This window comes from Ursus maritimus, unplaced genomic scaffold (genome assembly GCF_017311325.1).
Source record: "Ursus maritimus isolate PB19 unplaced genomic scaffold, ASM1731132v1 scaffold_12, whole genome shotgun sequence".
Classification (NCBI taxonomy): Eukaryota; Metazoa; Chordata; class Mammalia; order Carnivora; family Ursidae; genus Ursus; species Ursus maritimus.
The window spans coordinates 62,938,608-63,001,201 of record NW_024423564.1 but is presented as its reverse complement, the minus strand read 5'-3'; the positions used below and the strand labels follow the sequence as shown (position 1 = coordinate 63,001,201).

At 40.8% G+C, this 62,594-nt stretch overlaps 1 non-coding gene and 1 pseudogene across 1 annotated transcript; both read right to left on the bottom strand.

The window, feature by feature from the left end:
- Window positions 1-6,397: 6,397 nt before the first annotated feature.
- Window positions 6,398-6,506, bottom strand: LOC121102107. Its single transcript, XR_005834202.1, has one exon. It is a non-coding gene; the product is annotated as a U6 spliceosomal RNA (small nuclear RNA).
- A 9,691-nt stretch (window positions 6,507-16,197) lies between these two features.
- Window positions 16,198-38,969, bottom strand: LOC103670882 (annotated as a pseudogene).
- Window positions 38,970-62,594: the final 23,625 nt, after the last annotated feature.

Genomic DNA, 62,594 nt, shown 5'->3' with positions numbered 1-62,594 from the left:
AAAGAGTTGTCTTTTCAACAAGTTGTACTGGGATGACTGGATATCCACATGCAAAAGAATGAAGTGTGGCCCCTACCTCATTTCATATACAAAAACCAACTCAAAATAGTCATTGATATAAGTGTAAATCCATAAAGCTCTTAGAAGAAAGTAAGTTTCCTAACTCTAAAACTCTAAGAGGAAAACAAAGATGTAAATCTTTATGACTTTGGATTAGATCATGCTATAACACCAGAAGCATAAACAACAAAAGGAAAAATAGATCAATTGAATGCAAAAATTAAAAACTTTTGTGCTTCAAGGGGCACCATCAAGAAAGTGAAGATAATCCAAGGAATGGGAGGGTATATTTGTAAATCATATACCTGATAAATGAATTGTTCAGAATATATAAAAAATCCTTACAGCTCAACAATAAGAAGACAAATAACCCAATTTTAAAAATGGCTAAATTATTTGAATAAACATTTCTCCAAAAAATATATACAAATGGCCAAAAAGTGCACAAAATATGCTCTAACAGCTCAACATCATTAATTGTTAGGGAAATGCAAATCAAAACCACAATGAAATAGCACTTCACACCCACTAAAATGGTTACAATTTTTTAAATGGACAACAACAACTGCATATCTGCATGCAAAAGAATGTTGTTGAGATTGTTACAATAATCCAGAATCGGGGGGCGCCTGAGTAGCGCAGTCGTTAAGCGTCTGCCTTCGGCTCAGGGCGTGATCCTGGCGTTCCGGGATCTGGATCAAGTCCCACATCGGGCTCCTCGGCTGGGAGCCTGCTTCTTCCTCTCCCTCTCCCCTGCTGTGTTCCCTCTCTCGCTGGCTGTCTCTCTGTCACATAAATAAATAAAATCTTTTTTAAAAAAAATCCAGAATTGGCAAGGATGTGGAAAAATTGGACTCCTCACATATTGTGAGTGGAAATATAAAATGATACAGCCACTTTGGAAAACAATTCGGCAGTTTCTGAAAGAGTTAAACATAGAATTATCATATGCCCCAACAATTCTACTCGTAAGTATGTAGCCTAAAGAATTAAATATATATATCTGCATAAAAACTTGCATATGAATATTCATAGTAACGTTATTTATGATAACCAAAAATGTAAGAACAAATGTCCATCACTGGTGAATAGATAAATACATGTGGTATATCTACACAACGAAGTATTATTTGGCAATAAAAAGGACTGAAGTACTGGAGTGTCTGGGTGGCTCAGCTGGTTAAGCATCTGCCTTTGGCTCAGGTCATGATCTCAGGGTCCTGGAATCCAGCCCCATATCAGGCTCCCTGCCCAGTGGGGAGTCTGCTTGCCCTTCTCCCTCTCCCTCTGCCCCTCCCCCCTACTCGTGCACACTCTCTCTCCTCTCTCAAATAAATAAAGGCTTTCTAAAAATTTTTTTAAGAAGGAATGAAGTGCTGATCCATGCTACTACATGGCTCACCTTGAAAACATTATGCTAAGTGAAAGAAGCCGATGTAAAAGGCTTTTATGCCTCATATTATATGATTCCATTTATATGAAATCTGTAGAATAGGCAAATCCATGGGGATGAAAATTAGATTAGCAGTTGTCAGAAGCTGAGGGGAAGGGAAATGAGAGTGAGTGCTAATGGACACAGGGTTTCTTCTTGGAGTGATAAAAATGTTCTGCAAGTAGATAACGATGATGGCTGTGCAATTCTGTGAATATACTAAAAACCACTTAAATGTACATTTAAAAACAAAAAAAGAGATGTCACTCTGGCTCTGTGTAAAAGATGGAGCAACAGAGTCAAGGATGCTTTAAAGAGATAACAGATAAAAACTGTTGGGGCCAAAACTATAGCGCAGTGGTGATATACTTAAGAGGACTGATTCTAGAGATATAGAGAAGGTAGAATACCATAGTGGTTAAAGTTGTGGGCTTTAAAGAAAAATACATCTTGCATCCAACCTCAGCTCTGCTACTTGCTAGTCATGTGATTTGAGTTAATTTCCTAAGCCTTTCTGAGCCTCAGCTCCCTCATTTATAAAATAGAAGTGATAAAAAATTGAATCTAGCTCATAAAGTTATCCTGAGGATTTTTTCATTAATTCAAAAATAATTGTTCAGTACCTGCTATGGGCTAACCTCTGTTCTAGCTACTCAAGATATAGCAGTAAACAAAACAGACAAAACTCTGAATTCATGTAGCTTACATAAATTATTTTTAAAAGTATAAATATATAATATATGTAAAATCATAAGTTGATAAGGAGAAAAACATATCAGGAGAGAAAGAAAAATAGATGAAAGAGTATGTAAGAAGGGGGAGGGGGTGAGATTTCAAGGGTGGTCAGAAAAGTCCCCATGGATAAGGAAACATTAGAGAAAAGATTTAAAGTAAGAGATGACGAAGAGTATATCCAGTGTGGGGAGCAATCAGGGCAAAAGGAACAGCAGTGAAAGGCAGGGGTGTGCCTAGTGGGTTTGATAAACATCAAGGACGCCAACATGGCTGGGGCAGAGTGAGAATAAGGGTGAATGATTAAGAAAGGAAGTCAGAGAGGTTATAGTATCCTATATCAAGTGTGCTCTTGTAGGCCATTGTAAAGCCTTTGCCTTTTACACTGAATGAGATGGAAAGTTACTGCAGTTTTGAGTAGAGGAAGAACATCGTATGGCTTAGGTTTAAAAAAATTATTTGGACTACTGTGGGAAAAATAGGTCGCAGATGCCCTCCAAGTGCTCATTCTGTAGTACTAAAGATAAGGCAGAAATGGATGCTCAAGATAAGTATATACAATGCCTGTAGGAACCAAAAGGAATTTTCAAGTAAATGTGAGGGTCAGATCAAGGAAAGCATCCAAAGAAGGTGCTATCTGAGGTGAACCTCAAAATGGAGCAAGTGCAGAGCGGAGCTTGATATCCCACAGCACTTAAACCATTGCAGTAAGTGTTCAGAAGATAGGGGTTGGAGCACAGAATGGGAGCTATGGCAGGACATGAGGCTAGAGAATGGGGCCAGCTTAGGAGATCTTTGAAATGCCAGCTACTGCGTGAGCATTTTTTGGTAGGTCGTAGTGCTGTTACGGGCTCTTCTGCATAATTGAGCCCACTTATTAGCCTGATAAGTCATATTGGTTTCTGTATTTTAATCAGTCTAAAGTTGCTTTCTTCTCCATTATGTACTTACGTCATATTTAGAGTTTTGTGTTTCACTAGGGTTTTCTGGTAAGATCATCTCCAGTCTACTGCACTGATTCTGTTAATTTCTTTCCAAACAATGTACTGCCACATGCCCATTCACTTTTTTTCCAACTTCATCTTCCAACTCCAACTGCATCCCTCAGTGTTGGTAGGAAAGTCTAACATGTTACCCCTTAGGGCCCTGCCAGAAAGGGGTGGGAAATAGGTTGGCTGTGATCAGAACTAACCTGTCCAGAGTGTTAGGACCAGTCGAAGTGGACAAGAGTTGAAGGTGAAGAGTCATATCCACCCAGGGTAGAGAAAGACACAAGGGGCACAGTCTCATAACGGAGGTAACAATTTTTTCAGGAACTCAGTATCAATGCCAATGATGGGGCCGGCCGCCTTGCAGACTATATTTATGATGTCATTTGAAAGTATCCAAACCTCTGTCTTTATAGACTAACCAGGTAAGTGTTGAGACCATTACCTTCTCTACTACGTTATTGTGGCTTTGGCCAAGTCCCTTCCCTTCTCTGGACCCAAGGTCCCGTCTATAAAGTAAGAGGGCTAAATTCATCCCTCTCTAGGGCTGCTTCCAACTCTGACATGCTCTAATCTTTCTGTTACCTTTTATTCTGTATTAAACTCGTAACTCGTGCCAGGGATTTTTCTAAGCATGAGACCCTCTTTCTCACCCCTTCTCTCCTCACCCCCAAACCCCTGTTATGAATTATGTTGGACTTTTCTTGTTTAAAACATTTGGGGAAAGTGGTATGTTAGGAGGTTTATTTCACATAACGCATTTGAGAGAAAAATCACATAAAGGGCTTTGTTTTGTTCCAGCGGCTGAGAAAGTAAAACCACCAGAAAGACGTGTAACATCATTTTGTACTGCCCTCAAGTGGTGACCCAAATGGCTTCCTGGTTGCAGTTTAAGGAATAAAATATTTTCAGAGGAGCCTGAGGCTAGTGTATTTGATCTAATCTCTTATCTTATAAAGAATGGGCTGAGGCTCACCGTTGTTCTTATCCGCGTACAAATCAGTTCTAGTTTCTCCTATCTGTAACGAGCTATTTTATAACCTTGACTCCCTCTCCAGTCCTATTTCTCTGCTCCCCTTCACAGACAAATTTCTTAAGAGTTATCTGTATACTGTTTCTATTTCCTCATCTCCAATTGATTTTTAAGCTTTTTACTTCAAAATAATTTCAAACTTTCAGAAGAGTTGCAAGAATATTAAATATAATTCCTATATGCTCTTTACCCCAATGCATCAGACTTTATATTTTGCCACAATCTCTTTATCTGTGTGTGTGCGTATGTGTATGAAGGCACGCATATATACATTTTTTTCCCCAAACCATTTGATATGTAGTATTAACCCTAATATCCTAAACATTTGAGTGGGTATTTGCTAAGAGCAAGGATGTTCTCTTATATACCTGCATTCCTCCCCCCACACCCAGTATGATGATCAAATCTAGGAAATTTAGCATTGATATAATCCTTATATTTAGCCCATATTCAAAGTTCACTTATTGGCCTGATACTGTCCTATTTAGTAGTTTTCCCTCTGATCCAGTGCCTGATCCCTAATCATGCATTGCATTTCATTGTCATAAGCCTTTAGTCTCCTTTAATCTGGAAGAGTTCCCCAATCTTTCATTGTTACTCACGATATTGACATTTTTGAAAAGTATAGGCCAGTGTTTTGTAGAATTTCCCTCTGTTTGGTTTTGTTCCATGTTTTCTTATAATTCAGTTTTTTGCTGTTGTTGTTGTTTTTGTTTTGCTTTGTTTTCTGAGGGAGCAGACATACTACCCATGGGATGTTATGTCCTCGGTGCGTAAGATGAGGAAAAACGTGGTGTCGCTTGGTATCATTATTGATGGTGTTCACTTTAATCAGTTGGTAACGGTGGCATCTGCAAGGGTTTTTCACCGTAAAGTGATCATTTTTTCCTATGTAAGTAAGAAGCAATCTTTGGAAAGGTACTTTGAGACTGGATAACTATCTCGTTCCTTCTCAAACTTGTGCTCAAAGTTTTCAGCATTCTCTGATAATTGATCATTTCTACTACTATGTCTTCAAATGCTGGTTATGCTAATGACTTCTAAATTCATATCTTCATCTCAGATCTTTCTTCTGGGCTCCAAACTTACAACCAACTGCCTGATTGATATCTCCTTGGATTTCACTGACATCTTAACATGTCTAAAATAGAACTCCTAATCAAGGTCTGAATTAATTACTCTAATGGTTGCAAAACGGTGATTTTATAACTCCATTATTCCACCACCATTTTTTTCATTGGCATTCTACTGTAAACAATATCTTTCCCTTTTCTCTTATTTAATTATTTATTTATTATCATTAGTATAGACTCATAGATTCTTATTTTATTTAATAGGTTATAATCTATTACTCTCATTATTCATTTTAATGTTCAACTTGTCCCAGATTTGGCCAGTGAGAGTCCCTTCATACTGGTTCCTGTATCCTTTTGACACGCACCATCTTTTTTTTTTTTAAAGCACTTTTCTTGCTTTCTGGTATAATATGATGTTTCTGTTTCATTTTGTACTTTTCCTGTCTAGTCTTGGAAATCATCCATCTCTCCAAAGAGCTCCCCTTTTAGTGGGCATTGGTATTTAGAAACCAAGGTCTAGGCACTAGATATGCTCACTGTAACTGGGGTGTAATTGCTTTTAGCCCCTTTAGGTAAACAGAGTCACAAGGAAAAATGGCAACTTGTTGTAGTTCAACGATTTTCAATCATGAATTCATTACTAGTATACTCTAATTCCAATTCAGCACCACAGGGTTCTTTCTCCTATTCCTTATTTGTATCTTCCTTTTCCCACAGTGAGAACTCTGATTCGCAATAGCATCACTGTCTTTTTTCATTTGCTCAGTGTTATGATACACACAAAATAGTTTCAGAATTGCTACATGTCACTTAAAAAAATCTATTAAATTGGGTTCAAGATTTGTTTGCAGTTTTGTTTTGTTTTTACACTAAAGGTATACATAAAAAATACTGTGTTCAAAAGTAATTTGGATTTGTTTTTATTTTCCTTCAGAATATTTATATTACTTATTTATATATGGTTATGTTTGTTTTCTATTTATACCCAGTTTTAGGATCCCTTTCATTCTTGTAGATTCAATTTTCTTTTTGAATATGTAAAAGTTAACATCGTCCAAAAGTCAAATCTATATGAAGACATATGGAATGCTTCACGAATTTGTATGTCATCTATATGTAGGAGTCATGCCAATTTTCTCTGTATTATTTTGTTTTTAGTATATGTGTTGTCAAAGTAAGAACACCTCTGATTCATCTTCAGCCTATATGATTCTTAGCACCTACACACACACATACACACACACACACACACTTCACTGAAATTGTTCTTGTCAAGGTCATCAATGACTATTTTTTCTATCCTTATCTTATTTGACCTTTCCACTCTCAGCTGACCTCTCCAATTTTCTTGAAACACTCTACTTTCTTGGTTTCGATTCCACGCTCTTCTGGTTTTACTCTCTTTTCATAGGCCTCTCTTCATTCTCCTTGTTTGTTCAACCACCCTAAAATGTGTTGCTCCTTGGGACTCTTCTTGGCTCCCTTTACTTCTCTCTGTATCCTCTCTTCCTAGATGGTCTCAACTACTTCTGTGTCTTCAAATGCTGATACCCGCAAACGAGGCTTTGAATGCTGGTTATGCTAATGCATTCTAAATTCATATCTTCATCCCAGACCTCTCTTCTGGGCTCCAAACTTACAACCAACTGCCTGATTGATATCTCCTTGGATCTCACTGACATCTTATGTTTAACACGTCTAAAATAGAACTCCTAATTTCTCTGCCAAACGTGCTTCCTCCAAGCTCCTCCTTCTCAGTAAATGTTACCGCCCTCCCCCTGGTTGGCTAGCTAGAAACCTAGAAGTCAGTCTTGATTCCTTTCTTTTCCTCAACCACAATGTCCAATCTACCTGCAAAGTATGAATATTTTACCTCTAAAAATACATCAAATTAGTCCATTTATCTCTGTCTCCACTACTACCACTTCACTCATCATCTCTTACGTAGGCTATTCATCAGCCTTATAACTGGCTTCCCTTTTATCCCTCACACATTCATTCTCTATACAGTAGCTACCATGACCTTTTTGAAAACAAAATAATAATACAAGCTTACATTTATTGGGTGTTTATTATGTGCTGCAAGCACTTTGTATATATTTAATCTTCACAATGACCCTATGAGGTAAAATCCAATTCTACCTCTAATTTTATAGAGAAGGAAACTGGGGCACAGAGAGATTAAGTCATTTGCGCAAGGCCACACAGCTGGCAAATGGTAGAACGTAGGTTTGAACCCGGAGTGACTCTTTAGCCTTCAAGCTTATCCACACCTTCTATTGGATCTTGTTACTCAGTCTCAAATAATTTCATGGCTTCTCACTGGGGCTCACTGGGACTAAATTCACTGGAGCTAAATTCCCAACTCCATACATAGGCCTGTTGGGTCCTGGGACATGCCTCCTGCTTACCCCTCCAAACTCATCTCATGCTGTTCCCTTTCCTTCACTTTCCTTCAGCAGCCTGGCTTGTTTTGTTTTCTGCTTCTCAGCTTCCTAGAACATGATAAGCCCTTTCCTGCCAGTCAGCTTTACTTAACCTCCACCTCAAACTCTCTTCTCCCTGGCTCCTTCTCATTCTCTAGGTCTCACTTTAACCATCTGTTCTGAGAGAACTTCCCTTACCGTGCTATTTCTTAAGTGGCTCCCTTCCTCATATGTTCTATCTCAGCTTCATATTTGTCTTCTTTTTACCCCTTAAAACCATTTCTAATTACTTGTTTGTTTACTTGTTTTGTCTCTCTTCCCCACTAAAATTAAGTGTAATGAAGGCAAAGGCTGTCTTAGTCATTTTTGTGTATTCGGAGCCTAACAAGGTGCCTTGTTCAGAGAATTTCTTGAATAAACAAATATTATCGTTTTCTACTTCATAGCTTCTGCTTACAAATAATTTCTGCTTCCTCATCACTTTGGTTTGTCGCAGCCTAGACACCATCTCCTCTCACACAGGCCTCTACTCAACCTCATGGCCTCTCTCTCTGCATCCCTTTAGTCATAGTTTTTATCGTTGCTAATTGCCTCAATCGCCTCATATTTCCGAACTCAAATTCCTGAGAGAGAAATATTGATTTGTCCAACTTATTTTTTAGGAGGCGGACCACATTTGTAGGTCATTGACCAGCTCGTGCGTTGCTTGCCTTTGGGTCAGATTCCCAGTCCTGGTCCAAACAGTCGTGTGGGGCAGGGGTGGGGAAGGGGGAATGTTCTGCACAGTGCTGCCTTTTGGCAGGGCTGAGGATTAGGAGGCATGAGAATTGATTGTTGAGCACAAGCGGCAGCCACAGCAGCAGCCGTGGCAAATTGTTAATCGGGCCTCACTTAAGGGTCAGGTTCCCCAATAGCTCTCTGGGAGGCAGGTCTCAGGTTATCTTGAGTTCTGTTTACTCTCCCTCTGAGAATAATAAACACAAATTAAAGCCCTCTTATTTACACAGCATTTCTAAAACTAAAAAGAGTGTTTGCATCCATGTGCATTTTGTACGTCCAGCAACTCTGTGAGGCAAAGAATATTGTCTCTATTTTACAAATGAGGAAACTGAGGCTCAGTTTCCTTGCCCAGTCAGATACATATTAAATAAGAGCTGGCACCAAATCCCAGGTCTCTAGACTCCCATGCTTGAGCTCCTTTCACTGTATCTCGCTGCCTCATTTAAATGTTCAGTCGAATGTTCTTAAAAAGCCGGAGAATAATTGAAGTTTCCTCTAAAATAGCACTATAAGTGGGCTCCATGGGCTCTGGGTTCCCAATACACTTATCAAGTACCTAAGGATTTATAGAGCACCTACCACATGCCAGGTGCTCTGCTTTACAAACACTATCTCAGTTCAACCTCGCGATACTTACGTGCAGAAGATATTCTCATTCCCACTGAAGAAACTGAGGTTTAAGAGATTAGGTCACTATTCCAAGTTCACGACCTTGTATGTGGCACCGCTGGGATCCTAACTGAGATCTTTCTGACTCCAAAGCCCATCTTCCTTACATTTCACTAGACTGTCTCCCTTCTCCTTCTCAACTGGTCAAGTTACTTAATTTATGTGACCTTCCATTTCCTTGTCAGAAAACAGGGATATTAGTACCTACTTCATGGGATTATTATAGGTTTCTGAGCAATTATGTAGTAGAAGAGCCTAGTCCAGTAAACATAGCAGGTATACACTTTCAGTCTAGTGTGAATCTAAATCTTCACATGTGAAAAAAATTAGAATTATCAACTTCAGTGCCTATAACAGACAGGATCTCTTGTGAGACTCTATTTTGCTGGCAAGGATTCCTGGCCCAAATTCTGAAGACATAGGGCCTTGAGGGAAACAACAGTTATTCTCCTTTTTTTTTTAAAGATATTTATTTATCTATCTATCTATCTATCAGAGAGAGTAAGAGAGAGCATGAGCACAAGCAGGGGAAGTGGCAGGTAGAGGGAGAAGCAGGCTCCCTGCTGAGTAAGGAGCCCGATGCGGGACTCAAGCCCTGGATCCTGGAATCATGACCTGAGCCGAAGGCAGACGCTTAACTGACTGAGTCAGTCATTCTCTAAAACAACAGAGCAATTCAATGTACTTCGGAGATGAGAAAGAACCTGCTCTCAACCTAGCCATAATGTAGCAGAATGGAAATTAATAAGTGCTCAAAAAAGAAATTTGAGTATGTGTCTCATAAGCTTAAGACTTTCTCTAAGGCCGGGGAATTTTACATATAATCCTATCCAATCCTACAACAACTTTAAGAGGCAGGTCTTCTTGTGACCTCCATTGTTCAGGCTCAGAGAGTTTAACTGATCTGCCCAAGGCCACACATCTAATTTGAAGCAGAGAAAGAACTGGAGCCCAGTTTAGCGCTATTGCACCAAACTTTCAGCTGTCTACTCGCAAGTTAACCTGCCCTGAAACTTCAGGGCTCTTTGGATGGAAACTTACTCCCAGTCCGACACCATCCTGACATCTTGCCCATTCGTTGTTCTCTGGAAAGGAAAAATCAGTTCTTCAGGGATTGGCACAAGTTAAGGAGAATGCTGGCTAGAATGGCACTTTCCCACATAACAATACAGATAAATACCAACAATAAATACAGATACACAATACAAATACATCCAGATAAACAAATGAAACCATGTGAGAAATGCAAGAGCACGAATCACAACTAATCTTTGTATAGCACTTTCTGATTCACAAGACATAGGATTCTTATCTATTAGCCAATTTGCTCCTCATATCACCCCTTTGAGATAGGTATTATCATTGCCATTTCACAGATGAAGAAAATGAGGCTTGAAGAGGTTGATTTAATATGAGAAAGTGGACACTCTGGTCTCCCAGCCTCCATTCTTCCTTTTGTAATGATACCCTGTGTTTCCTTTAGAAATCAAATACCTTCCATCTCGGCAGCGGTGATTGGATCAACATGAGCACAGGACACATCAGATCTTTGAGAGTCAAGCTTGGAACTTTTGTTTAGGCTTTTGTTCAAGTTGTTAAGATGGAGGAATTCTCTTAAACCCATGGGTATGAGTCTGAAGTCAGTGGCTACTACCACAAGAAATATAATATTATGAATAAAACTACCTGCAGAAGAAAATTCTGCCTTGCCAATGAAAAGTAGAAATGGAAATAAAAAATAAAAAGGAATGCATAGTGAATGGATGGTAGGACTAAATCTTAATATATATTAATTACATTAAATGCAATAAGTTAATCTCACTAATTGAATTTTTAAAAATTACATCCAACAATAAATCGGCTGTAAGAGACATACTTAAAACATAAAAGGATAGAAAGATTAAAAATAAAAAGATGAAAAGAAATACACGAGGAAAATATAAACTGAGTTGTGATCTTAATTCTGTCAAAAAGAAATTTTAGTCTCAAAAGATAAATAGTGATAAAAAGTAATTATATATTCATAAAAGAAACAACAGGCAAACACATAAATGCACTTAACTATATAGTCTTAAGATACACAGAACTGCAGAGAGGAATAGATAGATGCATAATTGTAACTGAAGATTTTAATCTCTCCCTCTCAGAAACTGATACATCAAGGCTCGAATCCTATAATTACCGTATTTTAACAATTCTACGCCTCATACGAGGCAGGACTCTGGGAGAATTAAAGACATAATAAATGTGAAAAAATTACTTAAAAAAATAGGAGACTGTTATAGTTTGCGACCAAGAAGGGAAAGGCAAAACTTCAAAGTCACAGACTATAACACAATCATATTGATGAATAATAAGGATTCCCATGTAACAAAATACACTGTAACTAGATGAAAGACAAAGCAACTAGATGAATGGGAGAAGATATTTGAAATGCTTAGCATACAAAACTCTGGCAAGTAAATAAAACAGCAACCTCTGGAGAAAAATAAGCAAAAGACATGAACAGAGAAGAACTTCAAAAATCCAAAGGTATGTGAAGAGATGCTCAAAAAAACCCAGAGAAATGTTCATTGAAACAGCAATGTGCTATTGTTTTATACCTATTACACTATAAAAATTAGAATGTTCGATAATGCTTGCTGTGCTGTTGTGGGGATGCTGGAACCCTTCTGCATGGCGGCAGGAGTACAGGCTGCTATAACCATTGTGGAAAGCAATCTGATAGAAATTATGAGAATTACGAACTCACATACTCTATGAGTCCAGAGTTCCTCTCCTGGAATTTATCTCAAAGAAGTTCTTGGGTGCAGACACACAAAAGAATAAAATACTAATCAAAGTGTTATTTATGATGGGGAGGACTTAAAGACAACCTGTTTGGTGATCTATCACTGGAGAATAGATGACTAAAATGTAGTAAATTTTATATCATGAAGTATTACACAGCAATCAGAAGCAATTATACACAGCAACATGAATGCTTTTGAAAAACATTGTTCAGTGAAAAATCTGAAGAAACGAAGTGAGATTTTAACACTGTGCCATTTGCATAAATTAAAATACATCCATACCGAACAAAACTTACATTTTATTTCATTTTTTTAAAAAATTTTGTTTATTTGTCAGAGAGAGAGAGCACAAGCAGGGGGAACAGCAGGCAGAGGGAGAAGCAGGGCTTCCTGCTGAGCAAGGAGCCAGATGCGGGACTTGATCCCAGGACGCTGAGATCATGACCCGAGCTGAAGGCAGATGCTTAATCAACTGAGCCATCCAGGCATCCCAAAATTCACATTTTATAAGAACATATACAAATGAAAAGATATACACCAAATAGAACTTAGTTGCCTGTGTGGGGGAAGGGAGGGGACTAAAGGTGAAAAAATAAATAAGAAAACTTCAAAGTATAACACCAACCTAAGATGATAAAATGCCATGTACTGAGGAGTGTGGTTAACTAAACCCTCTACACCTAAAGTCAAACCATCCAATCAACAAATGAACATAACCCTGGGAGGAAAGATGATAGGTATTGTATAGTTGTTTCTGGATTTGGGGATAATGAGAAATTTTTATATTCTTCTTAATACACTTACAGACTCCAAATTTTTACATTGAACACCTGTTATTTTCTAAAATAAAATCTATAATCAGAATTTAAAAAAAACAAAACTTCAGGCGTCTGGGTGGCTCAGTTAGTTGGGCATCCGACTCTTGGTTTCAGCTCAGGTCATGATCTTGGGGTCATGAGATCGAGCCCTATGCCAGGCTCCACGCTCCATGGGGAGTCTGCTTGAGATTCTCTGCCTCTCCCTCTCCCTTCGTCCCTCCCCCTACTCTTGTGCTCATGCTCTCTCTCCCTCTCAAATAAATAATAAATCTTAAACAACAACAGCAACAACAAAAACCTCATCTGGAGGATCATGTTTCAGTGGCAGAATGGTGGTATTCAAAAGACAAGACCTGGGAGGAAATATAAAAAATTTCGAAGTCTGTGCAGAAAGGGTAGAACTATGCATGTATTTTCCCTTGTTAAATTACCTTAATTTTTTAAATAATGTTTGTACAATCTATCAAAATAAAGACCAGAGAAATTTAACAAAAGTAAAAGCAGCATTTTTTAAATGACTTTTTTTTTTAAGTAAGCTCTACGCCCAATGTGAGGCTTGAACTCACAACCCCAAGATCAAGAGTTGCATACTCCAAAGCATCAACCTTGATTTTTTTTAAGATCTATTTATTTATCTGAGATAGAGGGAGCCAGGGGCAGAGGAGTTTGGCAGAGAGAGGAGAGAGACTCCCCACTGAGCATGGAGCCTGCCACAAGGCTCAATCTCATGACTCCGAGATCAAGACCTGAGCCAAAATCAAGAGTCAGATGTTCAATCGACTGAGCTATCCAGGAGCCCCTAATTTTTTTTTTAAGATTTATTTATTTATTTTAGAGAGAAAGAGAAAGAGTGAGGGGAGGCAGAGGGAGAGGGAGAGAGAGAGACAATTTTAAACAGACTCCCCACGGCAGAGAACCAGATATGGGGCTCGATCTCACAAACCCAAAATCATGAGCTGAGCCGAAATCAAGAGTCAGAAGCCCAACCAACCGAGCCACACAGGCACCCTTTAAAACAAAAAAATTTAAGATTCCCAAAGCAGCAGCTTTAAATGCCTAAAATAGAGATTGCCCACAAGCCAGCCCTCCAGCCCCAATCCAATGTTCAGACTCAGGCACCAAAAGCCTTGCTCTTGTTCACAATGGGAAGATGCTTATGTTATATAAATAGGTATAAAAATGAAGGGTGCCAAAATATGCCACCCAAAAAATGCCACTTTAGCATAAAGATTATTTTTAGTGAAAAGCACTTGAAAAACAGCAGATACAATAGGGACACTCTGATCTCCTTTCTTCCTGAAAACAGGAGATAAAACTCCCACGTGAGAGCTGCCCTCCATCTACTAAGAGAAAAGAAACATTCTTATCATCAAGGACAGAAAGTTGAAACTAAGAGAATTCTGCACAAACAGACCTTGTTAAAATAATTCTTATCTTCCTATAGCCTCCCTGTATGTTTTCATTATTTTTCCACAATTGCCTCTGTTTGTTCAACCTAGTTTAAAAGCATTTAAGTTTTGCCCCTTCTTTTGGTCTTCATTTCCTTATGAAGGCTCCTGTGTCACATAAAATTTATATTAAATAAATTTGTGTGCTTTTCTCCTGTTTATCTGTGTTATGTCAATTAAATTCTGAGGCCCGGCCAAAAACCCCAAAAGGGTAGAGGTAAAGTTTCCCCTCCTCTACAAAGACCAAGTTTCCCAAGCCAGAATGTTCCAAAGATTATAAGTCTCAGAAACTACACTAGGCACCAACCTACAGGAAAAAAAAGGAGGAGAAATACTTGCTATTCCTCCCTGACTCACCACCCAACTCCTGTATCTGGGTGCCCTGCTCTTTGACTCTGAAATTTCATCCACAGACATACTCTTACACATTCTTCAAGATCTGGCTCAAAAGTCAGTTCCTTCATGAAATCTTCCCTGAAAACACCAACCAGAGTTTTGGTCAATCTTTCAATTACTATTTATCGAGCATCTACTATGTTCCGAACCCATATTTATAGCCCTGTGCTATCATATGACAGTTGTGCCTGAGCCTGACTCCCCGGCCAGACTGGAATTAGTCCTCGGTGTACTTCTTGTCAAACAAAGACAGGAAGGAGTCAGCATTGAATCCTCACCACTGAGTTTGCGGAAGGTCCTGTTATTAACCCTGTCTCACAAATGTGAAAAATGAGGCACAGGAAAGTTAGATCACTTGCCCAAGAAAAGACAGCTGATAAATGGCAGAATCAAACAGCTGGCGATCACATTAGCTGTATCACTTCTTAATATGAAAAGGCTGAAAAGGCTGTCACACGTCACTCAATCGCTTGTCTACATGTTTGGTTTTTGGAATAATTTTTAAAAGTGGAAAACTACTTTTTACTTATTTATCTTAAAATGGTATTTCTTCTGTGTCGGTTGATGCCTACGATCTGTGTTCAATATAAGAGATATTCACTCACTCATTCAACCTCCTAGTGCAATAGAAGGAAAAGCTTTGGAACCAGACCAACTTGAGCTCAGATACTGGCCCTGCCCCTTACTGGTGGTTTGACCCTTAGCAAATGACCTGCCTGTTCTAAGCAGTTTCTACATCTGTAAAATGAAGATAATAATGGTATCCTCTACAACTGCTGCTGTGAGGATTAAATGAGCACATCACAAGAACTCCTCAAATTTATGGGAAAGTGCTTTGCAATCTGTAAAGAGCTACGTGAATGCCTATGATAGTGATGTTGTGAGCAGGTGGTAAGAAAAGATAAGTGTAAGACCAGCAACCCTGCAAACAAGTCACAATTATTTAAAAATTAGGGCACAAAACAACAGAGGAGCAAAAGGACTTTCACAAAGTACCTTCTTTATGTTAAGAGAAAGACTGATTTTGTTTTTAAGTGTTCGATACCTCTGTAAAAAGAAAACATCATCACCCACAAGTACAACCATCAGAACTACTCAGTGAATACTGAGTAATACAGATATTTACACAAAATAAAATTCCCTGGATGTACTGAGATAAGTTGAAAGTGAGGACCAACTTGATATAGAATCTTATTTACCAATAATTAATTTCCTAAACACTGCAATAATGATGGTAGGAACTGTAACTATTTGTTGACTATATATTTATATCAGGCAATGTACACACATGGCTCCTTTAATCCATACAACAACCTCATGAAATAGGAATTATCACTCCCTTTTCATTGACAAGGAAATAGAAGCCCCAGGAGGCAAGATGTGACTTTCCCAAGGTCATACGCACTAAAGGAAGTGGAGTAGAAATACAAATCCAAATTTGTTCAAAAAGAGCACATAATTTTGTTCCCCAGAGTTTGCCAACTTCATCAACATTTCTCCTTCCAAGCAACATCACTTGCCTCTGAGTGTAAGGTTTTTTACCCAGTTACAGTTCATCCTTCTGGTCAACCCAGACTTCTTCATTTTTACCCAGGAAGTCTCTTTTGGCATCATCTTCCTTCCGCTGCCTGTCATTTCCTGGTTCCTCAGCAGAATCCTCTTCACTTCTCCCTTCTTCAGTTCCCCAGATGTCATCTTCTCATTCCTCCTCCTTTTCTTTTTTCTTCTTGGCTTCTCCTGCCTGTTTTCTTCTTCCATTTCTTCATATAGTTCCCTCCATTGCTTCTCCTTGTCCTGTTTAGAATGTAGAATTTCAAAATAATTTACAGATGATATAAACAATGTTAATCCACTTTAGAAATGTCTGGTGTCTTCCCACACTCTTAGAGATTTCTGGGATGGTGTTTGTTTACATACAAATTTTCAGTGTGTGTGCGGTGGAGAGAACTCTGTGTGTGTGTAATTTGTTCATAAATAAAATTGGTTCAGATTCAACAACCGTTTACTAAATGCCTATAGCATTGCTAAGCATAGTGCCAGACAATCTACGCACGTTTTCTCTATTCCTCACAACGATCTATGGGGTAAATGTTACTAGTCCCACTTCCTAGATAAGGGATCTGAGGTTCGGACTGATTATATGACTTGCCCAAGCTGTATAGCTAGTGAGTGGTAGAACTAGAATTAGAAACTCAGGTTTTCTGGATCTGAGTCTGTTTCTGTTTCTGCTATATCCAGGAACACAACCTTTACAGAGCTCTTTGAATTTGTTTTTAACCTGTGATCAGTACAAAATTGCATTAGTTCAGAAATGGGACTCCTATGTTCGTTAATGTGTTCATCTAGGTCCCAGAATTTGACCCCTAGAGCCAACTTCCTAGATTTTTCTACCCAAAGGTCATTAAAAAAGGGATACAGTCTAAATTCCTGTAGGGCTTTAATCTTCACCTAGAGTATCTGGTCCAACTGGTCTTTTATCCAGTTTCGAGGGACAAAACTAGAATGAGAACCTATATGCCCAGTAGGCTGGGGCCTTCTAGAATCCTGCTGGGAGCAAATGCTTGACATCTGGTTGTGTTTCCCACATTTATTAGAGGGAAAAACTTTTTCTTTTAATCAGGCCTTCATTTTCTTATGTCTGGAAAGCACTGGCTACAACTAAGATCTCTATTTCTCTACTTCCCTCTCTTCACTGCTGTACTCACTCATCGGCTTCCACCCTCCCTTCTTTACCAAAACTGCTCATGCCAAAGGTAACCAGAGACCACCAACTCCACCAACTCCTCAGCTCCACCTGGACTTACAACAATCCATTGAGCCTATCTATTTTTCGTTAGACCTCAACCAGCTCATATCCTCCTTTTCCACCTTTCTTTATTATTGTGTGATCACTCTCTTGCAAACATCCTCAATTCCCTTGCCTTCCCTTAGTTAAGCAAACCCTCAACTCTGATTATATCCAATTCTCCATGCCTGCACCTAGGCAGAGAAAATAGCTAGAGAAAACAATAAAACCAAACCCGTTGTTCTCATTTTAAACTCATTATGACTAAACTCAGGTGAGACCTTAGTGCTAGTCAGTGAGCCCACTGTATTTCTATGGTTGATTCACTCTCCTTCTCCTTGGATAACTATTTCTCATCTTCTTCTTCTTCTCAAACCTCCAACACCTCTTTCTCAATTTCGGGTTAAGTTGTTGGCCTCACTTCCTATTTCACAATCAGAAGAAATTTTCCACATACTCTGTGGCAGCCAGGGAGTTTTGCCACTTGGATTTCCCTTGAAGAAGAACCTGTCAGTCAGTGGTGATGAGTGCAGTGAGCTGCTGGCTTGAAGCTGTAGAACTGCAGCATTTGAACCCAGGACAGGCTGTTCCAAAGCAGCCCCCAGCCAGCAGCTGAGCATGGAGGGGTGCTAGGGTATGGCCATTACTAACAGAGTACTCCTCTATAGGCAGTCTTTCCACGGAGCCCTGTTGGGTGGGTGAGACTTTCTCAGAGCTGTGCCGCACTCACAGCAATTCTTACCCAATCCTTCTTTCACAGGTGTCAGACTTTTCTACCTATTTCTGTACCCTCTGCCCTTAATCTCTCCCAAACATTATTCCCAATATATATCCTACATTTCTAGCTCCATCCTGGTATCTGCTTCCCAGAGAATTCAACTGACGAATACCCCTCACTACCATATCTACCCACACCCACCTGTTTTTATTCTCATATTGTTGTTCTTTATGTCTGCAATTATGGGTGAAATATCCATACTCCCATGGAAAGCTAACTCACCTTCTTGGGCACTAAATCTTATCCATTCTCATATTCTCAAGATGTTGCTCCAGAAATTCTCCTTTGTATATGCTGTATTGATTTCTCTCTTTATTGGACCATACCCATTAGCATGCATGTAGGCAGGAGGATCTCTCTCTATATATGTATTTAAAAAAATCTTGACCAACATTTTCTACTACCTACCACCCCATTCTCTCTACCTTTTTTTCCAGTAAAATTCTCAAAGACTAGTCTATATTTGCAGTTTCTAATTGTTCTTCTTCCTTTCTTGAACCCATTTTCCCTCCCTGTATCTCTCCACTGAAACTGTTCTTGTCAGAGTCACATGAATTCCAGGTACTCAAAACAGTGGTCTATTCTCCGTCTTCATCTTTCTTGACCATTTGACATTAGTGATCATTCCTTCTCCTTTTAAAATACTAGACTTGATCTATAGGATACTACTCTTGTTTTTTTTTTTTTTTCTACCTTGCTTGCTACTCTGTCTTCTTTGCTTCTTCCACTTTATCTTCTTGATCTCTAAATATTGGGGTACCCCAAAACTTTTCCTTGAATCTCCTTTACTCTCTCCTTAGGGGATTTCACCCAGCTTTATAGGGGTTTTCAGTATTACCTGTAAGCTGGTGACTTCTGAATTTATATCACTTAACCAGGTTCACGCTCAATTGCCTTTTTGATATTTGGATTTCTAATAATCATTTCTGACTTAACCCTTAACGATTATGTCTTTTACTTCTGTCCTCACCCCCACCCCAAGTGTGCTCCTTCTTTGTTCTCTATCTCAGTAATTCCATCCTCTAGTCACTTGGGTAAAAAAAAACCTTGGAGCCGCCCTTGTTTACTCTTACTCATATTCCATATCTAATCCATCACTCCTAATCCATCACTCCTTCAAAATGGATCTGAGCTTTTCTTTTTACCTCTACCACTATCACCTGTTTCTGCCTTTGTTCCACTCTAGTCTTTATTTATTCTTATCATCTTTTACAACATAGCAGCCAGAGTGATATTTTAAACTGTGAGCCAGTTCATATCACTCCTTTGCTAAGCATGTTTCCAGTGGCTCCCCATTTTACTCAGGGATATGGACCTCACTACTCTCATTCTCTCTCACTCAGGTCTAATCACTGTAGGCTTCTTGCTCTTGAGTAAGCAAGTTATGCTTCTACTTCAGGGACTTCGCATTTGCTATTCTTTCTACCTGGGTTTTCTTCCCCAGATACCTGCGTGGCTTGCTCCTTCCTCCAAGTCTCTTAGATGTTGTTTACTCAATGAAGCCTCTCTTGACCACCCCTATAGTAAAAGAGCAAAAACCTCATGATCACAGCCTTCACTATTGCTTTATTATTCTCCACTGCTTACCTCACCATCTCACAAGTACGAATTGACTTATTCATATGTTTTTTGTTGGTGTTCCCTGAGTGTAAGCCCATGAGGACAGAAACTTCTGTTTTATTTTACTGATGAGTCTTCAGGACCTATAACAGTGCTTTGAACAAGCATTCAATAAATATTTGTTGAGTGAATGTATGGTTTAATAATAATGGGTACCATATATTGAGCACTTACTTTATGCCAGGAATTTATGAGAGTTGCTATCATCATTCCCAAATTATAGATGAGAAAACTGAAGATCAGAAAGGTTAAATAACTTGCCCAAGGTCATACAGCTAGTAAGTGAGGGAGCCTGGATTTGAACATCAGCAACCTAGCTCTAAAATTCATGCTCTTGCTCATATTGTAACTGGAATTCACTATAGATCATATAACTGTGGAGCAGTCATTCTTTTAAAGATATATATTTAGCAATATCATTTTTAATCTTTGGTAATGTTTCACGTCAGACTGTGGCTTTTCTGATGTAGTATATAGATAAACACTGAATTCACTTGATCTGTAAATTTGGCTGGGTTAGCATTAGTTTCCTTTTATTTTTCAATAAAGAATTTTTTTCTTTAAAAAAAATAAAATAAAATTCATGCTTTTAACCAATATGTAATATTGCCTCAACAAAACAATATTAGATGATAACTCCAAAGTAAAAACAAAACAAAACCAAACTAAAAAGTATAAAAAGGCTTAATAGATTTTTATTTTTCCATGATGACTACTTCAATGCTTCTTCGGGAATATTAAGTACAAAAGTTCTCTCAAAAAGGTTTTTTTGGGTGCTTGTGCTTTGCTGGTATTCTAAGCATGAGCTTAATATGCCTACTGGGTAATCAGACCTGCCACTGGCCACAAACCTGCTTGAATGGACCTTCCTGCAGAACCAGGGAGTCATGAAGCCATTGTCCCAATTATTACTCCACCCATAAAACAGTTCTAGGAGAGCAGGAAAGCTGGTGAACAACACTAACACCTTCCTTCTTTCTCCAAGCCATGCATCAAAACTGGGCTCAGTAGCCACCTTTTAGATCACCACACGTGAGCAGGGAGCATGACACAGGAGTGTGAGTTCTAATCCAATAAGTTTAAGGCTGTGCGTGACCTTGGGCAGTTTATATATACTCTCTGAATCTCAGTTCCTAGATCTGAAAAATGGGAATAATATCTGCTTTGTTGGGTGATTTTGAGGGCTAAGTGGGATAGCTTTTGGAAAGTGCTCAAGTACAAAGTACTTGATATCTAATGAATGTGAGTTCTTTCCTTCTCCTCCTCTCAGGAACAAGTGACCAGCAAATGAAATAATGACTTTTAGGCTGCTTTTGCAAATGCAAGACCACTGTACAACTGAGGAGTCAGACATCTGGAATTCAGGGTGGGGGCGTACCTTACTTTTCTTATTTCAGGTCTTCTTTCCAACCTCTTCAGCAAACTCTTCATCATTTGTAAGAAGGAAATTGTCAAAGATGCTCCCTGATTTTATCTGTTGAAATGCAAACAGTGGGATTAGAATGAGGTTGAAGGGCTTAAAAATTCACCTGGGGGCCTTGCTAAATGCAAACCCGAAGGCCGTGGGCCCAGAGATTTTAATCAATAATTGAGTCAGAGTGAGGGAATACAAAGGTGATTAATAATACAGAGAGGGTCCAGAATGTTGTACCACCTTAGCTGATCCACTCTAGAAGGAAGTTAGTTTACTATTTACCAAGATTTGTGTTCCTCAAACCTCTGACCACTATTATGAAAAAAATTTCATTACTCTGCTAGGCTCCAAATTGCTGCCCAGTGGTTCTTGCCCCAGCTCAGATTGAGGGCACCTACCTTTGATGCCACTTAGAGAGGCCCTTTTTAAGATTCTCTCCTTAGCATAATCAGAAAAACTAAGAGTACATAAGAAAAGGTTTGACAAGAAGTGTGAGCAGAATTTAGATTCTCTACCATATTTCTTTATTTTCTTAAAATAACATATTTAGTATTTACAATTAAAGGAAAAGATGAAATAAGTCAATGGCATATATAAGTCCAGTGTTTGTTGATTTATGATAAAGGAACAGAATACAGTGAACACAAGTCATGCAGTCAGACAGACCAGCTCAACCACATACTAGCCGAATGACTTTGGGCAAATTACTCAACTCCCCTGAGCCTCTTCCCTCATAAGTAAAATATTAAAAATAACTCCCTTGCAGTGTTGTCATAAGAATTAGAAATAATATATGTAAAGCACAGTGTCTGGCAGATAATAGTCACTCAATAAATGGCAATAATCATCATAACTTTTCAATATCTGGATCTGTTTCGGAAGGAGCAGAAGGAGGGTCATTCTGAATTTCTTTACTTTAGCAGTATGTTAGTTAATTGCGTGGGAGCAGTTGTGTGACCAAAACGAAGTTTGCGACATGAGTTATGTGTCCTCCTCCAAGGTTTGAAAAAAGTTTTGTTTTGTTTTATTTTAATGAGAAGACTTTTTTTGGCTTATATCATCCCGCCAACCCTGTCTCCAACAGAACAAATGACAAAATAGCTGCTTTGAATAGAGATTGTTATTTTGCTCTGAGTCATTTTTTAGTTGGTTTTAATAATTCCTTGTACAATTTTAGGAGATTTTTTTACCTTGGGATTTTCTTTTCTCTTTTGAGTTATCCACAGTCTTGGTTAGAGAACAGCTCATTTATTGGCTCTTCCATTTGACTCCCACAAAAAATGTTCCTAATCTTCCCTATTCTCTTCAGTGTCCCTTTATTCCCATCCCCCTCACACTAAACTCATGGTTCTGCATTCCAGGACACGAGGGCCAGTTTTGCTTCCTAAAACTTACCAGTGGAGTGATCTTGGTCTACACACATCCTCTCTGTGCCTCCATGTTTTCATTTGATAAATGGAAGAAAATAGACCTTACCTGCTTCCTTCATACAGTTCTCAGAAGAAAAGAATGCATGAGAAAGGACCTGGTTAGACTGTAAAGTCTGAAAAGTTAGCTCACTGAAAGTTACCTGTTTCCTGTGCCATATCCCACTTGAATCATAAAACGGAAAGAGTGTAGGTTTGGGCACTTTGTTGCCTATAGCATCTTGACAAGTCAAGTCACCTCTCTGAGCCCTCTGCTTGCTCATCAGTAAAAGGGAGATGGTAAGTCCTCCAGCCTCCACAGACCATATGACTTAAGGGATATCAACATGCTTTGCACTGTGGCTAAGCTATACTCATTGCCTTTTGTATCATTATTCCTTCAAAGATCATAAGGGGTCCCAAAAGTAAGAGAAAGAGTTTTCTTTTCTTTTCTTTTCTTTCTTTTTTTTTTTAAAATTTTATTTATTTATTAGATGGAGAGTGAGATCACAAGCAGGGAGGGAGGCATAGAGGGAGAAGCAGACTCCCCACTGAGCAGGGGGCCCAATGCAGGGGCTCAATCCCAGGACCCTGGGATCATTCCCTGAGACGAAGGCAGACAACCAACTGAGCCACCCAGGTGCCCAAGAGAAAGAATTTTCTCTTTGTGGCCATCTCCTCCCAGTCTCTGTCCTGATGAAACTATGCAAGAACTTCTGTTTAAACAACAACAACAAAAGCAAGGGGATTGTGTATGGAGGCAGCAGAATAGAGGGTGAAAGTGTCAGGGACCAGGCAGGAAAGTTGACCAGCTTTTTAGGCTAGGTCCCACCAGGACGACAGCAAAGCTCACAGAGCATCTGAAGGCTAGAAACCCCAGTTGGGACAGGACAGGTGAGGGAATTCCCACCTATCTCCATGCTGAGAGTCACTAGGCTTTTCCAATAAGGTACAGGGACCCAGTGTTAAACTGGATGTATCCAGTTGGTTAAGTGTGTCAGGTGAAGTAAGACATGGGAGTATCAGACCCAATTAGAACCTAAAAGGAAGGGATGCCTGCAAGGATAATGTAAGCATGATGCAGAACTATGTCAGAACAAAAACAACAATCTAAAGAGATAATGCTGGAGTTTTAGAAATGTAGTCTCTCAGGCTTTATCCCAGACCTGCTGGATCAGAATCTGCATTTTAATAGGATTCTCCAGTGATTCATATGCACATTACAGTGTGAGAAGCATTCCTAGAGCGTGGTTTAAATTCTCAAAGGTTTGCCTGCTTGGAGAAGTTGATACAACTCAAAAACAATTAGTGTCAAATCATTTAAAAATTTTGTACAAAATTTTTAACAAAAGTGTAGTTTTAAATGTATACCTTAATGTTATCAGTGAAAAAAACCACAATGCATTTTAAGGAAACTATCAGATTAGGCATATTAACACGACCACATATTTACATAAGATATAGAAAGTTCTTATTATTTATTAAAAAGAGACAACTGGAAAAAAAAAGGTAACAATGGAAACTTGTGCATTGAACTTCCACATTCTTCAGATAGGAAAGGAAGGAAAGAAGGACAAGTGTTCCTCCCTCCCTCGCCTCCTCCCCTCCCCTCTCCTCCTTCTCTTCTGAACCCCTGCCGTGCATGTGATAATTTATATACATCATCTCCTTGACCTCCTATGCTGGTCTCACTAAGCCAGGAAACCAAGAAAGTAGAAAATAAATAAACCAAGAAAGCTTCATACAGGGGGTGTCTATCCAAGAGCCCTTTGGCAGCCCTGTACTATAGACTGATTTCCCTGGCTGGTCAGAGACAGGTTTCCCTGGCTATGGAACCTTCCAGGATATACTCAAAGACAAGTAGCTAATTTTCTATAGGCTCTATTATTGTACAGTAGGCGTAGTCAATAAAGGCTGATAGACCTTTGTTTGATTCCTGTCTCTACCATGCACTAGCTGTGTGCTCTTGGGTGCATCACTTGACATTTCTGAGTCTCAATTCTGTCAAATGTAAAATGGGATAATAAGAGACAATAGTACTTATTTTCTAGAGTTATGAGGATTAAGGGAGGTGATACAGGTAAAGCATTGATTCCAGACCTGTGTTTAACAAAAGTGAATTTCCTTCCTCTCCAAGGGAATTCCAAGACTATGTAGATTGCAGGTTTTTGTTTTTGTTTTTGTTTTTTGTATAGATTGTAGTCTTTCAGAAGCCTCCTGGGCTAAAGCCTTCATTCTAGGGCTGGCATTCAATTGAGGTACTCTCTTTTCTCCTAATTTGGGAAAGAAAACTCCCCATCTTCAGTAAAGGTCTCAGGGAAGAGAGAGAGAGAGAACAACTCCATGAAGGCCTGAGTATCTGAGCCTACCTCTTTCCCTTCCAACCAGAGCCAGGAAAGAGGACTGGAAGAGAAAGAAAGGCTAGGTCAAGAATTGCCATCATGAGGCCCCTGGGTGGCTCAGTAAGTTGAGCATCTGATTCTTGATTTTGGCTTAGGTCATCATCTCAGGATCATGAGATGGAACCTTGCTTCAGGTTCCACACTCAGCAGGGAGTCTGTTTGAGATTCTTGCTCTTCTTCTCCCTCTGCCCTTCCTCCTACTCTCTCTTGCTCTCTTTAAAAACAATAACTCAAAAAAATTTTTTTTAAGAAGAATTGCCATCGTGGCTGGGCCAATCACATCTGACATCTGTCTGGGGATTTATTTTTATTTATTTATTTAAAAATTTGTTTATTTTACCACATCTCTGATGATTCTCTTTGCCCAAAATCACCCCCAAGTATCATGCAGGACCAACAGGGCAGTGTAAAGTACTGGAAGCCTGAATCTGGCCTCAGAAGACCTACACTCAAATCTCAGCTTTTCTGTTCACCAAATGTGTCTTCAGGCAAATTATTTATCATTTCTGAACCTCAGTTTTCACATTTAGAAATAGAAGATTTCATAGTGAGAATTAAGTAGTATTTGCAAAGTCTCTAATGTGGTACTTGGTACATGGTAGGGACTCACTACATTTTAGCTATTGCAGTTATCAGGACAAGTTATTACTCCCATTTTAAAGATGAGCAGTTTGAAGCTTAGAAAGATCAAGACTCATTCAAGTCTTGTGATTTCTAGCCTGCAGCTCCACTTTATGAAAACTTTAGAGGGACTATTGATCAGTGGCTCTGAGCCCAGAGAACTTTACCTGCCAAAGGTCCAGGCCAAGAACACTGATGTTCTAATAGTAACAAATGGTGGGGTCAGGCTTACATTTAGGGTTGTCTATTTCTGGATGAATCCACTCCCCCTGGTAATTGGGATTGTCCATGATCTGAGGTTTCCATTGTCCCTAAACAAAGAACCAAAGAGTGAACACAGCATTAGTATTTTCTCATTCTTCTCATATAATCAGAAAGACCAATCAATTTATAAGGACAGTTGCATACCAGAGCAGGATTCCTGTAGCCTCTTTCTCTTTTTATTTTTGAGCTAATGCATGAGACTCTTTCAAGTTCTCCTTTCTACCTAGAGGGAGCTGAACAAGGTGACAGATACCCATTCTGAGCCTGGTCCCATCTCTATGCCAAAGTTAGTTCACGAACTTAAGAAAATGTAGCTTCACAGGGAACACCGTTTAAGAACTTTGGCACTTGGGGCCATTCTCTTCCTGATATGTAATACAGGAAACTGTGGCCAAATAAAATCATGCTTGTGTTAGTTTTATTTCTGGACCATTTGATAGCTGATTCCTTAGTTTCTTCTCATTTTTGATACAAGGTCAGGAGCTAACCCTTAAGGAGAAGTTCCCCATCCCCACCCTCAATACTTTTGACTCATTCATGTCCCACTTTTCCCTTTTAGGATCAGTGCTAAGATTTCCGGTTCCTGACCCCAGACCCATTTCCTGTTTTGACCATGTTCCTTTGGCTGCTTTCCACCACTCTGTACAAACCCCTTGTCTAGGGCTGCCTGGACCTCCCCCTCCCAGCGTTGACCTTTACCAGACCACCCTCTCCCAGGTAGGCACAGCCCTGAAAGCAGGGCCCAGATGAGGCTACAGTCTTATAGGCAGTGGGTGGTGGGACGTGGTGAGAAGACAATAGGATCTCAGAGTTTCTTTTCTATAAATTAAACTTCACATCTCTTCTGTCTTATTTCTCATACCCATTGCAAGAAGAGGCCCTCCTCACCTTATACTTCAGGTTTGGTATCAGAGGTCCTTCCCACTCCCCATCTATTGCCTCATTACAGTTGTCTGGCTTCTTGAAGTTTCTGTCTGGGATGTATTCAAAGTCCTCCCAGTCCTAAAACAAAATGTTCCTCCTTGAGGACAGGTGAGTGGGCTGGAATGAAACTGCAGTCCATATAGTCAGGCTAGACCTGGCTCCTTAACCCTGCTACCCTCCTGTCCTTACCCCCATGAAAGCCCTGCTCAAGATTCTGTAAACAAACCCAATATAGGAGAGAAAAAGCCTTTACGCAACTCTAGTCCTCCTCAAGTTCACTGTCACTTTGACCTTGAACACTTCAAGCTCAAATAAGATGAGAATTTCCCTTGTGTCAGACCCTCTCCCTCCCTCAATCATGTGCCTTTACTGTCATAACAAGTCTTCTAGCCTGTATCCCTCTTCCTGAAGACCTCTCTTGGTGATCTGCTTTGTACCCAGGTTGCTCCCAGACCTGTTACAGTCCTCCCTTTACTCCAGGCCCCTTCTATTTACCAAGACAAATCTCCAGGTCACAAACAGCCTATCCTGATTTTCATATGTCTTCTGATGTGGAGTCTCCAATGTTTTACTCTATCTACCTAGCAGTTCTCCTAGGTGCTGACCATTTTCCCAGACTGACTGAAGGCTTTGATGCCAAGCCTATAGACTCAAAGTCATTCAGTAGCATTGCAACTGGGAGAGTTCTCTAGTTCCTGAACTGTCTCGGCTGCCTTTTGATTCCTGACATGTAACAGTCAGCATCCCATCATGGGGACTATAGTCTTGTTAGATCCCTGACTATCTAACTACTTTCCATGTTCTCCAGTTCTACTCAGTGGGGAACATAGAGACCTCTCTCCCAGGGCTTGAGCCAATCCTGACTACATCAGGTGCATGGTCCTCTACAAGAGTGAGAGTTGCTCCGAGCCTGCCTGCTGGGCCTGGAAGACACCTAGACCCTATTTTTCTTGTTTGTGCTGAAGGCACAGACACAGTCTAATCATCTCTCTTAATTCCCTAACTACACTTCCCTCCCATGGAACTGGAGCCCTTTGCTAAATCACCCTACATGTGGCTGGGCCTCTGCCCACCTCTCTGTAGGCTTCTTCTTAGGGACTTCTTAGGGATTCCAGCTGCTGGGTCCTATGTTGCTCCTTGCTTAACCCCAAACATCTCCTCTGCATGAGGATGAATCTGCTCTGACCTGTGGAGTAGCAACAAAATAAGTGAGGCCCTCCGTGGCCTGGCTCCAACAGACCTTTCCAACCTCATCTCCCACCAGTCTCCACCTCAAACTTGATGCTCCCCAAATACTAAACTGCTGCTTTCAGTTCTTTACACAACCATGTTGCTTTCCACCTAATTGTTGTGCCTTTGCTCCTGCTGTTCTCTGGGTCTGGAATATCTTCCCTCCAACCCTTGCCCTCCAAACCCTTCAGTGTTTGAAATTCAGTACATTATTAACATATAAATCCCACATGTTAAGGCCTTACTATATACTAGTCACTGTATTATGTATGTTAGCTCATTTAATCTTCACAACAACCTTCACCCATGGGTATTATAGCATTTCCTGTTTGTGAAATTGACTTTCACAGCAATTATGTTCCTTGCCTAAAATCTAACTGCAAGTAGGTTAGAGTCTCACAGGTAGTAAAGGGTGGAGCTCAAATTCAAACCCGTATCTAACTCCAGAGTCTATGTTTCTAGGTTAACCCAGTCACTCAAGCATTGCCTCCTCCTTCCTAGACCACCACCTGCATCCTAACACAGGCTAGGTTAGGAGTCTCTTTTTTTTTTTTCAAAGATTTTATTTATTTATTCATGAGAGACAGAGAGAGAGAGAGAGCGGCAAAGGGAGAAGCAGAGTCCCTGTGGAGCAAGGAGCTCAATGTAGGATTCAATCCCAGGACCTTGTGATCATGACCAGAGCCGAAGGCAGACGCTTAACCAACTGAGCCACCCAGGCACTCGTTAGGAGCCTCTTTTGGGCTCCACAGGATTTGGGCTTCCCTGACTCTCAGCACTAATTACATAGCATGATCTTCATCTGTGTATTTATCTGCATCCCACACTAGGTTCTGAATCCCAGGAGGATTCTCAATCCCTGGATTGTCCTATCCATAGCTATATCCAGTAGAGCCTCCCAGTGAATGATAATAAATCAGTGAATATACTCCATACACTCCCCATATCAATAACTCTGGAGTCAGAGATCCAGGTTCAAATCCTGGTGCTAATAGTATATGTATTTGCCAAGTCACTTCATTTTCTAAGTGTCAGTTTTCTTATTCATAACAGAGATCAGAGCACACTGTTCACAGAGGCTGCCAGAAGGATCAATAATATCTCAACAAATGTGAGTTACTTCCCTCTTTCCTCCACACCTCTTTGGATACCAATATTTAGCTGGACACCTCCTTGAGGGATTAATGCCCCAGTTTTTGCTTCTATTCCCAGCCTTCTTTTCCCATCCCCATAGCTGACATCTCCACCTGTTTCCCAAACACTGTCTAATCTCAGGTTTCCTATCTTTAGGATCCTCTGTTTGCAGACATTCATCCCATTTCCTTGGTTTCCAGGCGTAGAGGTCTTTTATCTTCCTGGGAGGCAGGAAGTTCCAGTCGTCCTCCAGACCCCCAGCTGCCACTTGCTAGTTGTTGATTTTGACCTCATAAGTAGCATTGGGGCAAATGATCAGAGTGTAAATGTCTTTGATCTAGAAAGGGGATGGGGAATATTTCAACTCCTATTGGACATCTTTGGACCTCAAGCATTACAGGCACCACTGAAAACAGTTCCTGAATGCCACCCCCCCCCCTTATACACAAACATACTTCACCATATCCCTCATCCCATTTCTGTGGTTAACCCAATAGAGACTCTAGATCTCATTCTCCTAAGTACACACTCCTTTGGTCTCTCCTAGCCCCCACCCTTCTTCTATCACAGCTCTGGTCATTCTCTGATCTTGTCTGTTTTTCTGTCTATCCCCCTAGATTGTAAGCTTCTCAATGGGAGAGGTCATGTCTGACTCATTTGTTGTGTCTGCAGCTTCCAACACAAGGCCTACCCCAGAGGAGGACCTCAGGGAGCCTCTGCATGTATAGTCCTGCTAACAAAGGCCTTGAGCCTGAACACGAGTTCTCCAATGATGCAAGTCCTATGGGCTTTTCTAGACCCAGTTCCTGCCCCTCTCTGGCACTCTAGTTGTGTCAAATATCTTGCAAATTTCTCAGCTCTTCTTGACTTTTCTCATGTGATTACCTCTTCCAGGAATTAAATCTTCCCTAAAATTGTCACTCTTTCACAAAACCAATTCATGCTCATCTTTTAAAACTCAGCACAGGGGAGTCCTCTAAGAAGCATTCCCTAAGCCTCCAGGTTATGTAGGGGGCTTCTTCTGTGCTTCCCCAGACCCTCAACATACTCCTTTTTTGATTCATACCTTCACTGGACTGTGAGTTCTGTGAGGTCAGAGGGCATGTCTGGCTCACTCTATCCCCAGCCCAAGGCCCAGCACAGAGTTGGCATTTGTTGAGTGCCGATTGAGTTGTCAATAAAATCCAGCTACTATCTTCCAACCAACCTAGATCTCTCTAACCTGATGTTACTAAGATATAAACACCACCCATATTTAAGCCCAGCACTCCCTACCTCCCCCATCTCTTCAATATCTAGCAGTGGGCCATGCCAAACATTCTTTCAAGAGGGGACCTTATCTGACTTTTAGAAATTGCTCCTATGTGAACTTCTATAATTTATAGCACATGTCTATATCTATTTTCTGAAAGTATTTAATTTATAGGGTTTTTGTAAGGATTAAGTGAGATAACATATATAAAATGCTTATCCTTCTCCCCCAGGCTGAGGACAAGCCCACATACTCACCCTACATTTGATGGCCTTTTTGTTCTCATGGTATTTCCCTTGGTAGCAAAGGATGACATGTATTTTGTTGTTGCCAAAGCCACAGATGTCAGGGCCTAGAATTTAAACCCTAATGCATGATTTTATATCATTTTTAAGCAGTTTGCCTGGTCCGAGGCTAAGACAGACACAACCTATGTATTCATCAGGGTCCCAGCAAGAGATAAATAGCATACTCAAATTTAGGATTACTTGAGGGGAATTTAATAAAGGAACTATTTACAAAGAAGGGGGCAGGACATTGAGAAGACATAAGGAATAGTGCGGTGCTGTGAGCGAGCAACAGTAGGGCTATTCCTACCCCTATCCTTGCAAGGAGCAAGAGTAGTTACCACCAGAGCCTGGGAAAAAAAAAAAAGTCCCGTGGGGAGGATGGCCAGGAGGGAAGCTGTGACTTTCAGTTGAGAGACACAGCTCTTTTCCCTCCCTCTGATCTCCTGCCAAGGCTTCCATTGACCAAACCCAACCAGAAAGCCCCTCCTGTGCCAGGTACCTTATACCATATTATTTAGTTCTCACGACAAGCAGCTGTTACTATCTCCACTTTTAGCTGGGAAAGTTGTGGCTCAGAAAAGTTAAGTAACTAGCCCAAGGTCAAAGAGCTAATAAGTAGCATTGCTGGGATTTAGCCCAAACTTAGGGAGAAACAGAGCCGGGGGTTCTTTCTGCTTTGTGAAAACTTAAGAGGCAATTGTTGATCAATGGCTCTGAGCCTGGAGAGCTCATTGTGACAAAGGTCCGAGAATAGGTTATAACCTAGTTTTTCAACCTCATTCCCCATGTTATTGCTCTCTGACTATTCTAAACACACACACACACACATACACACACACACACACACACACACACACACACAAGACGTGCTCTAGCCACACTGGTCTCATCATTTTTCTACTTGCATTTCAATTTCATGCCTCTGAGGTTTCACACAGCTTCCTCTGTCCTCATTATATACCCTTCACCTCCTCTGCCTATTAAAATCTAACTCATTCTCAAAGAACAATTCATACCCCCTCCAAAAAGCCCCCAGTTGGACTGAGTCATGCCATCTCTGGTCTCATAGCTCCTCACCAATATCTTTTTTTAAAGTATGTCTTGCATTCCGCCTTTTAAAAAACAATTCACATGCCTGTGTCCCCACCAAATAGAAGACAAAAATGTAGAATAGAAAAAAGCACAGGCTTTAAGCCAGATGGACTGGGTTCAAATTCTGGCTTCCCACTTACCTTGGGCAAATTTCTTGCCTCTGTTTCCTTATCTGTAAAATGGAGCTGATAACAACTGAAACTGGTTTGGTTGTTTGAGCATTGAACAAATAATATTCATATGAAAAAAATCACATTTGAAAAATTATTTTCAATTTCCCTACTACAACCACCTCATACATACACACATATAAACTCCTTGTGAGGAGGGTGGATTCCGAAGAAAATAGAGATAGGCAACGATATAGCACTCTGGGGGCATTTAGGCATTTAGGCCCCTAAAGTGCTATATCGTTCTATGCCTGGAGGAGATTGAAAGATGAGAGAGAAAGAGTTGGGGGGAGGGGAGGCAGACAGAAAAAGGGAAAGAGGTTGAAGAGGATTTTAGCAAGGGCTTAAAGCAAGTGATCTGAAACTCCCTGGGAAAAGAAAGAAATGTTTAAGGAGAATTTTAAGGAAATTTTGCTGTATGACATGTGGTGCGACACTTTCTCTGACTTTGTATAAAAACGTTGGGTAAAATTCACATTCTTCATCAGTGCTTTGGGAGTTGGGTTAGTTTTTGTTGTTTGCTAGTTTTTTAATCTCAGCCACCATTCAAGGTTGGAGTGAAGCAAGAGCTAGACTGCCCCAAGGAGGCCTAGTGACATATTGAGGTTATAGTTGCAATACTCTGGACTCATTATCAATGCTGGATAAAGGTGATTTCCCTGACCTCTGTGCCTGCTCTCATCGAGGGCAGGAACCTCCTTCAGAGCACAAAGCCTATTGTAGTAAGTCCAGTTGGGAGTGTCTACACACTTATGGTTTCTTTCTCCCCTTTTGAGAACCAGGGAATATCTTTCTGTACTGTGGCCTTGTGAACACCATGTGGCTGTCTACCTCTCTGGTTTACTTAACTAACACTTAGGTTTAAAGTTGCTTTTTTCAGGTTGTTGAAGAGTCTTACTGCATAGGAAGGTGGCTGGAAATTTCCTGTTTCAGGTCAGTCGGAGTCTCTTCAACAGTTTTACAGTGGCTCTCATTAAGACCTTACGGGGCTTACAGTGACCGCTGTCAGAGAGCTCATAAGCATGATGTAATACTCGGATTCTAAATGCACGTCCTCCTGGGTCAGGGTGTCAGGAAAGAGTTTCACACCCCTGCTACCACAATCGATGCCTTGCTCATGTTTTACTGAAAACTGAACCACCAAGGTCTCATTCTCATTGCTGAATGGCTTAAACCTGGTTGAAAGGGCATAAAACTTGGCATCTTCATTGGTCTGGAGACCTGGGATCAGAGAACACAGAATCTTCAGACTTAAATACTCAACGAGCAGCCAGAGAGACTCAGTACTCAGTCTCACCAATCTTTGGTACTTTCTTATATACCTACTATGTGCCAGGTGCGATGCTGGACACATTACCTTATTCAAGCCTCAGAGGAACTCAGCAAAATGGATATTATCTCTACAAATTAGGAATCTGAGTCACAGGGAGGTGGAGTGACATGCCTAGGCTCACATGGCTAATAAGAAACTAAACCGGGATTTTAATCCATGTCTGTCTGATTCCTTCTCCTTACACCATTCTGCCTTTGATTTTCAGGAGATAGTTAAATACTGTTCTGCAGCTTTACAAAACAAGACCCTGTTTATCCTGAGACTCACAGAACATTTCTAGTCTAAGTACATTATCTTATAGATGAGGAAACTAAGCCCCAGAGAAGAAAATTACCCAAGATCGCATAGTCACAAATGACAGACAGAGAAGCCAAGTCTCCTGACTTCCAAGTCAGTGGTCCTTCCATTACTCCACGCTGCTGCCTAGCTTACTTGTTATGACTCTGCCTGTCACTTCAATTCTCTGAGCCTCAGTTGCCTCATCAGAAAATGCGGACAATTATTCCTACCTCATAGGGATCCCATGAAAGTCAAATGGTAAGAGCTGTAACAAGCACTTTGTAAACTGCCAACATAAAATACAAGGGGCTATCATTATTCATGCTTAGAGAGGATCCTTCTCCCATGATTCCATAGCTCTCTCTACTTCCCTGGGTCACGCTAGGTTGCAAGAAGCTTTATTTCAGTCTCTTCGAATAGTTTTTAAGCTTCTGAAGAGCAGGGGTATCTTTATACTCCTAGCATCTAGGCCAAGACCTAGCATAGAAGAAATTTCAATATATAGGTGTTAAATTGCACAGAAGAAGCACAGCTCCTGATTCAGCCATCTCTGAAGCATTTATTGCACAGCAGTGCTAAGTGCTAAGCACTTTCATGTCTGATACTGCATTAGGAACTGTCTGTAGTTTAAAGAGTATGCTTACTTCCCCGAAGACATCGTGTGAGGCTAGAGCAGCCAGAGAAGACTTTGGGGAATGGGAGTGGACCCAAGGGAAAGAGCCCTGAACCCATAAGCAGAAGACCAAGCTTTGAATCTTGGCTCTACCAGATCCTGTTATGTAGTCCAACCCAATCCCCCCGCCCACCGCCTTACTGAGCCTCATTTGTACCCAAGAGCCCTTCTAGATAACCAAGGGAAACCTAATGAACCTGAGCAGGATGAGACATGAGGAGCCACACACAAGAAATCGAATTGAGAGAAAATGGGTGGCTGTGCAGACTGCCCCCAGAGCCACCGAGAAGCAGGCGTCCCACGAGTCACTCAGTCTTCAATTCTCTCTCCTTTGGAAACAATATTCCAGAGTGGATTTAAATGAGATTTTAAATGCTCAAGCCAGTTTGTAATTCTCTCCTTTAATAAACATGAAAATGAGATTCATAACAGGAGCCAGGACAGAGAAGATGGGAAGTTACTCCAGGGGACAATCGATGGATTCTATTTATAGAATAAAAGCTTTCTCAGGCAAAAACACCCTTGCCTGTAGACCTTGTCCTCAGAGCTCCCCCTCTCCTCATGATATTATTTGGCTCTTACAGCAGCCCTGTCTGATGAGCACGGCAGTCGATGACTATCATCTCCATCTAATAGCAAGGCCCAGAGAAGTGAAAAGACTTGCCCAAATTATGCAGCTAGTGAGTCATGGGAGTTAGCCTCAGGTCTGTCTGCTCCACTCTCCTTTGTATCAAGCTGCTCTAGGGGAAAGCAACATTTGGAGGTTATACAGTGCTTTTCCATGTTTCAAGTACAGTGTTATATAAAAAATCCCAAGGTGGAGAAAAAGCAGGGTAGTCCAGCAATAATGAACATAGTCCTGGAGTCAGACCTAGAATCCAGTCTTAGCCCTGCCTCTCATCAGCTGTGTCTAGCTTTGGGCAAATTACCCATCCTTTCTGGGGCCCCTCTGCAAAATTGGGAATCATCTCACAAAGTTATTAGGAAGATTAATGGGGATAATGTGTCTAAGAGCTTAGTTTTGAATACCTATTATTTAAAGATTTTATTTATTTACTTGACAAAAAGAGAGAGAGAGCACAAGCAGGGGGAGCAGCAGGCAGAGGGAGAAGCAGGCTCCCTGCTGAGCAGGACTCTGGGATCATGACCTGAGCCGATGGCAGACACTTAACCAACTGCCAGCTTAACCAACCACCCAGGTGTCCCTGAACACCTGTTATTTAGTAAATGGTCATTATTATTTTCGCGGACAGTTCATTCTTCTCCATCGACTACTTTTTTAAAATTCTAATGAAGAGAAATGAAATGATAATATGTGTAAAAACAATCGTATAAAAGTCAGAACTTTTTTCTAGTCAATTAGTATATTCCTGAATTCCAGCATTTACCTTTATCCTTTCCTTTGTCTCCATAAAATTTTCCTGCAGTAAGCTGAAATTACCATAATCCAGCCTAAGTCACTTTTTCCATCCATCAATAGGGTAAAGAAGAAAAGCAAAATATAGAAATGATTTGTGTTTTCTTAAAGACTATGAGCTGCAGCTAAGGCTGACCAAGACTGCAGGAACAGTAAGGGAATATCATGGGATAACTCTAATATTTCTGAAATCCCCTTCACTCTCTGATGCCTAGACTCTACCATTTGTGCCCTACCACGTGAAGTGGCTGGACTACCAAATATTTGAGCCACTTACACATTAATGCTCCATCCTACCCTCCTCTATGGGAGTGAAGTCCTAAAAACCACCATGGCAATGTATGGTTGAAAGGCTTGAGGCATTCTCTTAAAAATAGACAGAAAAAATTTGGTTAGGGGAACAAAGCCCTTATACATATTTATGTCTAGTAAGATAAAATAATAAAATCACCTCACCAAGTAAAGAGATTAGTAATACCATTTTATACTTCTTGAATTAGTAATGATGATATTAAATAATCAATTTCCATTTGCCCTTTTTTATTGCTTAAACTTTTTAGACTCTCCCTTGCAGTTTCGAGGAGATGCTGATAAATTTGTTTGGCTTCGGCATAGAAGGCATACAGACAAAGAGGCATTCTTTTTGGGATCTGGCACTCCATCCAAACTTTCAGTGCCTTTCTGATTTTATGCCTCAGAGTTGCTGACTCCCACTTCCTGGTCCCACGGGTCTCCCAGAGTCACAGGGCAATTTGGCAGCTCGAAATGGAAGAGGCCTTGGGTGTAGACTTCATTTTATCTCCTCTGCACAGCTGAATGAATATTTCTCAAATTCCACTACCCAGTATCTAGGGTTATGGCCTTATCTCTGCCCATGAAAACCCCACTTCAACCCACATCCAGTAAGACCACGCTAAACTGGTTCTGTCAGCTCCTGTTACTCAAGCCTGACAACTCAACTACCTCTCCCCATGAGGCCCAGGGGATGGGTTTGCTTTCCACAGTCTTCCCCTGTCTCTCCCAAGATCTCAGTGTTAGACAGGCCAAGACATCTTAGGGGCCACCACCTCACCCACCACTCCTGATGGCGGGGCCCCAGGAGCTTCTTTCCATCTGATGTTGCTGTGGTTAGACTGGAATGATTACCACTTCCCTGACCACAGTTTGTCCAGTGGAGAATAAGGATTAATACCATACTCGAAAGATTTGTTATGTGTTTGACCTTCGTGTGGGTCCCTAAAAATTTCGCCTCATTTACTCTGATGGATAATGCTATGAAAAGGTACTATTAGTTTCATTTTGTATCTAGTAAGTGGTGGACCTGAGATGTGAACCCTGATTTCAGACCTGGCCTTTCTTCTGGAATAAGAGGGAGATACAGGGAAAAGTGCTATGAAGAACAAAAAATTGTGTAATCATACTAACAGCTACTGTTCAGGAGCCATATGTCAAGCATTGTGCTGAGTGCTTCCCATGCATTATCTCATGCACTCTCATAATAGCTCTGTGACGAATGCGCGATTTTCCCTCATTCAAAAGATGAGAAAAGTAAAGCTTAGAAACTTGTCCAAGAGCCCAGTTTGTAAGTAAGTGGGGAAGCCAGATTCAGACCCAGGCCTATACAACACTGAAATCTTTACTTTTAACCTTTATACTATATGGCTTCCCATGAAGTGATGTGTGTGAAAAGCCCTTTATAATCTAAAGAGTGCACAGCAAACGTAAGAGACATAGTCCTTTACAGTTTGTAATTAATAAAATTATTTGTGTATAATTTGAGTAATATCTGTCTTCCCCAGACAACACCAGACTGGTGAGTTTCGTAACTATTTTATGTATCATTGCGTCCCAGTATCTCACACAGAGTTAACTGCCAAAACATCTGTTGAATGAATGGATGGATGGATGACCTTGTCTTTTGCCTATGCCATAAGATTCTCAGCTTTACGAATGGGTCGATTCATTTATTAATCCATTTGACAAATGTTAATTGAATTTAACAAGTATGTAGAAACAGTCGTACAACTTTAATCTTGAACTTTATGGTAAGAGAGGTTAGAACAGAACTCAGAACTTCTTCTGGGTAATTCTTTTTCTGGGTGAACAGTATTGATACAAATCAGACCTGACACAATTTAAGATGTCCCAAAATAAGGAGCCTTTCTTGTTGGGAGAATAGTGTCACATGGTTAATAAAGTCCTACTTTAATGTTTTAGACTTTTCTTCTTAACATCATAGAAGGTTCAAGCCAGAGTGACTCTTTTTTTTTTAGATTTTATTTATTTATTTATTTATTTATTTATTTATTTATTAGACTATTACAGGCAGGGAAAGTGAAGGAATACTGTACACATACTAGTTGCTCAATGTTTGTTGCATGACAGATTGATATGAGGTATCTTATTACATAAGATAATAAGATTATTGTAATAATTAATAATTATTAAAAGCAATTAGTTTTGCTGTCACTGAATGGGAACCTCTAGTAGGTCCTCCGTTCATTTTATAGGTTGTCATTTCTAATCCACTGTACCCTAGGAAGCACATAGCCAAGTCTGTTAAGAAAGCGGACACTGAATAGGAGCCTAAATGCTTGAAGTAGAAGACGATATAAATCATTCACTCAAATATTTTCAGAGCTCCTATACTCTTCCAGTGTGAGTGCTGGACATAAAAGTACTGGTAAGACATAATTCCTTGAGCCCTCAAGACCTCAAGGAGCTCACAGTCTAATGAGAAAGACAGGCAACTAGTGTCTGTTTTTCTTATTTCATATTTCTTGATTTTTCAAAGCAAAATAATTTATTGTAGAAAAGGTACAAAGCCCAGAGGCAGCAGATAAGCAGTAAAAGCACCTACAATCTACCTCACAGAGATGACCATTGTCAAGATTCTGATATACTTCTTTCCAGCATTTTTGTTGTTGTTTTGGCCCCTGCTCTCACCTCCACATCCCTGTGGCCTCTGCAGAGACCCTTTCCATCAGTTTGCACTTGAGACCTGGAAAGGCCAGCTGGATCCGGCCTCTTTGGTTTGGGCATCTGTCCAGGGTGATTCTTCCTCAGGCCAAGCATGTCCGAGTACCCACACTTGGCAGACGGTCCCAATCGCGTATCAGTTGGAGGCCTGAGCAGCAGGCTGCTCCTCAGCGCTCTGAGCTGTCCTCCGTGGGCCTGAGCCAGCTGGGCACAGAGGCCCTTTGTCTCAGAACATCTCTTTGGCCAAGTTTTCATGGTCGAGTCTGAGAGTTGACAGAATTACCATTCACACACACACACACACACACACACACACACACTCACACTCACTCTCACACACTCTCCTTGTGACTTCTGCATCATTTAGATCCTCATCTGAATTCCAGTTTCTTTCTGCCTGATTTTGTACTTTTACAAGTGGCACTGCCATTGCCTGAGCCCTCCCCTCCCACTTATTTGTATCACTAAGTCAGTGATGCTCCAGTTCAGTCAACGAACATTCCTGCATATCTTAATGTGCCAGCCCCTATGCAAGGTCTCAGATTCCAAACGCTCATTTTGCCCCTGAAGCCAGTGGTATTACTTCCTGCTGGCCAACGACACTTGGCAGCTTGTAGCAGTGGCCAGTACTTCCTTTAAGGAGGCAAGAGACTGGGTTGAACAAGCACCTCTGCCCCCATCTCACTGTGTGGCTTTGGGAAAACCACCTCTCCTCTCTGGGGCTCTGTTTCATCTGTCCAGTGAGAGGCCTGACATGCCCTTGGGTTGCTGAGCTGCCCTGTGGCCTGGAATCGTCCAGGAAAACAGCAGAAAGAAAGGAGACTGAATCAAACTCTGGAGCAAACCCTTCAAATGGCCCTACCATGTCAGATCCTCTCTCTGGACCTCAGTTTGCTCATCGATATATGGGAAGAAGGAGGCCATTTGGGGCTAGATGAACTCTCAGGGCCCTTTTAGTTCTGACATAAAAAAAATCTAAGATTTACCTTCTTTGAGGTTGCTGAATACTTCTTATGTGAGCTAGAAGGACTTCATCTTACTGGACTCCTGGGAGGCAGTGAGGTGGGAAGCAGGGGTAACCCAAGAAAGATCAGTTTTTATATCATATGGCCTCGATTCAAATTCTGGCTTTGCCTTTTAATAACTGTGTAACATCAGACAAATTATTCAACTCCTCTAGGCTTCAGTTCGACCATGTATAGACTGGGAAAAAGAATAACTGTTTCGCAGAATTGAGATGAGGATTGGAGAGGGTAAAGCATCGTGCCTACTGACTAATACTGTGCTTAATAAAGGTTACGTAAGCTTTCTGGTACAATTTTGCTGTAAAAACTAGAGTTTAAAAGGAGGAAATTCAGTTCCAAGCAGAAATGGATCAGCAGAACACTTCTCTTAATTTTTTAATGGTTTTTTTAATTAAAAGACTAATGCCAGTTCATGGCAGGAAGTAAAGAGAACATTAAAGTCAGCTGGAATTCCATCACCAACCTTTTACACGTTGGTATATTCTATTCCTTGTTCCACACACAAATGTATTTTATAATAGTGACAATGTGCAACTTAGATACAATCTTGTACATTTTACATCTAAGCTTATATCATAAAGATCTCCCTACGACATTAAAGCCTTCCCAAGCATTCTATGGATGTATCGTATTTTACTTGACTGGGTCCTACCACTGGACATTTAGGTTCGTCTCCGAATGTTCCCAATTATTAATAACGCACCCCCAACCCCACTGACCTTCCCTCCACCCCACTTTAGCCATCTTCCCGTACATTCACACGTTGGGCCTTATCATCACCAGGAACTCTTCCACTTCTGAAATTACAAACTCAAACTTCCCCTCTATCTCATAGCCTCCTATCCTCCAGTTTTCATACTCTGTTATTTGAATGAAATACACCTATTCTTTGCCTCTCCATTTTTTTTTTTCAGTCGGCTGGCTCCTTCCTATCTAAATTTCACAGCGTTTCCTTCTTCCCTCCCTCTTCCTTCTTTCCATAAACTTTTAATTGAGCATTTTCTATGTGCCAGGCACTGCACCAAATGCAAATTTGTAATTTTGAAAGAGATGTGGATTTATCACCTTACTCCTCTCAACTCCCTTGCCCGTTTGCCTTTCATCCAAACCTTCCACTCTCACTTTGCATTCCAAATTCCTTAACTGAGCTCTCTACTTCTCTCCGTTCTCCAAAACACAGCCCGTACCTGTTCTATTCATTTTCTAGGTCCTCATCTACCCTTAAACCTACTGTAGTCAGCCTTCTGCCCCCACCACTCCACTGAGTCATCGAGTGGTCTTCTAACTATAAAATGCAATGAATGTTTTCCAGACATTGCCTTACCTGGCCTCCAAACCACTTTGACACTAGCTATGCAACCTTGGGAAAGTCATTCAACTTCTCTGAATCTCAGTTTTCTCATCAGTGAAAGAGAGATAATAGCATCTTTCTGATAGAACTGTTGAGAGATTCTATAAAATAACATATATAAAAAAATCCACTGTTTCACAATAGGCATTCAACAGAAATTAAGTTCTGATTCACTGAATTTGGTTTCCGGGGTCCCTGACAATCAGGAAGGGCTTATCTTGGCTATTAGGAGCATTCTTATCTCTAGAAAGAGTCACTTTCCAGGGCAATTCCTTCATTCATTCATTCAAAAAAAAAATTAAACACCTACTACGTGTCATTCTAGGGGCCACAGATACAACAACGAACACAATAGAGAAGCACTCTGTTATCAGAAAGCTAAACAGTGACAAAAGAGAGAGAGACAATGTATAAATGCACAAATAAGAAACTTATCATATAGTGAAAAGTGTTCTAAAAAAGTAATCATGCAGAGTCTCACAAGGGAACTTTTAGGGGGGATGGAAGTGTTCTACATATTAATTGTGGTGGTGGTTACACAGTTTCAAAATTCAATGAATGATACACTTCATACATTTCAAATGGGTGCATTTTATTGCATATAAATTATATCTCAAATGGGGCACTTAGGTGGTATGGTTGATTAAGTGTCTCTCAAAAAAGTTGAGTTAAAAAAAACTGTCACTTAAAGGAGGAGAACATAACTGTATATGGCGGAGTGATGTTTACTAGGATGAAGAAGGAAGGCCCATCAAGAAAGAGACACTTAGGCAGAAACCCGAATGATGGGAAGGAATAAACCATGTGAAGACCTAAAAGAAGAAGATCTAGACAGAAGTCACAGCAAGTATGAAGGCCTTGAAATGGAGATGGGCTTGGAGTGTCTGAGAAACAGCAAGAAAGACAATCTGTATGGACTATAATACAGAAGAAGGAGATAAGACTGTGGAGGTAGGGAGGGGCCTCCAGATCATGGAGGTTCTTGTAGGTCATGGTGAGGAGAAGGCTGGATTTTTTTTTTAAAGATTTTATTTATTTATTTAACACAGACAGAGCACAAGCAGTGGGAGTGGCAGGCAGAGGGAGAGGGAGAAGCAGTCTCCCCGCTGAGCAGGGAGCCCAATGTGGGGCTTGATCCCAGGACCCTGGCATCATGACCTAAAGCCAAAGGCATATGCTTAACCAACTGAGCCACCCAGGTGCTTCTAGATGTTATTTTAAATCTAACAGGAAGGCAGTGGAGGTTTTTAAGATCCAGAATGGTACCATCTGATTTACATTTCCAAAGGATCATTCTGATGAGAAGAGACTAGGGAGAAGCAGAAACAGAAGCAAAGAAGCCATTCAAATTACTGCAATAGGCCAAGTGAGAGATGATGGTGGCCTGGACTAGGGTAGGTAGCAATATGGGAGGTAGAAATATCATGTTCAAAATATGCTTTGAAGGTAGAGTCAATTAGAGTTGCTGACAGATTTGGTAAAGGAGAAGAAAATAAAAGAATCAAAGATGACGCTTAGATTTTTGACCTAAACAACCAGATGAATGTTTGGGCCATTTACTAATGTGGAGAAGATCAGGAGAGAACAAGTCTAGAGTTTGTTTTGCAAAAACAAGAGCTTGTTTTTAGACATGTTAAATCTGAGATGCTCATGAATTTATGGACATGTTTGATACACCAGCCACCCACGAGTTTCATAGAACAAGTCGTTGCCTAGATCTTCCTAGCTCTGAGTACCCCAACAGTACTGGATTTCTGGATCCACTAAATCTAGGCTATGCCTTAGAACCCTGATGACCCACCAGCTAAAGCTGCACCACCAGGAAACAGCATCAGCTCTCAGCATATTTCTCTGACCGAGATCTCTCTCCCTTTGGCCTAATTATCACATTTTGGGTTGATTCCTTTAAAGCAGGCATTTGACCTCAACTACTACATGTCTCTAAATCCTACTGCAGGAAGATTTCTTGGAACATCGATTCTCTTCACTGGCTGTGATTTTTTGGTTGTGTCCGCGGGTCAAAATGTTCAACATTCAACAATCCTTCACTGGGGACCTCTCTATGCCAAGCACTAACTTTGATGCTGACAACACAGAGGAGAATCAGGTAGATAAACAACCACAGTGTGAGCAGAGCTGACACCCAAGAAGCACAGAAGTGGAGGGAACTAGGGGAAGTCTAGGCAAGGCTTCCTGGAGAAGGTGAGGTCATGTAGAGTAACCTTTCCTAAGCATAAGGCGCTGGGTTTTATTGATGATTTTGGCCTCATCAACAGTCTTGGGACTTCGGACTTCTTCCTTTGATTCCAAGAATTTCACAAATATTTGTCAGTAACATCCTTGGGCATTTCACTCCTGCCACATTGGGAAAGGGGAGTTCAGTCCTTGGGGAAGTGACTGCAGGTTTGTACACGCTTGCTGTCTGCCTTCTGACAAGAGGAATTACAATGTGAGTAAAGCCGCCCCAGGCAGTGGGGCAGGCCCAGCAGTTAGAAGCTTAGCCTCACAGAGCTTACTGCAAAGGATAGCTGAAGTCAGTCAGGAAATGGGGGAACACCAACCTACGGTTTGGTGAGGCTTGTGCCTTGTCAGAAGATTCCCGCACAACCAGTGAAACTGTGAGCTTCTGGCATCCCACGCTTCAGCCAACTCCTAAACATCTCTCCTGGTTGCTCCTCCCCTAACGTTCCGCGGCACTCCCATGCCCCCATGTAGGCCTCTCCACTTTTCACTCAGAAGGTTGCCTCTCCAATCTGAACTTTGGTCAGCTTCACAATATATCCTACACATTTTTGCTAAAGTGCTCTATCTAATACCCAGGCCAGATCTGGGGTTTTCCCCCCTCTGTTTATCACCTTCACTAGCTCCCCACTGCTCAGAGAAAGGCCAGGCTCCTTAGCCCCCTTGATCTAGGTCCTGCCTCCTCTCTAGCCTCACCTTAACTACCTTCCCCTTCATACTTTCCAGTTCCCTGAAGATGCCAGTGCTATCTGCATCATAACTTGGACTTTGTACATGCTGTTCTTGACTGGAATGCCTTTTTCTCCAACCCTGTTCATCTGATAAATTCTTCATCCTTCGAAGTGCTGCTCTGGTTTCTCTTTCTCCCTGAAGTCTTCCCATCCAGTGGCCTTATTCATTCCTATCTCTGCACCAGCTCTGCACCTTGTTCTCAACACAGTGTTACTTGTTTCATGGACTGAGAACTTGAGTCTCAGGAAAGGGAAAGGGCTTATCCAGGCTTTCAAGGTAAATATGGACTCAACTCCAAAAAATCCTGATTCCTAGGCAAGTGCCCTATTCACCTCACTCTCAAAGAATCAATCAGATTTTATACACACATACCCAGAGTATTTTATGGGATGCAACAGTACCATTAAACATCTGTCCTTCAGTAAGTAAACTCTGCCATAATTCCCTGATGCTCCTGACACGTTCCAGGGAGAGGGTTAGACAAGGCAACCTTCAAGAGCTTCTGAGCTGATATTTTATGAAATACAAAAAAATTCACTATCACAAGTAGTGCTCACATTTTCCCTCTAGAGTTCATTTGTTTGTGTTTTTAGGATGAAGGGGAGAGAACAAGCATTTATTGCATACCTACTATATACTGGGGCAATGCTTTGCATACCTTATTTCATTTCATTCTCAGAACAATTTCTTAAGATCCGTATTGTTGTCCTCATTTCACAGAAAAGGAAACTGAAATACAGGCAGGGTAAACTCCTCACCCAAGGTCCCACAGTAAGGAAGGAACCAACAGGGCTTTGAACTGCAGACTGGAGGGGCAGGTAATTGATGAACAGCAGGTAGGGTCTGGTCTCACATCTCCTTTCCACATCCTCCCCTACCATGCCACCCCTGACCTGGCACAGGCCTCTCACCCTGATCTTCAAACTCCTTGCACAAGTAGACCCAGCTCTGTGTCCACACACCCAGCATGCAGGCGGCCAGTAGCAGCAGCAGCTGCAACCTCTTCATCCCTTGGGCCGGCGTCCCAGTGCCCAGCCTTGGAGAGCCGCTACCCTGCTAGGTGCTCTGCCAATGTCACCACCTCTCCCTGGACACTGGGGCAGGGGCTGAGATCACCTGCACCTTGCACCTGACTGCCTCTCATTTGCGATGTTAGAGGTAATAAGCACCGCAGCCAATGGTTGATGACCATGCACTGGGAGTGCAGACCAAGGTGGAGGGGGCCAGCTAAGTGTTGAGGGAACAGGGCAGAGTTCCTAGGGAGTGGGCGTGTGGCAGGACCAGCTAAGGGTGGTCTCCGGGGTCCCATAAGTCTGCTTAATGTTGGTGTGGTCAGTTCCAGAGTGCTGTCACATTGTTCCTTCCATCACCCCCTGGCACTCACTCTCTCTCTCTCTCTACTTCCCTCTATCCCTCTATCCTACCTTCTATCTATCCATCCGTCCTCTGGGCCTATGAGGAACAATAATAATATGGTATCTGTTAGTTTAATAGGAACACCTAAGGCCTGAGAGGGACCCAAAGAAGCCCTAATCCAGTATGATCTCAGGAAAGTCTTCCTGGAGGAGGTGACTCTTAGTTAACCAGGCAGGAAGAAACAGCAGAGGGGAGAAAGGAGCAAAAGGAATACTATGTGGAAAGGCCCAGAGGAGGGAAGGTTTTATAAGTTAATATCACTTCTGCAACAACGTAATACTATGCAATCAGTGGAATTTCCCTCATTGTCAGGAAACTGAGGATCTAAGAGAGAAAAAAGCACTAATATTTGTTGATCATCATACTGTATGCTAAGCCCTGCACCACACAAGCAACATGCATGATATCATTTGATTCTCACACCAATTTCATGCAGTTGCTGTTATGCTCACTTTCCTGATGAACAAACAGGCTCTGAGATGCAAAGTGATTTGCCAAGGTCACAGAGAGATGGAATAGGGACTAGAACCAAGGTCTTCTCATTCCAGTGCTTTCACTGGACCTTGATTCCACTATTCACCACCTCGATGTTTATTTATTGAGTTTCCATTATGTGCCAGGCACTGGGCTAGGTGCTGAAGATACAGTGGAGAACAAGATTGACATGTCTCCTGCTATTACAGGGACCACCTTCTAGTGGGAGAGACAGAAAATCATCAAGAAACCAAATAAATATCAATTAATGATATGCATGCTGAAAAACTAAAGCAAGGTTATGACTTAGCAAGTTAGGAGGAGATGGGGGAAGGCTGATTGGCTGGGAGACAGCAGGGAAGCCCTCCCCGAGATGACACTGCTTGAGCTCGGAATGAGAAGTCATGCATTTATCTGGAGGCAAGTATTCCAGGCAGAGACAACATCAAGTGCAACGGCTCTGAGAAGGGGAATAAGTTTGTCTCTTTTGAACATTGGAAACATGGCCAGGGTGGCTTAAGCACTGTGAACAGGTGGACAATGTCTGGAGGTGAGAAATCAAGATCTCAAACAGGCCTACAGGCCCTGGGAAGGATTTATACTTGGTTCAATGGGAAGCCTCTCATAGGGGAGCCATCATCAGATTTCCATTTTAAAAAGATCGCTTTGATTGCTCTGTGCTAGGTTGATGATCTCAATATATAACCAATTGCAAATATCAAGTAGACAGTTAAAATATACAAATCCGGAGTTCATGAAAAAGGTCCTGGTTATACAAACAAATTTTGGGGTGATAAGTAGTAGTTTTGGCCACATAGCTAGATGAGATCTTTTTAAGAGGGAGGGCAGATTGGCCAAGAATTACGCCAAGTACCCCACGCCTGGAGAACCCCAACTCTGAAAGATGACCAGAGAAAGTGGAGGCAGCAAAGGAAACCAAGATTGGCCACCAAAGAAAGAGCTTCCTTTAGAATTCTACGTTTCTACCCATTGGCAGGATGTTCTTCTCTTAAAGGGAGTGTCAAAACTGCAATTCAACTAATATTTACTGATCCCCCGCTGTGGGCAGAATGCTGTGCCAAGTTCTGAGGAGACAAAGGCAGATTAGGACAGCATAGGCAGGTAGGATGCAGTCCTCACAATAATAGCAACTAGACTTTTCCCATTTTATAGAAGTTACTGAATCTCGGGGATGGTGTGTAACTTACCTGAGTATACACGGGTGACTGGATACACAGCCAGGTCTGACTGACTTCATGAGCCCCTTCCTTATAAGAAAAAGTGGTTAAATACATATTTATGACTGCATAGCATAAAGACAAACATAATGCAGGTTATATTCATTATTTCTTCCGGTTTTAAAATAAATTAATGTTAAAAGATTTTCTTGGACTCTAGGTGCTATGCCTTTGAGCCGAATGGCAAGTTGGCTCTGCGGCCAATTACTGACCTCGCCTAGCTCTCATTTTCTTCTCCTTAAAATTCCAGTTTTGAAGGATTGTTATAGGATTATTTGTGATACGTGGAAGCTGCATGAGGGCAGAAACGAAGTCTAATTTCTTTTCAACTGTGTACCTAGAGCATTCGGCACAGAGTAAGCACTCCGTAATATGAATGTGAAATTATCTGCACAGTGCTAGAATACAGTAAACACGACCACTGTCAGATTTCTTTCACCGGAAGTCCTAGAGAACGGTTTAGGTCATACATAATAGATATCAGAAAGCTGGAGTGTATGTGCAGACTCTGACTGTAACAGGAATTTAGGTCAGGAGCGATTGTGTGGGTCAATCAGTTCACATCCTTTGTCATTTTTTCCAGTGCATCCATGCCTTGGGTCCCTTAACTGCATTTGTAACACGATCTATTGTGCGGTGTTGGTGGTAGAGTATAACGCAATCTATCATTAGCTCTGTAGGTAGGAAAGGGGAGTTTTGAAAACCATCAATTTTATAGTCCTGTATGGTATGTTTACACATGCAAGGAGTTGTACCAGTATTGCTGCATTGCTCCAAATCCTCTGCAGATTTAATTACAAAGCTACAAAGTGAGTGCATAAATTATGTACCACGGCCTGTGTTCTGGAAATCACTGTGTAGTCTTGGGAATTAGATAGGAGGTTAGATCTTTGTAATTGATATGCTCCCACTTAAGGGTGGAAACCCTGTGGATCCGTGAGAACTTTTTTCTGTCCACACACAGTGTGTAAAGTTCTGCAGTTAGCTGGGCAAGTAAATTCCAAACAATAGATAGCAGAAGTAAAAGAATTTTGCAAAGTTACCCAATCCTGCCCTGCTCTCCTTCTCTAGCCTTATCTCCCACCATGGGTGCACTGGTTCCCCTAACCTCACGGCATCTGGAAGGATATGCCATTTTCCAAATGCATAATACATACTTCCAAAATGTTGTGTCTTTACCTATACTGTTCTCTTTGTTTGATATCTTCTTCCCCTCTTCATTCTGGGAAAACCTAGAGAGAATGCCTATTCCTAGTAGCTACTCTGAGAGTATTAGTTTCTCCTCCTGAGTAAGAATGCGAACTTTTCACGTTGGTAAGCTCAGTTCAAATGCTATTTCCTTTGGAAGCCTTTCTTCCCTTCCCTTTCTAGAAGGGAAGAAAAGGAATGCCCTTGTGCTGGACACAATTATATAGAAACACTATGCTGGATCCTTTGCATTTATCAGCTTATTTAATCCTCAGAGCAATTTGGTGTGGAAGGTATGCTTATTCTCAGTTCCCAGGTTAGTATCCTGAGATCTAAAGGTTAAGGGTCTTAGCTAAGATTGCATGCTAGCAAACGTGGAAGCGGCACTGGAACCTGGTTTTGCCTGGCTCTCTCTCCCCGGAAAATCAGTTCTATTATTGGTGCTCTCATAGCCTTTCCATTATACCCTTACCCTATCACATCTCACCATGTGGTAATTTATTTATATACCAGTATAAGCTGTCTCCTTCACTAAACTCTTGAATCAGAGACCAGTTCTTTTTTTTTTTTTAAGATTTTATTTATTTATTTGAGAGAGAGAGAGAGAATGAGCCAGGGGAGGGGCAAGCAGACTCCCCACTAAGTGAGGAGCCCGAAGTGGAGCTCAATTCCAGGACCCTGAGATCATGACCTGAGCCGAAGTCAAATACTTAACTGACTGAGCCACCCAGGCGCCTCCAAAGACCAATTCTTATTTCTCTCTGTATCCTTAATGTGGGGCACAATGATTGCATACAGTGGGTGCTCAAAACATCTTGATGGAATGAGGTGAATAATAACAAAGCACTTCACAGTCTGTAAACCATTTTCAAATATATGAGTTCATTTAATTATGAATAAGCATAAGATAAAGTCCCTGCCCTTGGAAGCTAGCAATGTAAATGAGAACACAAGCTATATGCAGGTGAAAAAGATAATGAACAAAATAGTATTAGGAATAACAACGTGGCATACCCATATAATAAATCAACTGAGGCCAAGAGAATGAGGACTGAGAAAAAGATTTTTAGACTTGGAGTTAAACCATCTTAGAGTTCCATTTAGGGAACCTGATGGGACACCTTTAATACGGTAGCTTATTTCATCTTCACAAAAACCCAGTGAAGTGAGTGATATTGACTCTATTTCCCAGAAAGGGAACAAAATCTCTTTGAGAAGCTGGTTTATAGCAGAGCCTATTCTGGGTTCCAGTCTCTAAGAGCCCTGTTTGTTTGTTTTCTTTTTTAAAAAATGATAGTTGGATATTCTGTGTCAACATTTTATTTATTTTTTAACACAATAATAAGACTTTATTCATAGGAAAAAAAAGAGGTTTGTGAATTTTTTTGGCCAAATATATATATATAGATACATAAATTGTTTAAGTTGGCTCCATGCCCAGAGTAGAGTCCAAAGTGGGGCTTGAACTCATGGCCCTGAGATCAAGACCTAAGCTGAGATCAAGAAGCAGATGCTTAGGGGCACCTTGGTGGCTCAGTTGGTTAAGCATCTGCCTTCAGCTCATGTCATGATTCCCCGTGTCCTGGGATTAAGCTGCAGGAGCCTGCTTCTCCCTCTCCCTCTACCACTCCCGCTGCTTGAGCTCTCTCTCTCTCTCAAATAAATAAACAAGATCTTAAAAAAAAAAAAATAGAAAGGAACATGCTCAGCTGCCTTTTTAAAAAAAAGAAGAAAAAAGTCAGACGCTTAACCAACTGAGTCATCCAGGCACCCTGCCAAATACCATATTAATACAAGTTTGAAATTTGATTTTCTTTCTGTTTAAATACCAAATTGGTCTTAGCATAATCTACTTTTTTTAAATTCCAGTATAATTAATGTACAGTGTTATAGTAGTTTCAGGCAATATAGTGATTCAACAATTCTGTACATTACTCAGTGCTCATCATTTTTTTTAAAAGATTTTATTTATCCATTTGACAGAGAGACAGACAGCCAGCAAGAGAGGGAACACAAGCAGGGGGAGTGGGAGAGGAAGAGGCAGGCTCCCAGCACAGGAGCCTGATGTGGGGCTCGATCCCAGAACGCTGGGATCACGCCCTGAGCCGAAGGCAGATGCTTAAAGACTGAGCCACCCAGGCGCCCCTACTCAGTGCTCATCATGATAAGTGTACTCTTTAATCCCCATCACCTATTTCACCCATCCCCCCACCTTTCTCCCCTCTGGAAACCATCAGTTTGTTCTCTGTAGTTAAGAGTCTGTTTTTTTGGTTTGTCTCTTTTTTACTTTGTTTTGTTTCTTAAATTCCACATATGAATGAAATCGTATGGCATTTGTCTTTCTCTGACTTATTTCACTTAGCATTATACCCTCTAGATACATCCATGTTGTTGCAAATGGCAAGATTTTGTTCATTTGTATGGCTGAGTAATGTTCCATGAGATAGATAGATCTATCTATCTATATCTATATCTATATCTATATCTATATCTATGTCTATATATCTATATCTATACACCATATCTTCTTTATTCATTCATCTGTCAATGGACATTTAAGCTGCTTCCATATCTTAGCTATTGTAAATAATGCTGCAATAAACATAGATGTGTATATATCTATATACCTTTTCAAATTAGTCTTTTTATATTCTTTGGGTAAATACCTGGTAGTGGAATTACTGGATCATTTGGTAATTCTATTTTCTATTTATTTACTTATTTATGTTTTAGAGAGGGAGAAGTGGGAGGGGCAGAGGGAGAGGCAGAGGGAGAGACAGAGAGAGACAGAGATTTTTTTTTAAAAGATTTATTTATTTATTTTAGAGAGAGAGAGAGAGCAGGAGGGAAGGGCAGAGGGAGAGAGAGTCCCAAGCAGACTCCGCACCCAACACAGAGCCTGACGTGAGGCTCAATCCCATAACCCTGAGATCATGACTGGAGCCAAAACCAAGAGTCTGACACTTAACTGACTGGGCCACCCTGGCACCCCTCTATTTTTAATTTTTTGAGGAACCTCCATACTGTTTTCCAGAGTGGCTGCACCAGTTTGCATTCCCACCAACAGTGCACAAGGGTTCCTTTTACTCCACATTGTCGCAACACTTGCTGTTTCTTGTGTTTTTGATTTTAGCCATTCTGACAGGTGCGAGGTGCACTGTGGTTTTAATTTGCATTTCTCTGATGATTAGTGATGTTGAGGGATACTAATAATTTATATGTTACTCTTTAGGCACCAAAAACATTCTAGCTGGGGTCTTCTGGCTAAACACTTGGTGTACTAGAATGAATGGTGTCTTGGCTTGGGTTAGAATCCAAGTAACTTACTTAGGATGTCAGAAAACCTGGGCAGAAGTAGGGTCCTGAGAAAGGAGAGTGAAGGCCAAAAATGTATACATTACCAAGCTAGTTACCATGGTAGCCAATGGAAGCTCAGTTATGCAGGGGAGCTCCAGGTGACAATATAGAATACATTAAGGGTATCCTAATGGGGGGGCGGGAATGAGGAAGTTGGGGTATTATTCACAAACTCAGACTATCCTACTGAGTTCAGGGCTGTTCCTGGTGGCCTTAAATTTCTGAAATTCCCAGTTTGCTCTCAGCACAAGCCAAGTATGTTCTCTGGCCACAAAATTAAAATACAAACAAACAACCAAACTTCAAAGCAAAGAGCTGTAGATGTTCTTTGTAAGTGGCCTTCAGTGTATAGAAGTGAATGCCGAGAAAATATGGACAAGAAACCATTAACATCTGCTACAGAATGTAATGTGATACAAATCCTGCCTCTACCACTTCATTCTACATTGAAAAGAAGTTCATTAGGTACTTCTTGTAAGTCCATCATATAGTAGGTCAGGGATGGGCAAACTATGGGTGGAAGGCAAATCTGGACTGCTGCTTGTTTTTATAAAATAACAGTGGCCATGCCTGTTCACTTATGCTTTTGCCCTACAATGCGGCAGAATTAAGTAGTTGTAGTACAGAATGTCTGGCCTGCAAAACCTAAAATATTTACTATCTGGCACCTTACAGAAAATGTTTGCCAGCTTCTGAGGTAGGTCCTTGGGTTATTGAGATGAGTAAGATTATTCTCCTGTCTTTAAAGAGTTTATAATCAAATGAAAAAGATAGATGTGTAAACCAATAAGTACCAAAAAATTGTTACAAGTGCTATAGTAGCAATTTAAATGAGGGAATGGTGATTTCTAATTAGTTGGGAGAGAACTCAAGAACAGCTTCATAAAAGATATAACAGACCCTTTAGCAGAACCCTAAAAGATGAGTAGGTATCTCATAGACAAACACAGAGGAGGGAAGATATTCCACCTAGAGTGAGCAGAAATAGCAGAGATGTAACAAAGATCTTCAATACGATGATTTAGGAAACTGGTGTCATATTTGGATGTGGGGAGAGGAGTTACACAAAAAGTAAAATTGGAAAGTAATGAGTTAAATTTTGTTGCTTTTTTTTTTTTAAAGAAATATGAACGTCTCTTACAGTCAGTATGGAAGCCAAGTTGAAGAGGGTGATAGTGGAGTTCATAACTCTAAGCTACTATTACGATCCAAGCATGAAATGGTACAGGCTTGAGCCGAGATGGTAACACTGGACATGAAAAGGAAAGGTTACTTATTTCCTTAGCACAATGATAAACTCCACCCTGTCACTAGGCTGGCTGACAGACACTAGACTGGCTGCCACTAGGTGCCTCCTTGTGCTCCCCTAACAGCCTTGCTCACCGCTGGTTCAGCATAAATCACCTCGTGCAGCAACACACTGTATTTCCCTACAGACCCCGAAGCCCCTAGAGGACAAGAACCATGCATGACTAATCTCTGTCCTTAGCACCTGATCCAGGGCTCGACGAAGAACTGCTGCTCAGTGAAGGATAGTTACCTGAAAAAAAGGAGCGAATGAATACACTGCAAATTCATGGCTGCTCTGACTTGTCTCTAACTTTGCAGAGGTGACATATTGCAGTGTCAGCTCACATGGAGACTTAGATGGATACAGAATGAGGGAGAGGGCATAGGAATTCTGCAGGCATCCTGATTAGGACAGAGGCTCTTGGGATCTGACAGGATATTACTGTTTGAACTGTGATGCTTGCTTGTTCCAGCTTCTTAAGAAGGCAGGCGTATTATGACTATAAATGGCAAATACTGGACAAATTCAGAGCTGATGTAATTACCTGGTGTTATTTTTTATTATATTATTTTTAAAATTCCTTCACAAAATGGCATTTTTCCCTCATTATAAATACAATTATCTGTTTCTTGTAGAAAATTTGGAGAATACAATAGAAGGATAAAGAAAAAATTAAGTTAACCAGAATCCTACAAACTGACTTTGGATGTTTTTCTATATATCCTTAGAGTCTTCCAGGAAGATATAAACATTTTTATAAAATTAGACTCATACTCTACATATAATTTTTAACCATTTTCTACCTATTGATATATATATACATCCTTAATTTTGTGTCATAACTTTTTTCATTTATCGTTATATCTTAAACAATTTTTAATGGCTATACCTTAGCTCATCATATGGATCTATTATATCTTATTTAACCTTTTCCATATTGTTGTGCATTTAGGTTGTTTCCAGGGTTTCATTATTACAAACAACATCCTAGCATATAAATCTCAGATTACTTCCTTATTGATAAATTCCTGGAAGTTCTTAATGCTATTTTGCTGCAGCAACTGGAGAATGTCCATGCTGGTCACGTGAAAGGATACCATGGATAATTGATGGCCACAAATAATTTATGAAACTCAAATAATTTACAAAACTCAGCCTTCTTGAGTCTTCTGCTTAGGCCCCTGTGAAAGTTGGGCAATCACAGAGGAGTCCTTTTGTCATTGTCATTTAGCAACTTCCTTCATTAAGGTTGTGGCACTTGTCCCACAGCTTTCGTCTCAACTCCAACTCCTGCGATCAAATGGGTAGTTTCAACTTCCATGTGAATGAATTATCCAGTATAGTGGCCTCACAATTCTTTGACTTCTGGGTCTCCTGTAGTCTATACCTCTCAACACACTTCAGCTGTCCACTCCTATGGCTATTTCCTCAACCTTCCATCACATGAAACTGTTCTGCTAGTGAAATCTGAAACTCCTCTCTCTGATTATTTAACCTTCTTTTCCTCCAAGCTCTCTTAATCCTATTAAACCTTCGAACCTTACAGGAGATCTTGTCCAGTCTCTTGACTCCTTTCTCCTATCTGTTTTCCTTTTCTGCCATAGTCAGCCTAAATCTCATGATCTCTCACCTCAACCAATACACTCAACTCCTTTATTCCTAGCTGTTTTGCCATGCCTACCCTCTAAATCCCACTAACTTGGATAATTCCAATTATGCACCTCTTCTGTGCCTACAGTCAAGCTGCTAAGAATTGCTGGGGGAAAAATAATCCTACAACCAGATAAGCCAGTGCTGCTACTAGTTTGTATCCTTAAACTCAGCTAGGCCCCCATTGCTACTTGGAAATCCTTTTTCATTTCACAGGGCCCCTCCCACCTGCCTTTCACACTTCATCCTCTTTTAAAGTTCACTATCCAGTCTACTCCCTGTCTCCCTACCCTACCCCACCCCACCCCACCCCATAGTTCCCCTCTAATTATCTACCAATGACCTTCTAATTCACACAGAAAGAGTCCCCTGAGGAGGAGACCTCTTAATTTCCTGCATATGACCTTGAAATATTTTCCTTCAGCCTTAGTTTCCCCAAGTGCTCTCATTTTTCTTTATTCTAATTGTTCATTCTCAGTCTTTTTTCTTGGCTTTTCCTCCCTCCCCTCCTTTTTTAAATGTTGCTGTCCTCCAGGGTTCCATCCTAACCCATATACTCTGTCCACATTCCCTGGGTGATTTCAATGTCTCCCATGCCTTCAGCTACCGCCTATGGATTAAAACTGTCACATTTATAATTTCAGTTCAGGTTCTTTCCTGAGCTCCAAATTAGTGTTTCCTCTTGCCTACTGAACATCCACCTCCATCTAGATGTGTCACATCCTGCAAATTCAACATGTCCACCATTACATTTATCAGTTTTCCCAAATCCATACCTTTTCCAGGGTTCCCAAGCTAGAAATTTGGAGTTCACCTGATGCCTCCCTTTTCCTAATCCCTGAACATTTCTCTTCTCCATTGTCTTCCTTCCTTTTCATCCCTTCTGTTCCTGCTTTAATCCAGTCTTTATCCTCTCTCCCCTAGACTCCTCTTACAGACTGTGGTCTTCTGACTACAGCATGACATCCACCTGTCACAGTAGATAGAGTTGTTCTAAAATATATCCTGATGATGTCATATGCACTGTCACAATACATTGTGGATGGACTCATTCAAGACATTATAAGGTATATTGCTACCTGTATTAGAGGAGTGTATAATCTGCTGTGAGACAAAGTAAAGGGTAAGATTAATTCTATCTGGCTGTTGGCATAGAGTGGGTGTCCAAAGAAGGCCTCAAAGAGAAATAGTCATTTGAATTGGGGGAACTGAATGATGAGGAAAATGTTTCCAAAGCGAAGAAGGAAGGAAAGGACGATCCAGAAAAAAGAAATAACAAGAAAAAGGCAAGAACTCAATTCAGATCAGTTTCACAGACATTCAGTGTGGGCTGCTATGACCCAGGCAGTATTCTAACATTGAACATATAGAGGTGAGTAAGTCACCGACCTCAAGAAGATTATAGTCTAGAGGAGCAACCTAAAAAAAATTTTTCATTCATTTATTTATTTATTTGTTTGTTTATTTATTTATTTATTTATTTATTTATTTATTTATTTCAGAGAGAGAGAGCAGAAGGAGGGGCAGAGGGAGAGAATGCTCTAGCAGACTCCCCACTGAGTGCGGACCCTGACGCAGGGCTCGACTCAGGGCTCGATCCCAGAACCCTGAGATCATGACCTTAGCTCAAATCAAGAGCCAGCCACTTAACTGACTAAGCCACCCAGGTGCCCCTGGAGGAGCTACTTTCTGACTACCATTTATTGTGGAGGGTGGCTCAGGAGATTTAGTTCCTTTATCTCTATTAGTTCCTCTACGCCAACCCAAATAAATATCAAATACAAGTAAAAATTGTGTTTCCAGCAAACCAACTTCCCCTCACCTTTCATCCAGATTGCCTAGTGCTGCTAAATTGCTTCCACTGTCCTGTAACTGTCCATATCAGGCACTGTGCCAAATTTGAGGAGGTACATACAACCAAGTCCTCGAAGAACCCACTGTTGAGGAGACACTCAGACTGCAAATCAGTAGATGCAGTAGGGTGTTCCAGACTCTCTACTAGGACTTTGTTCAGAGTACAGGCGGAGTACAAGGGAATGAGGGGTCAATTCCATCTGAGAGAGGGAGGATGTTTCTGAAATGTTTAAAGCCCCAGGTAAGTGGGATGTGGATCTCCAAGGGGACATTAGGTGAGGGGGCAGAAGATGAGTGCATTCTTCTTTTCTCCTGTTAGAACATTTACAGAGCCTAGACTGAAAATATTTTCTCTCCCTTCTCCAGCTCCCTTCTGTCTCAAAATTATTGCCACATTTTTCTAAACTTGACATTTCACTTTCTTACTCCCTAGTTAGAGGACGGAGTGGGAAAGAACTAGGACTTGTTTGTGGACAAAATAGGCTATGTCTTATTTTGTTTTTTCCGTATTTACACTTGATCTTCTGTTTCCTCTACACTCAGCAAAGGACAGTAAGTTTGGATAGGTTTCTGTGTTTTCCCTTAAGAAGGCAGCATTTTATAAATGTTGTTTTATTTGATTCCCAACAACTGCCAATTAAGAAACATGACAACAATAACAGCAACAACAAAAAGCAGTTGGTGGGAAGTTTAAGAGAAGGCAGCAAACCAGCAACAACAGAATGCATTACGAAGCAATTTGCACCTACAATCTTGGCTGTGGAAAAGTTGGAAGTCATCTTTGCTAGAAACTAAAAAAAAAATCACATTTTAAACAGCTGTGTAGAGGAAGGAAACTTCATATTGAGAAACATAAGCCATTTTTGTTCTTCCTTAAAAAAAAAAACCAACAAAAAACCAAACTTGATCACTTAAAAACTCGCTCAATTATACACAAGTTAGAAACCTTGGTATTGTCTCTGACTCCTCTTATTCCCTCTTCATTTAATTCCATTGTTTAGTGAGGTTTGAAAAATCTCATCTCCAAAATATTTCTCAGTAAATATACAGTGGAGTATCTTTCCAGTCTCCATGCCTGTTGTCACTAAACAAGTTTAGACTCTTTCTACTGCTTTGTTGGCTTTTTAGAAGTCAGTTTGTCTTCCTGCCTCTAGTCTTACCCCTCTCCAATTTGTTCTCAATTTTGCTGAGAGTGATCTTTTAAAAATCACATTTTTATGGTAACATTTATTGATATTCTAAGTGGCAGGATAAATTAGTCCCAGTGTCTGCCCTTGATGAACTTAAGATGTTCAATGGTTAATATCATCTCTACCTTCTGATTCAGAATCTAATCCTCATTTTCTGCTCTGCTTCAGCTGCTACCTCATCCCATGAGAGGCTAGTCACTGAGGAATGTGGGAATGAGAGCTGATGTATTTCTGACATGTTTAATTTTAGATGATCTAAAGCATGGACAGTTCGTGTAGAATGTAGACAGAGTGCTGTGCACTTAGACATGGCCTTAGGAATCAAGAACTGCCCTTGCTTCTGGCTTTTCCTGAGGACCCGTGTTTTGACATTTGAAGCTAAGTAGAGTCTGCTAATTTCTGGTGACCCGGACAAAAGTTAAAACTGATTCAGTAGTTGATGGTGTTGCCTGTGTGATGTCCAAGACATTTATTTACACATACACAATGCAAATATAGCTTGCAGCTGGGGTGGAAAGGATCTGGGGTGAAAAAACCTAGATTCCAATTCTGGTTCTGCTGTTTATTAACTGTGTGACCTTGGACAAACCACTCAATAACTCTGTGTCCCAATGTTCTCATCCATAAAATGGGTGTAATAATTTTAAAGGATTGTTGTGGGGATTAAAGAAGAAAATGTATAGGTGATGATTCTTAGCACAGTCCTTGGAATTTAGGTCAATTTCAATAGAATACATAATTCAGATCAAGCAGCAATTATTAAGCACCTCTGTGTACCAGGCACTGGGCTAGTTTCTAGGTCTAAGATAAATAAGACCTGGTTGCTGCTCTTAAGAAGCTAGTAGAGAAGTAGTAATTAACACTATGTAAATCTTTTTACTCAGTCTGAATCATGATGTTTCAAGATTCCAGCACTTGGTTTAGCCCAAAAGAAATCAGCAACATGAAGCTTTCTGCTGGATAATGTTTCTAGAATATCAAGTTTTTATGAGAAGTGGGTAGTGTGGCCATGTAGCATAACAAAAAGATAGACATGTGTTTATATGGACTCAGATACTCACCAATTGATACTATTAATACTGGCCAAGTTGGTCAATCTCTTTGAATCTCACTTTCTTTATTTGCAAAATATGGAGGCTAATACAGTGATAGGGTTATTGCAATGAGTAAACGTGAGAAGGTATATCGCACTCCTAGCACAGTCCCTGGCACAGGGTAGATACTCAATAAGTGGCAGAATTAATGAGAAAAAAACATATCCAAGAAGAGAACAGCTTTGTATTACACTCAGTTACATGCATGTTTCATGCCCCAGGTAAGCTACTGGATAGAAACTGTTTCTTCATCTTTAGCTTTCTTGTAGATGTCAAATAGGTGCCATGTTCTCAACAAATTTTGTTGAATTGTAACCTACAGGGAAGAGGCTATCCTGAGAAAAGGAAGGAGGGTAACTTTTATTGGCTGCTGTCCCCTTCCTATATATTCTCATTTGTTCCTTAAATTAAATAGAGATGATTACTTTCATGATTACAGGAGAGGAATTTAAGTCTTACAAAGGCTTACCCAAGCTACAGCCAAAATGGCAGAACGAGGACACCTCATCCTCAGTTCTTTAATTCTAGGGTCAGTTCTTTCCATAATCTTTTGCTATCTCTTACGGAAAAGCATTGAAAAGTCATATAAATAAGGATAATAAAGAAAATATTCCTCATGCACATTGAGATCCATGGACTTCTTTTAAAAAGACAAATTATGGGGCACCTGGGTGGCTCAGTCAGTTAAGCATCTGCCTTAGGCTCAGGTCATGATCTCAGGGTCCTGGGATCAAGCCCCACATCAAGCACCACATCAGGCTCCCTGCTCAGCTCCTCTCCCTCTGCCTGCCACTCCCCATGCTCCTACTCTCTCTCTCTATGTCAAATAAATAAAATCTTAAAAAAAAAAAGACAAATTGTGGTTTGCAATGAATAGTAGGAAGACCTCAAATTCTCGAACTGCCAGTAGTCAGACAGGCTCTTGACTACAGGAAACACAAGATATGTTTTCAATAATTATGAGAATGGGATGCCTGGGTGGCTCAGTTGGTTATGCATCTGCCTTCAGCTCCAGTCACGATCCCAGGGTTCTGGGATTGAGTCCTGCATTGGGCTCCTTGCTTAGCTGGGAGCCTGCCTCTCCCTCTCTCTGCCACTCCCCCTGCTTGTGCTCACTCTCTCTGACAAATAAAAAAATAACATATATTTTTTAAAAAAGGTTAAAAAATAATAATTATGAGAATGGCCTTTTCCTAACAAGCACCTTTGCTGATTGACCATCAGTTTCAATTCCCTGACCAGGTTTCTCCTTTCTATGACTTCCAATTGCATTTTCTTTGTACCTCTTTGTTTGTTTGTTTGTTTGTTTGTTTTTAAAGACTTTATTTATTTAGTTGACAGAGAGAGAGACAGCCAGCGAGAGAGGGAACACAAGCAGGGGGAGTGGGAGAGGAAGAAGCAGGCTCATAGCGGAGGAGCCTGATGTGGGGCTCAATCCCATAACGCCGGGATCACGCCCTGAGCCGAAAGCAGACGCTTAACTGCTGTGCCACCCAGGCACCCCTGTACCTCTTTGATGACTTTTATTTTCCTCTGACTTTTATGTGTGTGTCCCATCCTTTCTGCTAAATTGGAAACTTTTTGAGGAGAGGGACTGTATCCACATATCTGTAAACCAGTGTCTTTCACTCTATGAGATTTTAATACATTGAGTTGCTGAATTGAACTAAATCAGAAGTTCTTTGCAGGGAAGGAGAGAGTATTCTTTCAATTAACATTTATGAAGGCCCAACCATATTTCAGATACTGCTTTGGTTGCTCGGTATACAGTTGTAAGCAAGACAGATAAAAATCTCTATTCTTGTGGAGATTACAGTTGAAGTGGGAGAGAAAACAATAAACATGCATCTCTCCCAGCATTTCCCCCATAATATCTTATATAACTAAATGTTTATTTACCTAGGAGTTTTGAGAGTGAATTAAGTGGAGAGAACATTGGATTAGGGGAAGAAGTATAAAGTACTTACCACACTGTCTTGTCCCCGTCTAGTTTATGCACTATTCTTCTGCATTAGACTCCCTCATGTTCAGGGAGGAATCTTACTCTCCTGAGTAATATCAGTGACTAGCCCAAAAGTCTGGAACACAGAAAGGGCTTAATAATTCTGTGCTGAGTGAGCGGCGTCTGGTGGCTCAGTTAGTTAAGTATCCAGCTCTTGGTTTCGGCACAGATCATGATCTCAGGGTCATGAGATCGAGCCCCATGTCCAGCTCAGTTCTCAGTTCAGACTCTGCTTGAGATTCTCTCCCTCTCCTCCCCCTCTATCCCTCCCCCCACTTGTGTGTGTGCATGTATGCGTGCTCTTTCTCTTAAAAAAAATAAATAAAATCTAAAAGAAAATAATTTTGTGCTGAATGATAGCATTGTTATTTAGTAACGCTGTGAACTTGGGCAAGTCTACTGGGTTCAGTTTTCTCACCAGTTAAATGGGGTGTTACTATCTATCCCATAGGGTTTTTTAAGGACTAAATGCTCCCCTTTGCTGCCTCTAAACCAAAGGGAAGGGAAACTACTCCTCCTTAAAAAAGCTTAGCTCCTTTAAGTCCTTGCCATTCCACTTTACCATCAGCTATTCTGCTTTGTTGTTGTTAACTACCTAATATCTGGGCATTAGCCCCAATTCTGTGGTGATTTAAGCTCCTAGCTCTCTTCTTTTACACTGTTTTCCTGTCATTATTCTGGGTGACCTCTACATGTCCTTGAACAATACTTTACAACTGTCTTGCTTCTCTATTTCTGGACCTCCTCATTCCCAATCTGTTCCTCTCCTCAGTCATCCATGCCTGTGGTCATACCTCAGTCTTTGCCTTCATCAATAACTATTTCACTTCCAAAACCTTGATTTCAGCTGTCTCATTTTTGATGACCACTTCTTACCCTTCTAGGTCACCTACTCCCACTCCAACACTTCCTTCACTTTAATAAGATCTACAATTCATTATTCTTTCCTCTCCTGTTCTTATTTCCTTTCTAATCCAAACTGGGTTTCATAGTCCAAAATTATAACCATACCGTTGGGTATTATTGTGAACTTAATTGTCCTTCTCTTCTTGTATTTAGCTCACTTTGTTAAATCCAGCTCTCTACACACTCTGAGTTTACTCCTGAACAGCTTGACATTGTTGAAGAAAAGCCAATACCTGGTCTGTTGACGGGTTTCACTTTAAATTTGTGACCATAAATCTTTTTTTAAGATTTATTTTGTTTAGTTGAGAGAGAGAGAGAGAGCAGGGGGGGGGGAGTGAGGCAGAGGGAGAGGGAGAGAGAGTCTCAAGCAGACTCTGCACTGAGCACAGAGCCCAACTTGGGCTGATCTCAGAACCCTGAGATCACAAGCTGAGCAGAAACCAAGAGTCAGATGCTTAACTGACTGTGCCACCCAGGCGCCCCTGTGACCGTAAATCTTAAGTGGGCACACAATACTGAACAGCAATTCCACTCCACTTTTATTGCTTTCTCATTCCCTGAAATGACTCTTTCAAACCTTCCCCTCCTTTTTGTGCCATGCTTCTTTGGAAAAAATTCTAAGAACTAATTATTTATTGAGGGCTTAGTATGTACCAGATATTGTTCTAAAGCTTTTTACATGTATGAGCTCATTTAATCCTCAGAACAACCTGCTATTATTTTCCACATTTTAAAAATGGAGAAACTGAAGCACAGAAAAGTTAGGAAAGTTGCCTAAGGCCATATGGCTACTAAGTGATGGGCTTGAGGACTCAAACCCAGGTACTATGGCACCAGCGTCCACATTCTTAACCACTAATCTTTGAACCTC